Raw genomic sequence first — 60948 nt, 5'->3', positions numbered from 1 at the left:
ATTTACTGGTCAACTGAAAAGTAAACAACAGAAAACTTCCTACCTGTGTGCAAGTGTATCATTTGATTGTGGTACGAGGTATTGCAAGGACTTTTGATGTTATGTATTAAAAGTCCAAGAATTTACAATGTTTATTTAGGAATTACAGTGTAACTGGTATAATTCAATCTTATTTTATTCTAATTAAATGCCAAAAAAGTAAATAATACATATAAAACAGATTTTGATAATGCTTTATTGAAAACCGTTGTCAAACCATGGGATAGTTTTAATTTCCCAAAGTGATAAAAATACCCTTTAACTGTAAATAACTGATTGACCTCAGAGTATGTTACATTCTAGCAAGTCTCCAATGTAAATGACACATGTGGACATAAAGTACATAACATGAAACGATTCTGCTCATGTTGATTGATTGAAGTAAAACTTTTTTCATAGTCCCTTTTGCAATTTTGATGCAGAATGGAGGTTTTGGGTTAGGATTTCAGTCTTGGTGTGGCCTAAAAGGAAAACAGAAATGTTTATGGATATACTAACACAATATGTCTATGTGGAATCTATAATAATTACAAGTAGGTGGTTAATTATTCAGAAACCCATTAGCCATAAATCTCTGAAATGTAAGGCAAGATTGTGTTTACTAAGCAAAATTAAAGGGCCAGTAACAACAAAAAATGAAAGTATTTTAATATAATTTGTTGTTATCCTGCACTGGTAAATATTACAGGACAGATTTATGAAAATGTGTTAAGCTCACTGCAGAAAAATTCACCTCACCACTAGTGTATTTATAAAATGGTGAACTCTAACTTTCACTCATTGATAAATATCCTTCTAAAAATCTCAAAGGAAGGAATAGAAAGTAGGGGTTTTATGTTGTGAGCTCAAATCTCCCATCTTGATAAATCTGCCCCAAAGTATTTGGTTTAGCTGCTATAGTTTTATATCAATAAACTGATGCTTACATCAGATCACCAACCTTTTACCATGTATACCCAAATAAGGAGAGAGTGCAAGATATTGTACAGTCCCTGTACGACTTATTTTATTACCTGTTATCTATATGGAGCCAACACATTCACACAAAGATTGTACATTGTTCCCATCAGTCCGTAAGCCAGTACACATTCACACACACGCACACACACACACTAGGATCAATTTCAGGAGCCAGTAAAGCTGCCTGTATAAACAGAAATGGTCTGACAAAGCCAGTTGTGCCACCTGAGTGTTACTTACCACTGTTAGGTGCCCATTCTTGGCTTTGTACACTTGTGCTTCAGCCCCATGTGTGAAATCAATGATGCCTTCTTTGCCTTGGAAGTGGAAGGTTAAGCTTGGTGGAATAATAGATAGTAACATTAGATGCTGCTAGGGAAGATTAAAGAAAGCAAGGTCTTCTGATTACAGTTATGTTATGCAGCTGGATGATCAGTGTTTGTCATAGTATTGTCATAGCAAAAGATTACACAATGTTTGGTGTGTTAAAGCTGGAAACCTGTAGTTCAAGATCTGTATGCAAGGTGGCACTGTAACACACGATAAGAGTTGTTTGCTTAACTGGAGAGGCTATTATTCTGCTATAGAAATAATTGCATGGTGACTGGTAATTCAACAGTACAGTAGTAATATTTATGTCACATTAAGTATAATAATAACAATAATTTTTATAAAGTGACAGTGAATTGTATACATACCTTCCCTGCGCTATGGTAACTGCATCTTGCTTAGAAGCCAGCATGCACAGTTTGGTTACTGCTTCAAAGATGTGGTCACACTGTAATATGGCATCTCCCTGTATACAAGATAACATAAAACGTATTACTTTGCTGCCATAATGAAGCACAGATAAATTACTAGAGGCAACCATTGCTCTTTTGCAATGTCACAAAGTTTGAGGGGGAGAATCACGTAATATTTACAACTAAATAACTGAGAACAATATGAAGGAACTGTGCAACCACGCATATAACCTAAAATCTCTACTAGCAATAGTACTGGTAATCCATGTTACCTTCTGCTTGTTGTCCTCTGGGGATACATGGATGATCAGAAATCCATCATTCAGGTTACTGACAGAGATTCCTGAAATACAGATTCAGCCAGAGAGTTTGAAGAGTCCTAGCAGTAGCCCCACCAATCATTAATGAACCATTTGGGTATCTGAGAAATAAATATACCCAGCACACTCTCCTCAGCAAATAATAAAGCTCCCCCATGTAGCTAATGTATGTTACCTTTCAGCCCAGAATACTCGATTTTCTGCTTTATCTTGGCTTGCTCGGTCACATACGCTGCTGACTGCGTCAATAGGAGTTGGCGGGGGCGAGCTTTGAATCCATGTCTGTCATATTTCACCGCTGCTATTCCATACTGATTCCAGAGTAATAGTTAATATTATTAATACTTTTTTGTAAAGCTATATTAAAATCCAGACAGTTTAAGAAGCTTTTGATGAATGTAATTTATTTTTATAGGATCCTTTACAAAATGTGTTAATGCACTTGTTACTGGATCAATCTGGAGGCCCTGCTACTATCGTCCTGTTTATGGCCACCTTAAAGATGCAGACACTAATTTTGAAAGATTCCAGCTAGAGGTGGAGTTATAATGAATATGGGTAAATAATAAAAAAAATAAACTGGGTCCTTTGAAAAGAAAATAACTATTACATTGGTGTTTTGAAAAATTATTTATACACCCTTAAGTGACCATACAGGGGGCTAGATTTCCGGTCATCCAGCCAATCACTGGAATATTGTACAATCTGGCCACTTAGATGGATCTGATCAGAAGAGGGAAGGAAGGGCAGCCTCTGCCAGTTCCTTGGTTTGCTAATGTTGCATGTGTGCACTAAAGGGAGGCACTTGCTGATCAAATGTTCTGTTCAGACAAACTTAATTTGAACTGATGGGCTCACAGATAGGGTGTCAAAACTGCCTCTTAGGGGACCCATATTTGCTGTAGTGATAGACCTAAATGGCAGAAACCAGCCAAACTGCCCAAGCATTTGGAGTAAGTGTATGATAATTGTGGAATCATAAGGTTGGCTATTAGATACAATGAAGTGATGAAATGTTCAAGATTCATTGGAATCACTAGGGGAAAATTCAATGCTGTTTCTCATTCTCACTTACCTTAATCCTGTCATAATTCATTAGTTGAAGCACTTTAGGGTTAATATCTTGTTCGCCTGAAGATTAAGCAGTAAGAAATGTATATCATCTATTATACCAGGTGTGAGCCTTAAAATTAGCTTCCAAATCAAACTATAACTAATTACGCAACTGTTTCCATTAGTGATGCTGTGTGTTGTTCCTATAAAACAGGCTAATAAACAATATGATTTAAAAATGCCTCTAAATAGCAAATCCACCCCCTAACAATTAGCAGACACACAACATGAATGTAATGGGCACTCCGCATTCCTTCCACTTGCTCAAAAATGCCACTTTGCCTAGTCATGGTGCAAAAGATTTATGCCTACTTTTTATATTCAATAGTTGTTCCGACTGTTCACATACAGTCATATGAAAAAGTCCTTACAGAAGGACTCAGGGCAAAATATTCATCTAGTTAGTACTAAACAAACAGCTTAATTTAAGCTAATTTAAGTCCAACCTCCAGATAAATGAAACAATTGTAGTTTTCTAAGAAAAGCCCCCTATCGTGTGCTTGCTCCCACTGTAAGGGTTCTCAGTGTGCTCATTATGTGCATGTGTGTGATGTAGATTGGCCAGCATGTCCTCAAACCTGTCACATACACAAGCATAACAAGTGTACAAGGGCACTCGCTCATAATGCAGGTGCCTCAATATGGCTACCCATACAGAGATCTCCCTCCTGGTGTGGGGACCAGAGTGCTTGACAGAGGGCTTTTCTTAGAACACTATTGTTTCCCCCATTCTGAATGTGGGATCTGGAAGCCTGGAGCTCCTGTGAGGAAAAAAGAATTTCAGTGAAAAAGTGATAAAGGTGGTTAAACTTAAACTCTAAAAGGGGAATAATCTGAACAAAGTACCTAAACAGTTTATTCACTATTTGCAACCAGGCAAAATGTATGGATAGGCCCATATCATTATAACCCAGAGGTTCAAAACATTTGTCCATTACTCTATGATTCTCCATGTTCCAGAGTAAAACAAGGTAATATTAACTAGCAAATACAGCCCTGCTGGAGCCTCGTTCTATGTGCATAATTTCGCACATGCACTAACAATTGGGTGTTGGGGCCATTACAGTGAAGGTTATAGCAACATTTATTAGGTTTGACCTCAAAATAGTATTTAAACTTACCAAAGTGACAGTGCTCACTGTCTGAGTGCAGTGCAACAGGTGCAAAGGGAACCCTTGTACATAACTACCTACCAAAGCCATGAGTGGAGTTGTGTTATTGAACAGTTTGTATTGTAGAGGGCTAGGTTAAATTAATGCTTCTCAAAGTCTAATGAACAGATCATCTGTTGTAATTTATCATAGACTGTATAATGTAAACTCACTTAATCGAGTCTCTTCGAAAGGCTGGCAGAGACTTTGCTTGTAACCCTCCTTCTTCCCTTTGAAGATTTGACTGGTCACAACTTTCTGCTGCAGCTGTAAAATATAATGCTCAATAAATATACCTAATGTAAATGGGTGAGAATAGGTGATCATATTCAGTCAACTCTATAAGAAACATTCATACAGTGGAGTGAAAAATTGTCATAATGAGGTGGAGAAGGCCATTGTATATGTAAGTATGTACTCTACCAACATCATAAGAGCAACTTATTTGTTCTAAACACTATTTTACTAAAGGCATCACTTTTTTGGTTTGAGGTTGTATTTTTATTTGTTTAATGAAGCTTGGTGGCCAATAAATTCTGGGCATTTAACGCATGGAGGGTAATGTGAAGGCAATGAAACAGATAATATTTTAAAATTTTGAGCTGGAACGATAGACAAATAGTAGCTAGATGCATGAAAGTATTATACCTGGTGTGTTCTCTGAGGGGTGATTGTCCTGCAGTACTTCCTCACTAGGTTTCTTATGCATAGCTTGTGTAGAAGTTCTGATGTCTGAAACATGAAAAAAATATTATTACTAACAAAATGCATTTATAAAGTGCCATCATATGCCACAGGGCTTCATATAGAAGTCTACATAAATCAGACTCACAGTTTACATACAAATACTAATACAGGGGATATATAGATTTTATAATATACATTCTCAAATATACAGTCTAATCTAGTCCTCTTTTAGAACCACTAAGGGGCCCATTCATTAAAGTATGAATGAGTACGAATGAGAATTTGTAATTTTTCAAACTGTGCGTTATTACCATGATATTTTAGTTAATTTGCGCAACTTTTTCGTGCTTTGCATCAATTTCCGTGACAAGATTGTATTTGTCGCAACGAGTACAAACATTTCGGAATTCATTCAAGCTTTGGTATTGTGACTTTCTTTTGGAGGTTGGAGCTGCAGAGTGCTTTTGAGTCCTATGGAAGGCTTCCAAAATCATGCATTGCAGTTTAAAAGTCAGAAAGTTTTCATGCCATTTACGATTGTGCGGATACGAAAATTTCTTAACTTTCGGATCACAACCACAAAATTTTCGTACGACCACGATACGAATTTCGTGCAATTAACGGAGATTATCATAGTTGCTCTGAATTTTTTCCAATCGTACTTTTAACAATCCGAAAATTGTACTTTGATAAATCTGCCAGTATTTGTTCATGTTCTAAAATATTTTCTGTATTTCACGTTATTATATTCATAAAAGACAGTTCCCATAATTCTTATTCTTTATTAATATGTTCCTTATATTACTGAAATGTTGTAGATGATGTCATTCAAGATGTATATCATTTTATAAAATGTTGTTATTCTAATAGAGGACTTGTACCTTTTCCATGGCTACTGGTGGGGTCAGCCATCTTTTATCCAACACGTTTTTGGGCACATGTTCCCTCAGTTTCCAAAGATAGTTGTAATACATCATGCCAAAGAAGTTTTTGTTTGTGTCTGCATCTGGATTTTTCCGATTGATAAATCCAACAATGAACCTTGAAATAATAATAAAAAAAAACAATAATTCAGAAATCTGGGTCAACTTCATCTCTGATAATGCTCAGTAAACTTACTTACTATTTGATTAAAAAACTTGGTTCACCTTGGTTTGATATGTAAATACATATAAAGAATATTAATCAATGGAGGGCACTCAAATAATCTCTATCACAATATAGAACATAGAAATTTGGTGCAAAAGCAACCCAGAAATATACCCCCATAAAGGGTAGCTAAATCAATGCATTTTGTACAAATATGGGCTTGCACACAAATAATTACTAGCACATGTGGCATGACTATATGGGCCCCCCATAAAAAAATCTTCTGAGGGGCCCAACACTCACAGAAACAGGCCCCTGGCTGATTATGTCCCCTGAAAAAAATCCTATTATTTTGTTGTTGAGGGAGGTTCTTGCATTTTTACCTAGTTTTGCTTGTCAACACTTGGCCCGTCCCAGCCACTCCTGTAAATCACACATAGTGCACCTATTAACATAGAGGATCCTGGAGCTACCACCACCTTTGTAGGAAGCAGTAGCTCCAGGATCCCCTCCCCTGAGTGGCTGGCACCAATAGTTACAGCTAATTTGTTCTAAAGTATCAGGTGCAGATGTTGTTATTTTGATCCCAAGTACCAGAAGCAGCAAAATAGCAAGACCAAATATTTTCAGAATCTGGACCCCCTTTGCGTCCAAGTGCAAGTGTAATTTGCCCACACTTTAATTCACAAACAAGCGCATAAGAAGCATTGCTCCCTGGCAATCACTATTACATGGAATGATGGGAAAAAAGCTTCAATGTGGATAAAAACATGCACTGCACTGTTTTTCACTCGTAAATGAGCCCTATAAGGGCTACCTGAAACTACCATTGCCCTGGGCTCTTTTTTTGAAATTTGTTTAAAATCTAGCTTCAAGAAAGTTTAGCATGCTAGTAATATCCTACAGTATAAACTTGGGAATTCCTTTTAAAAGTGCAACACTTGGATTTGAGGAAACTCAAACATATGATCAATATGAGCAGCGCCTTTTTTTGATATTTTATGCCTTGATGTGTTTTTCTAACCCACATGCCTGTACTCTGTATAGAAAATTGTGCAGGGCTGAAGGTTTAGTTACCCAACATGATGGTTATGGTTAATACAGGGTGTGAATATAAACATACTTTCTGATGGTCTGCACAGCCCATGCACGCTTCTTTGCTTCTCTGCGAGCTAATACCCCTCTCCAGCATGACTCTAGCTTAATAGCTAAAAGAATAAGGTAAAAGGTAACATAAGCATAGCATGCTTCATATGACACACCAGAATCATAAAACACAAATATGTGCTGTTATTCTTGCAAAAAACAAGGACACAAAATTGTTATTGACTTCCTATATAGAAATATACACACATACAGTGGCTCTCTTTGCAAAGTGCTAGTTAAGGGTCTATTCTAACACTGTTTCTAAGCAGCTGTCCTGATCACAAGGAATTTGATTGCAGAAGTATATACATATAGTGCAATAGATTATCTGCTATTAAAAATACTAGAACCCTTACTATGTGTAACCTGGGCTGAGTGGCAACTTATGTTAGTATTGTCTCAATAATTTAACTCCACAAAAAATATATATTTGTAGGTATTTTTTTTATATTTAGGTTAAACCCGTCCCCACCAAGGAGCCCAACAGCGCAGTTTTGGAACTATTGTTTAATAGGAAGTCCATTAAGCTGTCAGGATAGGAAAACTGGGTTTGGCATGAGCCATCCCCTGAACAAAATGTTAACATACTTGTTTATCCTGGGAGTAATATCCATATTACTTGGTACCTTTATATATCTTTATTTAGTTTAGCTAGTTTGTTTTCTTTTTAAAGGGGTCCTCGACTCAGAAACATTTTGCATTTGTTTTGCATGTTCTATAACTGACTCCTGTTAGTCATAGAATATACAAAATATTTTGCAAATATGCAAAACATGATGATCAGAGAACAGAAAGGAAAAACAAATACAGCTTTCAACTACAATTTACAAATACATTTAAAAGCAAGGACCCCTTTAAACAAGACTATTATATTAAGTATTATATGCACCCTGCTGGGTTAAGTATGTTGTTTACATATAACAGCACAATCCATGCCAAATAACAGCAAATACATATTTTTTTTAGCTCAAAGGTAATAAAGTTATTTCAAATACAAATTTGGTATTCATAAACACCTGCAGAAAGGTAGCAAATATGGAAGAGTAAACAATACCTGCTTTTTTCTTCTTCTCAAAAGCTCTTTTTCCTAAACACCCTTTGTATTTGGCTTGGATTTTTGAAACTAGAAGTACACAGAGAATAAAGTAATATAGGACCTGATTACAATTAAGGCACTTTTGTTGACTCTTTTGGCTGTCAAGAATTTTTAACATAATAGAACAATACAGTTATGTACATTTCTTAGAAAGTGTGCAAACACACTGATATTTGCAAACAACATCTGTATGTCCAGCAGAATGGAAAATGTCACTGGAAATAATGTATTCCCACAATAAGATACTCAATATCAAACAACAAGACAGAGCCCTGTTTATTAAATGGATTGTAACATTTTCCATAGTGAAGGCAAGTTTAATTGCAAAAAGCAACTTTCTAATATACAAGCATTACAAGTATCAACTCTGAAGTTATTTGTAAATGTAATTGCTATTGGAAACAGTTGCATGTGCTTTGTCTTTCTCTGCGCTCTTGGTTCTGACTACCGGCACCAATGAAATATATTTTAGTTGTCAGCTCCTCCAGCCAAAACGAATTTTCCCACAATACACTGCAACCTTTTGTGATTATCTTTCTTTACAGTGCATGCAAGGAATTGGAGAAAATAGCTTGAGGGTTGACTACTGTAGCATTGTATTAATAGATTGGCCAAACACATACAGAAACTGCTTTTAACAGCAATTACATTTATAAATGTAATGTAATGTATACGGAAAAGTTGCTTAAAGTTAGGTTTTCTTTCATTATACAAAAATGTATATTTGGGTTTACAACTCCTTTACGGCTTATGTCATAAGTGGCATTTTCTCCACTGGCACAGAAAACTGCAGTCTCCCCCAGTCTGTTACAAGTATTGACAGGAACTACATTCAAGTGTCAGCGTTCTTTTGGGGCACATGCAGTGCTCACAGAACTCACAAAAAAATTGGTGTTGTCTCTGCCAGTGGACTAAATGTCACATGTGACAATAGCCTAAAGTAATGAAATGCTTTAAAATCACTTTTCTAACGCCAAAATTCAAATAGATATGTAGACCTCCAGGACACATCACAAGTATGCCAAACTTTCTATGGATGAATCATGCCACTTATACTGAAGTATTCTGCATCCACCTTGCCAAAGCACACTTTGTATCTCTTAACAAATATGGCAAAATTCAGCTTGAATGTATGTCCACACATACCGAATATGTCTATTTACTACCATAAATGGGCTTTTACAAACTTGAGGTGTGTTTTATTTCAGGGCATCAAAAGTATTTGTAAGAAGGGTGTCATGAAAAGTTTACCCAGCTGATGCTTTCTTATTTCAAATGAATCCACAGTGGCAAACAGCGTACGTGGAAAACGTATGAAAAGCTTTGTTCTGTAAGAAAGAGAGAGCAATACATTACTCTCAAAATCAGTATCTAGTGTCAGAAGCATGAAAATGGAGGCAGCTGTGCCCTGGAATATATGTAGACCTGTTTGATCCTAACCAATGCAGAATTTCAATATGTGCTTGACAAAAAAAAATGTATCTTTTCAAAACATTTTGTTGCTGCCCTGTAAATGTACAGTTGCACCACTTATATAAGGGTAAAAAAGAAAAGATCATACTGTAAATATAGATAAAGATAGATTGATGGCATTTAGAAAGGTGGCAAATCCACGGGTCAAGTAAATAGCATAATTTTTTTTAATTACATTAAGATAGCCATAGCACTCCAATCATTAATCTGTATTTAGAAAATGCATCCTTCCAATCTACATTTGCAGTGATTTATACATATCACTTGTATTTGCCAACCAGCTACAATACAGCTACAATTTAATACATTTGGAAACTAAAAGTAATTTTACCTTCCTAATTTGTATTCATTAGGTTGGTATCCAAGGTACTTCACTAGTTTTTCTACTCCTTCTCGGGCTGGACCTGCCCAGTTAGGCCAAGTTTGTGGACACAGTGATTTGTACCTTAAGCAGAAAAAGCAGGGTTATTTCTTATTTGTAACAAATGCAAAATTATTTATTATTATGAATTACTTAAACTGACAGATGTTTCTACTTCAAATACAGGGCTAGCCTGAGGATCAGGGTACCACTTACTCATTGTTTTCTGCATTTAGAATTATAATACACAAAATGTTATTGGATGTTTTGAAATATTAACAACTATTTTAGCATCTAGCACAATAAATAATGTAATGGAAAATCTTTATAAATGCACCATGCACTCTTGGTCTAAGCCATGAATTATTAATAAAGGTCTTGTTAATAAGAAGAAAAGTTTGTGTGCTGTCTGACATTAAATTGCACATAAACAAGATCAATGTTTATGCGAATATTTTACAATACAATAGATCAGTAAATTAGGTATAAAATTAGTAAAACCATGTAACAACATGCCTATGTTATAAAATTTTACTAAGAATGTAGGCTTCCGGCAAGTTGTATTTTTATTTATGTAAAAATTTTAATTGCGGCTATACAGCCAATTCAAGTTCTTGGAAACGCTGTTTTTAACACAAATATAATCCTTTGTCTACACTTTTAAAGTAGCAAGATGTTTGTATTTGGCTATACCTCTAATAGTTCCTGGGGGGGGGGCGGTACATATATGTACTCACCAGGAAACACTATCCATAACCAATTCCATAATCAATTCAGCCACCCAGGTGGATAAATAGTTGGGTAATCTCTGGCCAGACGGTAAGATATCTGACCTGTCCAACTTCATGTGTAGAGTTACCTTTCCAAGAATATCTCATATTTCCTTCGATAGGCAAATCCGGCTCTTCTGACCCGTAAATGCTCCATGAGGCCAAGGTACTTTACCTGATGGCGGACAAGCATATCTTCAAACTTTCCTGCAACCAACAGTGAATGCAAACAGAAAACAGCAGAAGCACATTGTTTTAAAAGCAAGAACACATGATGAACTGAATTCAAACGCAAGTTAAAAAAGGTTTTGTTTATATATGTTCATATTGTCTCCAAGTCAACAAAAAATAAATCAGTAATGGTGGGGCTCTAAAATGCAAATTTAACACTCAAAGTTTCTGTGTATAGCATTATGTGGAGTTTTCTTGGTCACCCACTTATATATTTATAAATATATATATTGACAATGCAAAATAGCCATAATGTATGTCTGCAAATTTAGTGAGAAAAGTGCAATTTCGAGCACAATGGCCATGTTTTTTCCCCACAATGCAGTATTTTTTTTGCAGAATTTCAGCATCATTACGGTTCCAAAGGGCTGATGTCTTGGCACAATTGCACAGCATCTACCAAAACTGCATGTGAATTGGCAAATTAACATAACTCCATGCATTCTGTTGCAAATCAGGCACAACTGAGTGGAATTCTTTCCAGTGTTCGGCATGCACGTGCAGCAGCACTTCATTAGGAACGAAAGTCAGGAAGTGCTAAGTGGCACCAAGCACATTAGACCTTAATGAAAGCAGTTTTATGCAACTGACATCAGTAAAATTGCGGGGACCACAACTGCACAACTAAAGTGTCTGTCTCTATACTAAAGCAATATCCAAGACTGAAGAAATAACCTGTTTTCCTTCAGACGATGTTCTCACCAGGTTGTTTGGTGTTATTCGGCTTGATACACCTGATGTATGTAGGCTCCTTTAACAGAAGGATTTCTATCAGAGATGACAAGCTGTTCTTGAACTGTGTTGTTACCTGGAAGTACAGAAGTGAAAAATATGGATTTACAGTCTCTTGCTATACTCCAAAAAGCAGCAGAAAGAAGTTATTTAATTGACAATACACATGAAGCTTAACACAAACAAATATAAGCTCTGTCTACTAAAAGCAGCACAAAAAAGTACACTTACTAGTGATACTGCCTTGTTCCTATAAACCAGGGATCCCCAACCTTTTATACCCGTGAGCAACATTTAAATGGAAAAAGTGTTGGGGAGCAACACAAGCATGAAAAGCGTTTCTAGGAGTAGCAATAAAAGCTATAATTGGCTACTTAATAGCCCCTATGTGGCTCTGTTTGGTATTATACTTGGTTTTTATGCAACCAAAACTTGCCTCCTTACCAGAAATTCAAAAATAATCACCTGCTTTGAGGCCACAGGGAGCAACATCCATGGGGTTGGCGAGCAACATGTTGCTCACGAGCCACTGGTTGGGGAACACTGCTATAAACTATAGGGGCTCCTATTTGCACCCAAAAATCAGGGCTACCCCAGGGTCTAACTGCCCAAAAGGCCCAGGACTTGGTACAGGCCTTACTCAAAACTCATACTGAGATGTTTCTATCATTTATTTGAAAGTGTCAGTACCACTGCAACTGCCAAGGGAATAAATCAATAGCTATATTTTCATGTATTACAAAATGGATTATCAATACTGTACAATGAGTTGGTAATTTTACCTCAGGTTATCAATAGCCATGTATAAACTAATTAGATTCACTCACAGTCTCCGGCCTCCTCCTATTGTCCAACTCGGTGGGATGAAAACAATCTCTTAAAATATAGTTTTTGGATTTCAGAACCACCTGCAAACATCAGACTATTATTAAATAATATGATTTATAAATAATAATAATTATGATTTCATTATAGTATCACGGATCATTTTTGAAGGAAGTATTTTATTACCTCTTTCAAATTTCTGTACAGCAAATCATTATTTTTCTCCAAAAATCCTAAATGATAGAAAAACAATAAGTTAGAGCCATTTATCTCTGTACATAACATAAAAATTTTATCTCTTTAAAACAGTACATATCTTTTTCAGTTATGAGTTCAAGTGTGACTTTGCTAAGGAGATATATATTTAGTATTTACAGCTGGTACGAAGTTGTCTGCAGGAGGAAACTTTGCGGGAATTCGGAAAGCCAAAGCAATGCGTTGGCCTTTCCACCGGTGACTCATATTGTGCTGGTGGAAAGGCATTTTGGAGCAGTTAGTCACCCATGGTAGCAGAGATCTATTGCGGGCGACTATTATTTGCCTAAAGCAGGGATCCCCAACCTTTTATACCCGTGAGCCACATTTAAATGTAAAAAGTGTTGGGGAGCAACACAAGCATGAAAAAGGTTCCTGGGGGTGCCAATAATTGGCTAGTTAATAGTCCCTAGGTGGACTGGCAGCCTACAAGAGCCTCTGTCTGGCATTACACAGGGTTTTTATACAACCAAAACTTGCCTCCTTATCAGAAGTTTAAAAATGAGCACCTGCTTTGCTTGGAGGCCACTGGGAGCAACATCCAAGGGGTTGGTGAGCAACATCTTGGTCACTAGCTACTGTTTGGGGAACACTGGCCTAAATTAACAATTTTCCTGATCCCAAGAAGCAATGTCAGATAAACCAGCAATCCAATGAGAAGCCTCTGTATAGTGAGCTGCTCTTAATCTAAGAAGGTAACAGGCTGTAGTTGGGGAAAGGAGGGCTTTATTTATGTACAGAGGCTTCTCAGTGGGCTGCTAATATGTTTCATCATTACACTGAATGTGGCTTTAGTTTCATTTTCATATTTTGCCCTGTTTAGAGCAATAAATAACAAAAAACAAAACTATTTCCTATTTAAAACAGTAGGCAAAAAGTATGTTCTGCACAAGCCCTATGCATTGAACTAATGTTAAAGAAGGTAGTATACAATTATTCTGGCCACCATACATTTCTCAATAGGTGTTTTTATAAAAGACTTGTTAACTAAAATGACTTGACTTCAGGTTGTGTTTACCCTGTTTGCTTTATATATGTCAGAACCAGTGGATTACTATACCACACACTGAACCTATACACTGGTATTTGAGGTCAGTAACAATGGGTAAATTAACTTTAAGTACTGCTATGCCCTAAACTATAAACATTATAACTGTTTCAAGTATGTGTTGGTACAAAGAGAACGTGATTTACATCTATGTGAAAAAAAAAACCGTGGAAGGAAAGTGGATAAAAGGCCCAACATTGATGACAAGCAGTGGCGTAGCGAGGGGGGTGCCGAGGGGGCCATGGCCCCGGGCGGCGTATCAGAAGGGGCGGCGGCGGTTCCTTCTCTCTTACAGGCAACAGGCGCTTTTATAAGGTTGCGCCCGTGCGTATGACGTCACACGTCAGCGATGAGGCGCAACCTTATAGAAGCGCCTGTTGCCTGTAAGAGAGAAGGAGCCGCCGCCGATGGTCTGTTGGGGGTATGTACTATGGGGGAAATTGGGGGCACTGTGTGGGGGCTACTGTCTATGGGGAAATTGGGGCACTTTCCATGGGGGGGCCAGGTCTTTGTGGGGTATTGTGTATGGGGGCACTTCCTATTGGGGGCACTGTGTATGGGGCAATTGGGGCTCTGTGTATGGGGGCACTTCCTATTGGGGGCACTTTGTATGGGGCAATTGGGGGCACTGTTTATGGGGGCACTGTGTATGGGGGCACTTTCTATTGGGGGAACTGTGTATGGGGCAATTGGGGCACTGTGTATGGGGGCACTTTCTGTGGGGGGGGGCAAGGTCTTTGGGGGGTACTGTCTATGGGGGAACTGTGTATGGGGAAATTGGGGCACTGTGTATGGGGGCACTTCCTATTGGGGGCACTGTCTAAGGGCAATTGGGGCACTGTGTGGAGGGGGCTGTCTATGGGGAAATTGGGGCACTTTCTATGGGCAATTGGAGGCAATGTGTGTGGGGGGCACTGTGTATGGGGCAATTGGGGGCACTGTGTATGGGGGTACTGTCTATGGGGCAGTTGTATGGGGGGACCGTGGCCAGAATAGCGTTAGGGGGGCCTGGCCAGCATAGTGTTAGGGGGCACTGTGGTAGGGTGACCCTAATACTTTTTATGTCTGTGTGTCCTGTACTGATGGGAGGGGCCCCGTGATTTCTGATGGCGGCCCTGCCACCATGGGCAGCCACGGACGCACAGCTGAATCCACTTTTGACAATTATGACATGCGCACCGCATTTCAAATTCAATCAAAAAAAAAAAAAAAATTTAATGCTGCTTTTTTTATTTTGTCTATTTTTGTTAAGAATAACTAAATAGAGGGGCGGCAAATTTCCGGTCGGCCCCAGGCGACGAAAGCCCACGCTACACCACTGATGACAAGCTAAAGGGAACTTAAACAAATTAGTAACCACAAAAGGGAATAAACCAAAAAAGTCCGAAATAATCTGCTGAAGAATATAAGCATGAAAGAATGTCTATTTTTGCACTCACCAACTGCGCAATATGTAACTTCTCCTGCATAGTGAATAAGCCTGAAATCCACCCAGTCTATAGTTTTTCTGGCTACTGGATCTGCAAGTTTGCGCCTATTCAGAGAAAATAGTGGAATATATACATAAAAGAAACAATTCTCAGTCAAATAATAGTAACAACTATTGATAGAATAAAACCCCACTTTGGGTTAGAGGCGCAGAAACGATTTTTAATAATAATCACCCTTTGTATTTATGTAATGGAATTATTAAGATAATATAAAATAATACTCTTCTATCTTTCTTCCATAATCCTTGTCTCATCCCAAAGTCTTGACAAGCAAAAACACATGTGATTATCATTTCACAACCCCATGGATGTAGACTGATAATACTGGAGGTGTGGCTAGGCCAGGAAGGAAAGACTAGGAAAGCCAGCTACAGTCTCTTAAAATTAGCTCCTATTCTGAACACAAAGAGAACACTAGACACAAATTAAATATAGATTTTCTGAGTGTGCAAGCTTCATTTCTACCTGATACAAAAATCTTGGGAGCATAAAAGAATACTGATAAAATAGCTTCAGTTGCATTATATTAATCACTTGCTATGTGTGATATGTTTAGAAGTCATATTTGGAATGGAAAAATTAAAAAACAACTGTAACTTATTTTATTTGTTCTTTGTCTTAGTTTTACATGTTAGCAAACATAAAACTAAGCACTTACGTTAAGAAATGGGGGTGATCCCCAACCTTCTCTTCCAGTTTTGCTAAGAAGCTGAGGTCTGTGGCCTCCCCAGGTCTCAGGCACTCTTCGTCCTATTAGAACAGTACCACAGCGTAGGGTTAATGCAAGAAGTGCAAAAACAAATGCAAATTGCCATGCTTTTTACTTATAATGCAGTGTTAATTCCTGTAGGTGTTCACTGAGCAGCATGTAAACAATTTGTGCACCTATACCTGCAGTGCAATTGAAAATGATCAGAACAAATAACCCAGTGCAGGGATCCCCAACCTTTTTCCCTGTAAGCCACACTCAAATGTAAAAAGCGTTGGGGAGCAACACAGGCATGAAAAATTTTCACGAGGGTGCCAAATAAGGGCTGTGATTGCCTATTTGGTAGCTCCTATGTGGACTGGCAGCCTAAATGAGGCTCTGTTTGGTAGTACTACTGGTTTTTATCCAACAAAAACTTGCCTCAAGCCAGGAATTCAAAATTAAGCACCTCATTTTTGGGCATTGAGAGCAATATACAAGGGGTTGGGGACAACATGTTGCTCACAAACCACTGGTTGGGGATCATTGCCCTAGTGGTTTATAAATTACATAACATGAGCACTGTTGAACTATAGACTTTTTTAATAGTACAAAAGTGGGCATGCAGATTGGAGGTTGTGTCTACTTTAGTCCCTGAGACACAATGACCAGGCAAGAGCACTACTCCCTTTGTATGTTGCATCAACAATCAATTAATGTTGCACCTGCTACATCACAAGCAACTGTGTGGAACACAAGAGTGTGAAATACTTTAATACTTTAATGGTGCTTTGTGTGTAAAAAATGGTGCATTTTGCGATTTTTGGCATATTGCACTCCATTAGTAAATGAGCCCTTGGTTTTCTAAAGGTGGGTAAAGTAGAGAAAAATGCAACCTAATGCATTTGACAGTGATTAGTTTAGAGGTATAGGATGTATCATCTATGATATATATGATATATGGATTCATGCTGCTTAGTAAGAATCAAGTACAAGGTACGTTTTAAATATTACAGAGAAAAAGGTGATCATTTAAAAACATTAGAATTTTTGCTTTGAATAGACTCTGTGAGAGATGGCAAGTGTATCAGGTTTTTTGGATAAACAATATCATTCCTGTACTACAACACCTCCAAGTTTCCAGAGCTTACTGGGAGCTATACAGCACAAAACTTGAAGGAACAGGGGAACTGGATCCTATCAAAAGGCGGAAAAGAAGGTTGCAGCAGAACAATAACTACTTTGACACAACCAGGTGAGCCAGGGGATTAACACTGCTAAATGTATCTTGGATGTATTGAGATGTAATTTTAAATGTAATTTTTAGATGTATTTTTAGATTTATTTATTTTGTCTGTGAGAGCTAAGCATAGCCTACGGGCTATACACAAAAGAAAGTCCCAGAGAATACAGAAAATACTCACTACAAGTAGAACTGTCAGGTATTTGGTAAATTTAAAAGAAAATCAAACTACAAAATCTATACAGGAAAACTAATTACTCCTAATGACATTCTGTCAGGCCACAAAAGTATTTCCACTATGCTAAGGGAAAGGGTTTGCCAGGGGCTTTCTTACTATGGGTTCCTACCTTGTTAGTCTATAAGGGGTTTGAACTTATATAACAGAGGTTAACTGAATATTTTGCATACACAATTCTTACCATTATGGCAATGATCCCTTTGTACTTCTCTTCAATTAGATCACAGATAATTTTATTGTCAAAGTATTGTACAGGTTCCCACTGAAAAAAAAAAGATATTGTCATAAATAGATTTATTGCACTTAATATACAAACTTTCTTACCAAAAGCAATCAAATAATTAAAAGAGGGTATGAGTAAAATAGCAACTACATGAATATCAAACATCCCAGTCACATCAGATCAAGATCCCACCAGAAAATGGATGGCCTGCCAGCTAAAAGTAACAGATGTATTCTTTGCCTCTCATTAATTAAGAGGCTCCATTACGTTATGAAACCTGTAAGGTTGGTTAAACAGTAGATACTTCCTTGGCACTGTGAACTTGGTTTAAAAACATTATACAGTGTACAGTCATTGTTTCAAGTGAAACTGATAGCGGTAATTAGAGGAATGGTTGAGGTCTAAGCCTTGAATATATTATCTGACAGGGCATAAAGAGTAAACAGGGCATAACAACATGTCTGTACAGTAGTGTATGCTTTACTTGTATATATCAAAGTTTCTTACCTCAATACCTTCTATTTCATATTCCTCTTGTTCTGCCTTTAGTGTCATGGAAATAAAGAGCTGCTGTAGCTTTTCATTGCAGTAATTAATGCAGAACTGTTCAAAGCTGCAGAGTTAAAATATTATATAAGAGACCAATATAAGAGACTACAATGGCATTTTATTTAGAATAAAAAGTGTTTAATAACAGGTATAGGATCTATCATATCATACTGTAGATCGTTCAACATATGGTGTTCCAAATTAATTTAAATCAACGCAAAAGTTTTTTAGTGAAAAAAACAGACATTTATTGGCTCAGAAGATTTAACACAAATTCAAAAAAACATAAGCCATACTATACCACAGTGGAAAGGAAAACCCAGTGCCTCATGGTACCCACTCTCCTTCCTAACGCGTTTCGCACCATTGGGTGCTTCATCAGAGGAAGTCTGATTAAGCATTTTGGATAACAGATCACATACCTGTGTTTCACTTCTAGAATGTTGTGCATAATTAATATTACCTGTTTGTCTCAAAAACCTCAAATCCATAAATGTCAAGAAGTCCAATAACTGTTTTCTTTGGTGGGTCCTATTAACACACAAAGTACAGAGTTTACATTTTGCTCCATGGAAAACCATACTGCAAAATGATTAAAATAAACTTCTTTATCTGATCTCCCAATTAGTGTTTGTGTAAATATTTGGCTAAATATAAATTGAGATTGCCTATTCTTTGGCTTTCTTTACAAAGAAGCTATAAAGCAAAGCTGTCCAGCATTGTGGCCTGCCTATGTCATACTGTATATTACACTAAACAGCACCTACAGAGCCAAGCTGGAGGCCTGGTAGATGTATTACCTTGTTGGCCAGAGAGCTATTAATTTTGTTGACCAGCCAATTGAAAGACCTTCCATAAATAGCTTTGGCGAGGGCATCACGTGCATAGTAAGCCAGCTCTAAATTCAAAGGACTGAGAACCTGCAAATAAAAAATGAGCTCAAATGAGCATTTTTAGTCTCCTTGGCCCTGGGAACAAACAATACCCAAAAGAACTTCAAACAACAATAAAATACATAAAAAGTGCATTCAATCATTATTATCATGTAGCAAAGTTACTGTAAGTTATTGTACAGCGCTGCGTACCCTTGTGGCACTTTATAAATAAAGGTTTACATACATACATATATCATATAGCAAAGGCAGAAAAGTCATACTGAAGCAAAAAGAGTCACTCTCTGTTTTGGGGAATTGATCTTTACCCTCAACCTATTGCATGTGCATATGCCCACAACCTACAGCCAAATTAAAAAATCCAAGTCTATGTGTGGCAGTGGGTTTTCATGCAGGTTCTAAAATTAGAGCTGACATCCCCCTTTCACCCATTTTAAAAGCCCAATGCACACAGGGAGCTTTAAAGAAGGATAAAATAAAGACTCAGTCTAAACTACATGTACTTTTTGAATAAAAATGTTTATGCAATGTAGTACATTGTAGATCTATACATTAATGCAGATCTATACATTAATGTAGATCTATACATTCAAGATGCTTGTTACACCTTTTTATGTAACTGTGTTATGCAGTAAGATGGGCCTGAACAAATGTTGAACCACAAAGAAGGACATTAAGAGGTCTCCAATACTCTGTTTTAGATAAATGGTTAAAGTTTACCAAAACACTGCATAATACAGCAAAGTATACAAGGTCTGCTTCCTTAGGAGATTTGCACATTATATATTCTCTTTAATTCTTGGTATGTCACATACCTCTTCTGACCTGGCTTCAATCTTTTTATTTGTCAGTGCTTCTTGCAAAATGGACACGGGAACACCAAGTAGCTGTGGGGAGTAAAAACAAGGTGGTTATATAAGTTGATCCTATATGAGTAAATACAGAGAAAACATGGACACAACATAGAAGCAAAATGTATTCACTTACTCCTTAAACTACAAAGAACAGGTAGCTGGAAAAGCTGCCACTACTTATTCCCTACTCAGCTAAAAGTAGAATGACTTCCATATAGTGCATTCCTACCTACTAAAGTGTTGGTGAGCATCCCAATCTAACCTTTAGTTTACTAGCAGTGTAAAAGTTTAAATACAATGGCCAAACTGAGCAATTTCCCAATCTTAAGTGATTCCAGCTATGTATTTTTCAGATGTTACAACAAATAAGCTGTGTATGCACACATCTTAATCATCCATTAAAAAGATGTGTACCTTTTAATATTTCCAGAATGCAATGACAAGTGCTTTACAACTATATATCACGCTTGCATTTTTATGAAAGTACTTCACTGCCCCAAGGAATACCTTAGATATCCACTGCATCTGAGATCCATTCCTGATGATTGCATGACCATGGGTGTCTTCTTCATACTTTATATTCCCCAGATGTAGAACACTGGCTACTATTCCAAAAAGATGCTGATGAGAAATGTCAGCTGGTGAGAATGAGTATGAATGTCAGTGATTAATATAGTAATCCAGGTTATGCAATGTGGCTCCCATCTGTACAGATGGTGCTGACCTGATGCAGCAAGTGCTTAATATAAACACAGCCCAGCATTCATTTCAAGGCAGAGATTGCTGGCAACATTTTGGCTGGGTGTGGCATGTGTTCTATCCCAGAAACATAGAGAGTGCCATATGTGTCAGGGACATCTTTTCATTTGATATTCTGGTGTTCTACAGTACATGCTATATTTTTGCCACAAAGCTAGTCATCTCTTTAATGTAATACTTATGTCATCATACTTCAAAATCACCTTTATGGTAATATAGATTTTTTTTATCCTACCTCAATATCTGCTTCCGTGAATTCAATAATAGTGAATGCCCTACGGACAAGCTTCCAGTTGGTTTTGTCACAGATGGAGCTTACTTTGGCACACTCACCCTAGCAAAGGAAATTAACAGTTTATAAAAAAACATCTTTCATTGCACTATATTTCTAGAATTGGAGCACCTTACTTGGATCAGGTAACTGTACATCTGTGGATTACGTTCCAGGCCCAACCAACGGATAAGATGATCCTCGCCTCCTTCTAGCAGCTGATAGAAAATGTGAAAGTTCCTCTCCCCAGGATTCTGATGAACCACACGTGATTTTTCTATCAGGTAGCTCAGGATATGTCCTCCAGCTGGGGCTCCCTGCAGAAGAACAAAAACCGCAATAAAAGGCAACTTTCACAGTAATAATTTCTCATCTCACTGATGATGATGAGGTCCAGCACTTCAGCATAAAATATATAGCCACAGACTGACAACCACAAGCATATTGTATAAGCTCTAGAAAAAAAACCTAGAGGATATTTTTACCTTGTAGTCAAACTGCACATCCATGTATTTTCCAAATCGGCTTGAATTGTCATTGCGGATTGTTTTGGCATTTCCAAAAGCCTGAAAAATTATATATATATATATATATATATGTATACATATACATTGCATACTGCATGTGCATGTAGCCATATAGTGTAATATTTAACCTTTTAAAGTGATTTTAAGGTAGGTACTCTCTACCAAGTACATGCATATATGTGTGTATACTAATATGCTATAATATGCTTATAATACACAAGACCCATATATATATTCTGTAAATTATATCCTTATAAATCATGTCACATGACTCTCAGAAACTTGCATATTAATAAGTAATGTACCCCCTGTTGTAAAATAAGAGGATATTAAGTCACCTCAGAGCTCCTTGAAAGCAGTTGGCCTTCGGCCTCATGACTCTATAGGGTCATGGAACTCCTCTGTGACTTATTACTAACGTTTTGTTACAGAGAAAGGAAATCAGTTTTAAAATTCTGAATTATTTGATTAAAATGGAGTCTATGGAAGACACGCTTTCCGTAATTCGGAGCTTTCTGGATAATGGGTTTCCGGATAAGGGATCCCATACCTGTACAGCCATAAGCACTCACAGAAACGCTGCACTGACTTCTCTGAAAAAAGATTTGTTGTGTCTGTAATTCCTGTGCCAGAGACATGCAGCTCTCTGTTCTCTGCTCTCTCCTGCTCCCCCCACTTAGGAATGTGGATCTGAGCCAATCAGCAGGAAGCTGACTCATAGTCTAACTTAAGGTCCTCATACACTATAAGATCCGCTCGCTTGGCGACATCTTCACCCCGATATCCCCTCCTACGGGTGGCCCTGGGGCCAAACAATCGAATTACTTTTGCGGCCATGGGGCAGTCGGTTCGGGGAACGCATCAACGAGCCGATGCGGTCCCCGATCCGACTGGATTTTCTAACCTGGCGATCGAGATCTGCCCAATTTCAGGCCAGATATCGGTCGGCCAGGCCGCTCGGTTCTGCCCATACACGAGCCGATTAGCTGCCGAATCGGTCCAAGGGACCGATATCGACAGCTACTATCGGCCCGTGTATGGGGACCTTTACTGAGCATGTTCACTTGGTCTGGATGTCTGTGCAGGAGCGAGGCATTATGGGAACTTTCTTTACACAGCTCAGAGTTTTTTCTTCCTGTTTGGCTTCTGATCATTTGAATCGGTGAAATATAGGGAGACTTAAGGGCACTATTGAGACAACTGAAGGTATGCCTGCAGCTTCAGATTAACTCTTTACTAGCCTTTCCTTCTCCTTTAAGTGTAAAAACCACAAACAAAACTTTGCCACTTAAAAGCTGTTGAGGCCATGTAGAAGTCAATGGGAGTTTTCCTAGGCAAATTGTAACAATCTTTATTTATGGTTTAAAAAATGCAAAAACCACTAAAATCAGAATGTTGATAAATCTGCAGCCATATGTCCTTTTCATACACTATTTTGTTTTTACCTCTAGTACAGGATTAGAGAGAAGGAGACGATCTCTGATTGTCTGAAGTTTCTCAGTGACTGGACATGTCATGGCTAGGTACTGAAGAATCTTCTTAGAGGTCTCTGTCTTCCCAGAACCACTTTCGCCAGAGATCAGGATAAAGTGGTTATTACGCTCTGTGCACATTACTCTGTATGCATTATCAGCAACTGCATATCTAAGGATAGAGAAATTGATGATCTATTATGCATTTAACCTCAGGAGCCTGTGTCATTTTACTTTTAAGGCCAGGGGTACACAGGGAGATTAGTTGCGCCGCGACAAACCTCTGCTGTCGCAGGCGACTAATTTCCCCGCAATGCCATCCCACTGGCTAGAATGTAAATCGCCGGTGAGATGACATATGCAGCACCGCCATTTACCGAAGTCACCTTGAGAGGAAATTCGGCCGATTTGGGCAAATAGTAGCGGTGCGTATGTCATCCCACCGGCGATTTTCATTCTAGCCGGTGGGATAGCATTGCACAGGTACGACTAATCTCCCCGTGTGTCACTGCCCTAAGAGTTACTATACAATTTCCCGCTGCACTGTGCTGCGTAGATAAATTCCTGTGCTAACGTGGTTTTTGTATAGTATTTCTCTGTATAGGCTACAAGTTCTTCTTGCTGTTGATATTACCTGCAAACGATCATTATGGTCTGTTTTTGACTGCCCACATTTACAATCGCAGTCAAACAGATGGAACTTACAGCGGCAATGTAAGAGTGGGCAAATAAAAACAGTATATAATGGCTTTTCACAATTAAGGAAGGACTGAAACTGGCAACCAAACCAAAGAGAAAAATATGATATTTTATTGCGTAATATTCTATAATTATTATAAAAATGTTGCAATGAAAATGATGGTAAAGTGATTCTTTAATGCTTTTAACAAAGTCATAAAATAGGGACCAACAATTACACCAACAATGAGGGAAGAAATAATCTCAAACCTAGCCTAAATTAATTTACACAAAATGACTAGGTGCAAATACAATCCATGATGCATATAAGATAACAATCTGTTAAAAATGTGGGGCTAAATACAATACAAATACACTTGCTGAACAAAGCTTACATGTGTGGTGGAAGCTCAATAAAATTGACCCCTTGGTACAGCTCCATCTGCCTCTGGGTGTACAGCTGAAGCTCTTGGTATGGATTCACAGACACCAGCATTGTTCCTATGTATGTCTAAGGAATGCAGACAATATTTATGACTGTTTATTTATACAGTATATATAATATACCAATACCACATTATTTAAAGTATGTAAAGTATCAAAATACAACATGTATATAAAATATTGGAAAGAATTTTACATAAATAAGGTTCTCCTGGAATCGTTTGCGTAGATTGTCCATGAAAGCTGCTTCACTAGTATGGGAATCCAGCAAAACAAAGTCCTGTACACCAACTTTGTCCCTTGCAGACAAAGACCCTTCCATGTGCATACGCCCATTCTCTTTTCCTCCCTGTTGCTGTAAAGAGGAGCACAGGTTAAAAAAGTAAGTTTGTGTGAGAAATCATATAGCACAGTGTGTAAGTATGTATATTAGCACAATTTCAATACAATACAATACAATAGTTATTATATCCTCGTGTTGATTATTAGTTCACAACTAGGATCTTTTTTCATGACCATTCAAGTCACCCAAGGCTGTCCCTGAAGAAGCCTTTTTAAAAGCGATATTTTCAAACATGCCAGGTTAGGAGAAAAGTACACTGTTGATACAACATTCATTAGTGTACTTATTCCATCATTGCCAAGAGCTAACATTAAATATAAGCCCCCTCGTCCTCAGGCATAGTAGGGTAATGGTGGAGCAATGCACAATTCAACCCTGCTGACTTATCCAATTATTATTATTTATATAGCGCCATCATATTGTGCAGCACTTTACAGAGTAAAGAGATACAAATGGACATTGGGATATAGGTAGGAGACAGTGGGGGGCGGGCTGGTTTTACCAAAGCTTACAATTTAGCATGTATTTGTTCCAAAGGGGTGCCCACCCCTAGCCAGACAACTATTTTATTTTGTCAAATCTTTACCAGCATATATGCCCAAAGATTATGGATGATTTCTATGTTTGGTTCTACAGGCATTTACTTGCATATACAGGCTATTTAAAGTGAAGTACACTTTTGGCACTATATTTTCCTTATAGCACAAGTGCTGACATATGATTTTCATTTCAAAGCAGACCTACAGACATAAAGTTCTAATAGCCTATGTTCTAGCTGCACTTTTGCAGTTGCTCCTTCCTGGTGATGTTAAATCAGGCCTGGACTGGGATTCAAAATAGTCCAGGGCATTTAAAGTACTCAGAGGCCCCCACCAGCCCAATAAATAGTGACTGTCTATGTTATTATACAGCAGCCTCTCTGGCATTTGCCAGAATCCACAGATTGCCAGTCAAAGCCTGTCAGATGCATGCCTAGTTTGGCACTTGTGCACATGCATCAGCCAGTTACAGCAGTGGGTCTACCTCTGTACTTGTTCCTTATCACTAACAACAGGGCCGGATTTATGGGGAGGCCACAAAGGCCTAGCCCTAGGGTGGCACAAATTTAGGGGCGGCATGCCGCCTAGCCGCACCTAAACTTTGCTCAAATGCCGCACCTAAACTTTGCTCAAATGCCGCACCTAAACTTTGCTCACATATGGAGCATTGGGGATAGAAAGCGCAGAAAACTTCAGTGCGTCCTGTCCCCTTTGCTCCACGTGGGAGCTAAATGGATGCACATGCGCATGATTCCTGGGCGGGAGGCATGGATTATAAATCTGGCGTTGCTTACAAAGGCAGGAGGATAGGTCAACTGTTAAATGCAATAAGTAAAAACTTTTGCTAAATAGAGTGAGAGTTGTAGTCATCACATTCTTTACCTACCCAAAACATGTTCCTTCAACTAACTAAACTAACCAGCGGGAACAATGACTGGTAATCACCCACATAAAGATTTTAAGAGAATTGCCAAGAAGCCATATCAGCTGACAAGAAACATCAGTATTGCTAGCTACAGGGAGTAAACCAGTTTCCCATTAACAACTGCTAAAGAGACAAAGGTGCAAAAAAAGAAAACAGAAACCACCACAGGGAAATTGCACAACTCTCTATAAATTTGTATAGGATTTTTAGGGGCACAAGAGTAAATACAGGAAAAACTTTATTTATATCTTCAGATATATATATACTCTTAACAATACAATACAAACAAACAGAGAGCTAGGGAATTTTCCTCTGGTGACCTGTATTTTCAACCTTTGCTAAATACCATATATGCCCCTAAATTTACACAAAATGACTAGGTGCAAATACAATCCATGATGCATACAAGATAACAATCTGTTATAAATGTGGGGCTAAATACAATACAAATATACTTGCTGAACAGAAAGCAGGGGTTTTCCCCTCTGGTGAACTGTTGTGAACTCTTTATTCACTCTTTGATGAATTTTTACCAAAGAAGATATTACCCACAGAGTGACATACTACAGTACACTATCAATTTTACCAGCCGAACATACGTTTTAGTGAGCAAGATGGCCCCAGGAAATAGTGAAGACTGCGACCATAATACGAAAACTGATTACATAAAAATGGAGATGATTACAATAGTTTTATATTTATTTTTTTAGTAAAGAGCTGCGTGTGTAAGAATGGAGTATGGATGCTTCTTATCCCCCTTCCAAATAAATTGGTCCTGGTTTGTTACATTTGAACTATACCTTACTTTCTCTAATCCAATTTATAGCTTTTTCGTGTTATAATAATAACAATAGATCCAAATCCAAATAAGGTCTTTGAAATGAGGTGTTTGTTTTGACTAAATATTTAGTGCATGTAAGAATCTTTATATTATACCTGAAGACCTCCAAAGTAAAGCATTTGAAACGTCAGGAAGTTCTAGCAGTGTCCACAAGAGGTCTTAACAGAGCTATTCTGGGTTTAGTACAAATAAACTAATATGTTTGGTTTTCAAACACTGGACAAGTTGCATTAAAGATTTAAAATAATAGCATTTGCTTCTAAAGTCATAAAGTTAAATTATCAGTTTATTTTGCAAAAGATTCTCCTAGTAAGCTTTCCTATGGATACGAATTCTGAGTATACATTTATATACATATTATATTTAGAGTGGAGGCATTTAAGGCTGGGACTCATACAGTGCTGTCACCTGTCAGAGGGTAGGGTAGCTCAGTTTTTTATTTTTGGTCATGCACATAACTACAAGGCATTCCCACAAATAATCAATACTGTATGTCTACTACTATTTGAAATAGATCAGACTTTTTTGTGTCAAGGATGGTAATAATGTAGTGATACCTGTGTTATATTGGCACCCAAATTTTTTTGCATTATGAAAGAAAATGCAACATCATCATGCTGTGTAAAAAGTGAAGTAAAACATCACCGGTGATGTTGCTCATAGCAGCCAATCAGATGCTTTGCTTTGGTTTTCTAACTGCAATGCTTCACTCCACTTTTTACACAGCATGATAAATATACCCCTAAGTAACTTATGGGACTGGTGACAGCACCCTCAGGAATTCTCACAAGCACAAAGAAAATGAAGATTTATTTAGTCCAATGTTTCAGTTCTTAAGTGGCACTTTTGTCAGGGAGAATATTTTTAAAATACAGTATATATATATAATTGAGATATTAGTAAATAATTTGTATTATTTGTCCTTTTCTATTCTCTGCACTGCTGGTTCTGATTGATATTCTGAATAACTAATAAGTGTGCTGTCTTCTTTTTAAAGGAAAACTATAAACATCAGACAAAGCTCTCAGTTGTTGTATGTATGTATGTGTATGTATGTAAATCTTTATTTATAAAGTGCTACTTATGCAGCGATGTACAAATACAAACAGGGGGTTATTAAAATAATAATAGATAAATACTAAGTATAACCATAAATACAAGGTACAATTGCAATAAGTTAAGAGTCAAAGAGACTGAATAAATGGATAAGCACAAATTATTATTCTGAGACTGAAAACACTACTATTTAGCTCTTCATGTGTCTTAGAAGTAAGATGTTCATTTACAACAGAAAATCGTTAAACAAAACATTCCCATCTTCTGAATGACATTTTTTTTTACACCACCCTACACTAAAATGTTTGTTTTTTTTAAGTCAAAAAGTTATTAAAAAATTTGTAATTTATTTAGGGTAAACACCACGAACACACTAATACAAAACTTTGCCATCTTAAAGCTGGCGAGGCGATGTAGAAGTCAGTGGGAGCTGTCCTAGCCAAACTGTAACATTCTTTATTTTATTTGTGGTTTTACAAGTTTATATGATTTTTTTTGCTTGTAAGTACATGAAAATGCTTACGAAAACAAGGACTTTTTTGTATTCTTTTTCAGATTCTTTTTGTGTTTTTTTCTTTGTGGTATTTTTATAGATGTTTTAATAAATTACTTGGCATTTGTGGTTTTAGTAATAATTAGTTGTTTCATGGTTTCACAAAAATGACTTGCCATCCGTGGTTTTAACAAGAATTTGTTTTTACATAGTTTCAAAAACCACTAAAACCACTCAAATCAGAATGCTGATAAATAGGTCTTCCCGTGTAAATCGTATGAATACAATTTACAATCTAGATTCACTAAAGTGTCTTTCTGGAATGACAATTTAACTTAAAAGTTTACGTATGTAACCAAAACAGGACAGGGCTGTTTGAATTTTTTTTTTAACTTCAGTTTAACTCCAATAGTATTTCAGCATAACATTTCCTGTATTAATAAACCAAATTACTCAGATGAAAAAGGCCTCCTAAACAGAACAACTTATTCCACTATTAACTGAACCTTTACAGGAAATACAGTGAATCCTAAGGAAGACAAAGACACTCTTTGAGGTGTTGAAATGTTTCCATAATTTCCTTTGACTAAACCTGTAGCCAACATTTTCTGAAAACATAAGTGCTCTGAAAAGGGTCGGACTGGTCCACCACGACCCCGGGAATAAACCCGGCCCAGAGGCGATCCTTGCCAGCGATACCCTCCACTGATTGTTCCTCCCCTGACACATTAAACTTATGTGCACTCAGGGGAGGACGTCGGGTGGGTGACCCTGCAGGGGGGTTGCAAGCAGATTACATGGGGTGAGTCCAATAACTGGGAGGCCTCATGCATTAAAGTTAATAGAGTGTAATAGAGAGAAGATTTTAGGTCTTTATGTAAAAGGATGCATAAGCATATTCTACATCAATTCCTCCTATAACAGATTGACATAGAAGGGGGTTGAAAATGAGGCATAGCAGAAAGGTCAATAACCAAAGGAATGCAAATAAATGCAAAGTGGGTTTTCTTGTGACTTAAGGTGGCCATACACGATAGCCACCTACGGGTGGGCGATATCGGGGAGCATTTAGGTTAAAAAAAAAATAATCCGATCGTTTGGCCCTGGGGCCAAACGATCGGATTATGTGGGCGGCAATGGGGCAGTCGGATCGGGGACCGCATCAACGAGCCGATGCGGTCCCCGATCCGACCAGATTTTCTAACCTGGCCGATCGAGATCTGGCCAATTTCAGGCCAGATCTCGGTCGGCCAGGCCGCTCTGCTCTCCCCATACACGGGCCGATTAGCTGCCGAATCGGTCCAAGGGACCGATATCGGCAGCTATAGTCGGCCCGTGTATGGCCACCTTTACTGTTATAATTACTTCCCAGCTTCCATTTATCCTACCTCTCCAAAAATTGTCCTACTATATGCTCTCTTATACCCCTATCTGAAAACAATTGCCAACACCAACAAGTCTAGTTGCTAAAAGCCCTGCAATTAGTTGCTTTTTGCACATTTCATCCCTGATCTCTTAATATATTTTCGGAGAACGACTCCTCCTTTCCACGGCTGGCTGCCTCCATTCTACAGCAACCATCTCCTCATTCCGCTTGTAGCCCATCATCTGCCAAGTAAAGATTTCAGTGATAATCAAAATCTGATTTTATTTGCTAGTTAACATGGACATCGGTGTCAAAAGAATCACATAACATTTATATATTTTATACCCTGTATATGTAAAGTAAATTGCAGGTGCTGCAGGTGTAAAGTACCCGGCTACCTTGTACCTCATTTATATTTATAGGTACAACAGTAACAACATGCAATAATAAATTGGCCAGACACCAGAAATAAAAGTTTTTTTAAATATATTATAACATAACAGCTTTGCAAGAGCTTTTTAATTTTGCATTAAACGTATTTGCCCAGTGCTTTTACATTATCCATCTGATCCCCCATGTTCTTCTATGAGGGGGCTGTCACATTTGTGGAGCAGTAGTCAGCATTAGAAGCTATAACTGACAGGCTGAGAAAGGGCATTCAGGCTGGTCAGGTTTAGGAACTTTATGTAACACTTACAAAAGCACATCTGATCATGTGAAAAATGATCAGCATGACCTATAGGAAACTTTTTATGGACATTAATATGTTGAAAAGTAGTTTTTTAGTGTCATATCACTTAAAAAAATAATAAACTGTCAGTAGTAGCTGACATGTTGGCTGCTCAGATGATAATAATTAGCTACAGTGCATTTTGGTAATCCAGTCTCTTGTTTGCCTACAGAGGTTAAAAGACTTGCCTTCCTGAATGGAAGCTGACTAATCCCTGTATAGTCAACGTCATGTAGGTAAAATAATGTAATTTTCATCTGAAAATGAAAAACAACTGCCCTGAATCCTGCAATTCTCAGTCTGGAACTGTAGCTTTGCTAGAATTGTCCTATTATCTTTCCATCCTGTTCCCATGTACCCACCACTGGACATACTGATTAAAGCCAGCGTTAATAAGACGGTTAAAGCCATTACCGTATATACTCGAGTATAAGCCGATCTGAATATAAACCGAGGTACCTAATTTTACCTAAGAAAGCTGGAAAAACTTATTGACTCGAGTATAAGCCTAGGGTGGGAAATGCAGCAGCTACTGGTAAGTTTCATCAAAATAAATACCAATAAAATTAGTGGGGTATATGTTTTTAAATATTTATTTCAAATAAAAACTGTAAACTAGCTCTGTAAGTGGAGGGTCAACAAAAACAAATGTTTTATAAACAATGATACCTTAAGAGTACTCAATCAGCAACCAAGCTAAAACACAAAGAGTTAATATCCTTCAAAACTATAAATAGTTTATATAGAATAAAGTGCAATGTCTAGTGCAGAATGGGACAGGTGAGGATGGTAGATGAAAATGAATTTGGGAGTGGGCCAGGGCACTGCAGGGTCTGGTTGCGGGTGGCCTAATTTGCACACAAAGGACAGAGTGTGCTAGTCTGGAGGGACCCGTGGAGCCCAACTCGAGTATAAGCCGAAGGTGACTTTTTCAGCACATTTTGGATGCTGAAAAACTAGGCTTATACTCGATTATATACAGTATATTAAATCTGATGTTTGATACTGCAAAAGGAATTGTGCCATGCAATTTGCAACCCTTGCAACAGCAACAGAGACATGCAGAAAAAAACTTAAAAACAATACAAAAGAGACTGTCTCAATAGCTATAGGCAGTGGAAATAACTGGCCTTATGGCAGAAATAAGCAATAATTAGATAATAATATTAATATAATTATATAATAGTATTTTGCATCAATTTTATTCAATTTTCCCTTTTCCTGTTGCAGAACAGATAAATTATATATACACAATGCAATTCTGTCCCAAGTCCCTACAGAAGAGGCCTGATTAACAGGTAACTCGAGATTTACATCTGATCCAAGTTTACACAATAAAGGATGTCCATCTGTGTGGCTACTCTGCTAGTATTATATATTCGTCTGTCCTTGTAAGTACCAATTGTTTGGAAATAATGTGTTCTGCCATTCATTATTTACAAGACTGTTCGGTCCCTGCCTATTTAACCCTTTCCTTTACTTCAAGAATAATTCCTTTCAGTTTTCACACTGCTAGATAGAAAAGCTCAAGGAAGATTTGGCTTCTTATTTGGGCATGAGCAACAAGTAAAGGTCCCTTGGACCGAATTGGCAGCTTATCTGCCCGTGTAGGGGCAGAAACAAGTGGGCTGGCCGACTGAAATTGGCCAGATATCGATCAGCCAGGTTAGAAAATCTAGTCGGATCCGAACCGACTGCCCCATTGCCGCCTACATAATCCGGTAGTTTGGCCCCAGGGCCAAACGATCGGATTATTTTTTTTAACTTCAAGCTCCCCGATACACCTACGGGTGGGGATATCGGGGGAAGATCCGCTCGCTTGGCTATCTCGCCAAGCAAGTGGATCTTACCGTGTATGGGGACCTTAAAGTGTAAGTTAGACACAAACAGAGGGATGAAAAAAATTTATAAGCTATTCCTGTCTAATCAAATGTAAAGCAGGTGATTAGGTCACACAAGTGATAAGCAAATTGTATTTACACAGTGTGTTAAGCTGCTTGTTTGGAGATGTTGCCAAAGGAGCAGATCTTTCCCTCTCACATACTCACCTAACATGGCCCTAGAGCCAAAAGACTGGATTACAACAAAGGAAATGCAAGCTGTCAGAATGAAGACTGTATTAATGAGCCACTGCAGTCCTCAATCAGATTGGAAAATTATATCTGCCGATCAACAGCTAGATAATTTTTTGATGGATATTGGTCAAGTAGGCCCGTAAGTGCCCCATACATGGCAGATAAGCTGCCGGTGTCGAATCAATCTGGAGGGCCCCATTTGGTATCTTAAATCTGCCCATGTATGGCCATCTTTTTAATGCAGAGGAATTCAGATCACATAGAAAGTGGAGGGGAGGTGTGTCCATTAATACTATCTTATGGCTAATGGTTTTCACACATGCATTGGAAATTGCAAAACAGTTTTTTTATTTACAGGGTGGTGGGACAAAGAGGTTGAAAATGTCTGATTTACTAGAACATTTCAGCACAGTTCATTAACTGACAGAGTCTAAACTGAGAGAAAAAGAGAGACAGATAAGATGGGGGAGATGAAGCTACATATAATTTCCTGCCTAAGTATTCTATATATTACACAGCCTCTCAAACTCACTGAATGTGCTAAATATGCTAATTGCCATGAAGAGACACAGATTCATTCAATTTTAGAGCACCACATAGAAGACATAATTACTTCATGGGAAAAGTAAGTTGGAAATGTGTTCAAAGTGTGTTTGTGTGCATCAAGGGGCTCATGAACTAATACCAGACACAGCCTAATGGGTGCAAAATTACACTTCAGTGCAGAATACACATTGTATCCCACTGCCAGTAAAGACATTGCTTTCTTTATCAATATCTTTACAATAACCTAATTGCAGCCTTCCAAAGTACAAAGAAAAAAGTTAAGTGATTTCATGTTTTAGGATGTTTTGGTGTCTTCTTCAGATATAATAATACCTGCCCTGTGCCACCAAACTACATTGTGGAAGGCAGGGCACAACAATGGTACAATTCACCTACCCTGTCCCTGGATTTTAAAAACATAATATTTAATATAGACAAGCAGCGAAGTAGTTGGTAGCAAGCATCCATGAACATCAGTGGCCTTTGTAATCCTTGTTAGGTAACAGGGGACAAAATAATGAACTATGCAACCTACAACAGTAAAAAATAACTTAATGTAAACATTACTAAATAGGCTATAATTTGACAACCTAAGAGTGGAGTGATATTGCATGGTATAGTCCTATGAGGTCACTTTTTAAACTATGACCATGTATTACCCAATGGCACCCTTCACGCTAACAAAATGGGAAGTAACAAATCAGATCTAGGACCCCCTACTTTCCCTTCCAAATTACCTACTGTTCTTCAAACTTGATGCTGTTGCCATCCCTGGGTGCAAGGGGGATATGGACCCAGGTGTAGCAGTACCCCTGGCATTAAGGCCGATGCCAGTGTGACACCTTTTGGTGCAATGATGCAAGCAGGAAATCACACACTTGCATTATTAGAATATGCACAATGACTTCAGCATCACCAGATGAGAGTTATATATGCCCTGCACAAAGTTTTACATGAGAGCACTAAAAATACAGATGTGCAGGAGACTTCAAGTGTCCCCATTCAGCACTGAATATTGAGGTCCATGGATTTAGGTCTCATACAACTTAACTGGCTATTAACAGGTAAACCTGCACCAACACTTTGAGCTGCTATTGGACTAATGTCAGTGACAGAGTTAGTTAGACACCAGCTTCTCAGTATAAATACATTTCACTTGCATCCAAAAAATCAACAAAAAAAAGTCCCTAAAGCCACACACGTACCGATATTGTCATACAAAACCTTGTTTTCTATGATATTCGAGACAACCGATATTGGAAAGGCTTAAAATATTTTATTAAGCGCCCGAGTAAAATCTACGTTTAGGGCTGAATCAGCAAGTGGAAGTAGAATTTCTATTGTTTCTACCTCCATATCTGACGATTCAGCTAGGAAAGTCAATGGAGGGTGGTGGTCGCAGGAAAGATCGTTATTTCTACATGTATGGCCACCTTTATAAATACTGGCAAGAGCTAAGTACTGATTATGGAATTTTACATACAAGCATTGCCCTGCAGTGGCTTCCTTAATGTATTCCACTGCAAGGGAATGCAGGAGTTTGCAAATCCAAAAGGGTAGGAAAATTTTGCTGTTAAACTGCTCGCTACTTTCTTCCTACCCTTTTGGATTTACTGATCAAGTTTATAAAGATCACCAACTTTTTAATTTTGGAATGCAGGGGATAATACAGGTCATTCTTCCCTATTTGGGCCTGCACCAAACTGAACCACCAAACCCAGAGTCTTACCTGCATTTGTGCATTTGGCTATTCAGTGTAGTGCTGTAGGCACAGGCACAGTTGAAAACTAAAGGCTCCCCTAACTAATACATTCCTGTGCAGTGGAACAAATAAAACAGCTATAGCATGAGAATGAATAAATAAATGCCTGTGTGCAATTTTTTTTGTATATACCTGTGTCCACTGCATAGTACAAAATGCATCTGAGTCTGTGAGACACAGGTTCCATACACAAGCAGATTTCAGCTGCCGATTCAGGTCCTTCAGACCAATTCGGCAGCTTATCTTCCCATATATGGGCACTCCCGACAGGCCTACCCAACCAATATCTGGCCTAAAATTGGGCAGATCTCAATCGGACAGGTTTGATTTGCCATCGGATCAGGGACCGCAATGGCTTGTTGATGAGGTCCTCAGTCCAACGGCACCTATTCTCACTGTTTTAATTCAATTGTTTGGCCCCAGGGCCTTGGGTGGGCATATCGGGAGATGATCCGCTTAATTTGCGACCTCACCAAACAAGTAGATTGCATAGTGCAGGGCTACCTTTACACTTTACCCACTGTCTACACCCGATGCTTAGTAAAGGACTATGCTCACTGCAAACCAATGGTACATCAGTCTCAGTTTGAAAAACACTGCATTTTAGTGTATGCACCTGTACATAAGTATATAATATATATATATTAATACATGACTTATATAAGTATATAAGTCAAGTATTAATCTGTATAAATACAGGGACAGTTTAATTGTACAGTGACACACTTCCAATGCAGATTAAAGAACTTGTATCATACTTATATGAAATAATATTGACTTCATCTAACCTTAATGTACATTTACACATGCAGTGCAGTGTTTAAAGTGCAACTTTCAGATACAAATTATCAAATTTTTTCTACCCACAATGCAGCATTAAATAGCAGGCATCTGCCAAGTAGCTATCCCTACCACAACTTACGCATCTAGCGTAAGAAGCAAATCAACATCCAGTCTGCTTATTCATGCGCATATATACTGCACATATTTTTCTTACGGCATTTCTGTGTGTAAGGTGTCAATTTTGGCCTTCACCGCCAACAGCTGCTTTTGCATCTAATTCACTTTGCGCAAATCAGCAGTTCCATGTCACTTGTGTCTGTGCCACACATTTCATCACCAGAGCAGGCTGAACAGTTACAGGACCCTTGCACAGTTGCAGGCTTTATGAAGTGCAATAGTGTTCTTCACTTTTCTTCGTCATACATGTATATGAGTTACCCCACAAACAACGAAGTCCAGACAAATTGCCCTCACTAAAGGCAATTCTGCTGAAAGGGATGATGAGAGTTTTTCGAGAAACAGCTGGAGGGCAGTATAGCATTTTCACAGCCTTTAAGGACTATCCCACAAAACAATGGTCAAATATTTCCCTTCATGTTCCACTCCAGCCAACAAGATATATTAAGAAGAAAACTATAGAAGTGTACTTGCCCATGCCAGTTTGCTGTACACAGTAACTGAGAAAAGATGCTTTTAGTACTTTGTCCTGCAACTAGGATAAAGCAAATAAACAGCCATTAGTTGCACTTTTCTTGTCACTGTGAGGTTGACAGGGGCCCTTTGATTAAAAAAAGCCTCACCGCTTGAGAAAACCCCCAGGTTTAGAGCATGAAGCTCCCTGAGGTAACAGTAGGGCAGCCGAGAGTGGCTTAGCGCTTGTGAGTAGCTCAATAGAAATGTACTAGAAAGGGAGGGAAAAGCATTCATTCTGCAAACCACAAAACGCGGGGCCGGGTTTTATAGCTGCCCTCTTGAAACCGTATTTCTGTAGCCAAAGCCTGTCTTTGATTCTTGTTGTGGAATGTCAGACTATCAGATCAGCTTTTCAGTCCCACGAATCCCCCTCCCTCTCTCTCCATTACAAAGGCTCCCCCACAACAATTACCATGCTTGTGACGGATAACATTTTTTGTAGTCCATATAAAAAACGTTTTAACGCTGTTACAATCCATTACACATATATTGGTGAATTCCCTTTGAGTAATTATTCATTAGAAAACATTTAATGTCGCTGTTGATTTCACACTGGGCAGTCTGCGGACAAAGACTCCGAGTAAGCCCATTACTGCGGGATTCACTCGCTCCCTCTCTGCCTAATCTGAGAAAGTCCAGGGAGGAGGAGCCCACTTCCCAAGGTGGGGAGGGGGGACTAAATTGGGCAGTTAACGGTCAAAGAACCCCCTGTGTGATCTGACACTCATTTCTGGATGAGGGGAAACAATGAGGAATTGTCTGAGGAAGACACAGTTCCGTACGTGGGACGAGTTGTCTCCCACCTGCTCACGACCATTCCCCCCTAACTCCTACAGTCCCATTTCCACTGAGTTGTGCAGAAAAACTCTCCTGTGTAACTTAATGCAAACAGACAGATGAAAACATTCGTTAAAGGAACACCCTTCCGGGCGCCACAATCAATTCATTTTCTTACCCTCTTGAGACTAATAAAAATGATTTTTTTTTTTTTAATTAAGTTTTAAGGTTACTGAGGACAATTCAGACACAGTGCTCATTATATACCCCATATTTCTAAGTATATATTGAATGGTCCTTGACGTGTTAAATGCCTAAAATTGTAAAATAATACCTGAAAATGACTAAATAAGGTACCTGATATTATATTACAAAACCAATATTATAGTCCAGTGGAAAGTCTGGCATTTAAAATTAATTTTATTCAAAATATTGTCTGGTCCAGTAAAAGTGATGTAGTGATGCAGGGGGTTACACTTGTGCCCGCACCCCCTTAGGGCCCTTCAGGGATGCAATGTTGCTTTATTCAAGAGGGATCTGAAGGGTGATCATGAGTGCTTCCCAGGGTGGTTTAGGGGCAAAGTCCTGCAATGGGGGGGGGGGGGGGGGGGGGCTGTACCTGGGCCTATGTCACTGAACATATGCCCTTTTTTGTGAATATGATTAAACAATGGCAAACTTCTATATGATTTGATTGGCTGACTAATCCAATAAAAACTGTGGTAGAAACACTATTGGTTGACTAAGTGCACAGTAATGGTCAGCAAGTCTAATTGGGAAAATAAACAAAATTGTTGTCACTCCATGTATTAAACTACAAAACTAATTGGTCATTGACTGTTGGGATGCTGTGGTTGACAACAAGGGGAGGGTGCATGTTTGACATCATCTCTCTTAATGAATCAATCAATATATTCTGTACAAATATATGTTTAGGTATGAAACATCAAAGTAAATAGCAACAACACTGGAAGTAATTTAGTACTGTGCCATTTTTAAAAAATTATTACAAACCTGCAAAACCGGCAGTATATGTTCTTAATGTGCCACAATACTCTTTAGGCTATGTAATTTGTATGAAGAGTCAGTCCTTGAGACAAGATCAGGATCCCTTGGCACATATATACAAAGGAGCAACAATAAAAGGAAATTCTGCTGAGTAAATAATCTGTCTACCTTTTTTCATTCCACATTGAATCGGTAAAATATGTACAGTAAAATGTTATGCGAAAGAAAAAATGCAATTATTTTCACCTGCATTTGAACTATTTGACTTGTGAAGTACTATATTTCAACAATATCCTAGTTATACAGTTTTAAACAATATATGACTTAATTAGAAAATACCTGTGTTTCCATTTTCCTCCCCCTTCAGAGGGTAGCAACAACTCCCCGAAACCTGCAGAACTCGTTCACTTGCCTATTCTCCACTCTTGCCCGTCACTGTATGGTCAGTATGGTAAGTCCTGCTCTCTCCCTTTCCTACAGCCCTTAATAATTCATACTCTTGAGTCAGTAGCTCAGCCCTTTGGTCACATCCTGCTTCATAAGTATCCTGCCTGCTGTATAGATAAGAAGTGGTAACTGTACCTTTTTCCCGATTGAGTTTCAGCTGCTCTTGATCCTTCATTAGGCCTGTTTCATTACAGAGTAATTACTTTCGATTAGGAGGAGAAGGAATAAGAATAAGACTGCAAGCTTGCTAAGTGAAGATAATATTTGTAGTATCTGAATATTCTGCATTTAAGAATATTGCAGGTGTTTAGCATTACCCTAGATAACATAATAAATATGTAGTAATTATAACTCTCTCAATCAGGGTATATCTGAAGCCACACTGTAGATACCTTCCCTCAGTGCTCACCATTATCTCTTTACATAGAAATTCTATTCTGTATTAATGCATTAACTGCTTTAATAAAACAGCATTAAACAAACATAAAATTTTAAGGCAATGGGAAATTGCCATGAGAGGCATTATCAAGGGGTTATTTCTACTATGGTACTGTAACCTATCATTTCCCAGCAAAAGGTCAAACCACAAAGCTGATGTCTGTTACTGGATAATAGTTCACTACAGAGGAAAGTCCTGCTGGAGGGGAGGGTAATAACTTAAGATATAATCATCAAACTTTGGTCTGGACAGGTAATTATTCTAAGGAGACAAAGTGGGCTCTGCTGTAGGATAATACTATATAGTAGGTTTTACATATAACAGTTATGATAATGAACCTTACATATCAGGTTCTCTTTAAGGCCTTAACACTGAGCAAACTGGCAAAAATTTAGAAAAGGCCAAGAGTTTGACACTGGCAATCAACAGCAAAAGCCTTCTAGCTGAATTTGACAGAAATCTGACAAATCGTGTAGTCAAAGCAAATACAAATGAACAAGGCTTGAGGTATCACTACATAGGTTGAAAAAAGACACCCATCGAATGAACCTTTTACATCTATAGCAAACCTGCCCAACTGCTAACATAAGCACCTTACTTGACTGCTAAGTCATACATACATACATACATAGAGATACTCAGATAAGTGAGCAAAGTGAAGGAGTACAACCAATGAAAATGAATGCACCTCTGGTCTTAGCCTCCTTTTCAGACCCACCATGTGCACCCATAGTGTTCTGGGAAATGTACCAGGGAAAAGCATGGCTAATTAAGGAGTCTGATATTAGCACTTGCACCCTTGCAATCTATTTTAGGGCAATTTGCTCTTTAGCATTACAATTCTTAAATTTGCCTCCAACTTTTCTTATTATGTCTGAACCTAAATCCCCAGGAGATGACTCTGCCTGCACCCCTCACCACTGTTCTTGTCCTTCTGCCCACAAAGGTGGCTCTTCCTGCAGGCGGTTCTGCTTCCAATCCAGCTTCTAGTCAAGCCAGCAATGGAAATGGCTCTACCCAAAGCCCAACCTTATTCGAAGTGCTGCTGATCTCTCCAGTTGGAGTGCTGTCTAAAATTCTGGAGTGTGTTCAGCTGTATCACTGCCTTTACTTGTGCTGGCTGCAGTCTCATTACTTTCCTATGCCAGCAAAACTCCTTGTAACCTGCTCTTGCAGACTTAACGAAATAATGTATTTTAGGTGCCTATAATGTGGATGGGAAGGGGGTAATTTGCACAGATATTTTCGGGAGTTTAACCAGAGACCTCTCATCTTCTGGCTGCCTTTCCTAACAATTCAACTAAGAAGGCAGTGAAGCATTTTCTTTTAAATTCTGCTTTACCAGTTATTTTTATTTAGATAATTTTATAGTAGATGAACCAAAATAACATAGAAGTAATTTCATGAAAGATGCTTTTATACTGTTTTGCATTATCTCCCAAACAAACCTATAAGACTACAGTTTAAAGGAATAGTTGCAGAAGGCACTGCAACATAAAGTTCAGCCTACTTTGTACTTACCTGCACAGTAACTACAAAAATAGATCTACACAAGGGAATTGTGTCCTTTGTGCATGTATATGTCATTATATCAGTCAATATTTTTTTACCTTCTACTGTTTCCATGTAGCGGTCTGATTATCTAATATTATGTTTGGGTTCCAGGATATAATAAAATGATCATGACACACAAAGAAATGTATGGAGTCCTTGGGCAGGGTGGAGGCTAAATACAACCCATGGGTTTCCAGTTGGACAGCCCTGCCTATAAGAGCAAGGAAGAGGTTAGGGAGACACTTGCCAAGAAAATACTACCTGAAAGGAAGGCTTGAGCATATGAAATGTAACTTAACACAATAAGAGAAATCATAGGGATATGGGGTTTTTGGCCTTTGTTAGCAGTTAAGCATGTGCAGGATGATAAACATGTCAAAAAGATGTTTTTTAAATGTATGCATTTGGAGAGAATGTAACGTTTAATAATATATGAGACCAGGGAGCGTTCTATGCAAATATACTCCTGCGTGACTTAGTGTTTATGTAACACCGAGTAAGCATGTATCAACTGGTGCTCAGTGTTGCTACAATAAAGGAGCACTGGTGAGGCAGGTCAAGGACATGGCTTGGCAGAGCAAGTGCATCAATAGTGAATAAGTAATACAAAACAAAAGTCAGTAGTACATCCAGAAATGCACAGGACATGAAATGATAGAAGAAGATTTGCTTGAATAACATTATATATTATACATTATAAAATCATATATTATATTGTTGGTACTGTTATATTAAATTTGGTTTTTGTAAACTTAAAAATACAAACTAATATTAATTAATAAATATGGGGAGCAACTAGGGCACTCAATGGGTTACAGTAATGTAATACTATGGTATTATATACTGCCATAACTAACTTTGAATATTCTTGGTGCTATTCAACCATTATCAAAATAAGTTACTCACCCTGTTAGGCAGACTTTAATACACTGGTCCCATTTATATACAAAATTATGTAAACACTTTTAAGTTTATTGTCCATATAAAAATTTCTCCTCTAAAAGCCCAACAATTTTTGTGAATAATGGTACAAAAGAAGGTCATAAGTCTTCTGAAGTTTCACACTTTTTGGAACATTGGGGGTTGGAAGTAGAACAGACATAAAGTTTCTTTGTAGGCACCATATTTTGTCCATTCAAGATACAAGACGAAATGTATCAAGCCTAGCTACACCTTTCCAAGAAGCAAGTTTCATAGGGAAACACCTCAAAGTTCCCCATACTCACTGCTTGTCCCTGGTCAGAGAGATGCTATATGCTTAATATTTAATACACTGGTGTGCATCTTGACTATACATAAGGAACTCCAACATATTACTTTTTTCTGTTTTCTCTCTAATTAAGGTTCCCTTTGTAGTATGCTACATGATCATCATCATTAAATCATATATGTACTGTGGTTGTCAGCCACAGTTTGGGTGTCTAAATCCTACCAGGGACATTGGTGTCACTGGGAAAAAGCTTACAACTCGATGTATAGGTACCTCAGCTCTTAATGTATCTTGTAGGGATGCACAACAGATTGCCTGGTCAAACCAAATCCAAACCTTTACCCCCATATGTATTAAAAGTTTGCTAAGAAGCACAATAACCAATATGATGCAGGTGACCAGTAAATGCTAATTGTTGATTGTTTGCTAAAGGTTACCGCACTTTTGCAAACGTATTAGTGGAAAGAATCAGCAAAGCTCTGATTGGTTGCTATTGGCAACATCACCAGTGATCTTTGTCTCCAATGTTAATAACAATGTTAGTGTATTTTATTACATGAGTCCTATGGCATGTGGTTTTAGAGCAATGATGCACTTTTTGGGAGGCTTTTGTTCTGATTGTCATAAGCAAATTAGGATTTGGATTCAGTTTGGTATTTCTGTGAATCTTTTATTGAGAATTTAGTAGTCAGTGCATCCCTAGTGTCTTTTATCCCACATGCCCCTTACATTATATCATAAATTACTGTAATAATTTAACATTAGCACATAAAAAATATAACATTCCTAATTTCAGATGAATAAAAAAAGATAGAAATATAAAATGTGCAGCAAATTCAGCTTTTATTATACTGCCAATTTTTACTTTAGATGTACTTATGGAGCTTCTCTCTAAATTCTAAAATATAACCCTGCACCCTAAGAAGTACCTTGTGGGACAGGGTATTTTTTAAAAGACAGACCAGGTGGTTCAAACCCTGATGAAATTGTCTGTTTGGGAAATGGGTCAGTCTAGGAGGTGTAAGGTTTTTTCTTAAGTTAATAATGTATATTCCTCAGGATCCCATGTCAGTCAACTTGCCTTTGTTTGAGCACCACATCAAATTTTTAGGACACAGATATGCAACAAGGGAAGGAGCTAGTGCTTACAAGAGATCAGGTTAATATTTCATGTTCTTCTGCTGTTACACCAATCTTTGCTACCAACAGGCCACAAAATCCCTAATTTCACATTTCTTTCTCAAAAAAAGACAAAATAACAAGGATGCAGAGGCAACATTTTCTGACAATCTGTAGGTAGGTTGAAATTCTAGAAATGGAAGTGATGAGCTTAAGTTGGGGAGTGATAGACTCAAGTGGAAATATAAGGAGTCACTCATTCACAGAAAGGAATGTGAATTCGTAGAATAGCACACTTTAAAACCAATAAAGCACGAGTGTCCAACTCTAGCCTTCAATGACACTACTACATCAGTAAATTATACCTGAAACAAAAGCTACTCTTCAGTGGATAGAATGTTTTAACACTGCTAACCATTAATGTATAATTAACATTAGGAGCAGACTAGCATGGGATTTACTTTTTCTACAAGGTTGGGAGAAAAACTTCACCTTTATTAATCCACAACAGATCCACTTTGGCCTCAGGTATGCAAGGATTTTTATTTAGTGTTGATTCGGGTGAACTAAAATAAACATTTTGTTTGGTTGCATTAAATTCACAGAATCTTGCAAATGTATCTTATTTATTTATAAATTATAAGAATGTGTTAGTTTTACTTTAAGCAGTGCTCATTCAGATGGTCTATGCCCCAGAGGAGCTCATATTCCCTATTACACATGCACACCAGGTTCAGTTACATTCAAAGCCAATTAAAAAAAAAACTTGCTTTTAGGAAACTCACACCAACACAGGGAGTACATCCTAACTCCATGCAGATAGTGTACAGGTATGAGATCTCTTATCCAGAAATGGGAAATCTTCAAAGGAACACTAAAGGAATGGGGATACAAACTGAGCAAAGATCCCTTATCCGTAAAGCCACAAGTCCTGAGCACTCTGAATAATAGGTCCCATACCTGTACTGTTAGAATCTAACCCAGGATTCCAGTAGTGCAAGGCAGCAATGCTGACATACTTAATTATGAAGACATTAATGTATATTTGTGCATTCTGATTAATTCTGTTTTATTCAACATCAATATAACTAGAATTTTTGCTAATATGTTTCTTCAGAGATGCAGGATAAAGGATAAAGACAGGTAATGCCACATAATGCAAAACTGCTGGCAGTTAATGAAAATTAAATGAATAGGTTCAGTTATCTATTTGATTCTAAATAGGGTTCATACTGTTAAATACCTGCATATTATGCTTTGAAAAAGCAAGTTGTATTTCACCATATTGTTTAGCTAATATGTAGTAGATAACTGCATTCCAAATGTGAAAATAATTGTCACAGTCAGATGGATCATCATCAGTGTCTTTGGAGTGAGCCATCTTCAAAATTACACCTGTATAATTCACACTGCTTTGTTATTTACTGTATCAGGTTTCTATTGTTGCCCTCTGAATGATGTGCACAGCAAAGTATCCACTTGCACAAGATGTGCATGTCATGTTTAACCCTTTCAAAACACAAGCATCTTGTGAAACTGTAACTTCAGTTAATTCCCTGATAGGATATTCCCCTCTGGAGCATTCATAACTCCCAAGTCCCATAACTCACAAGTCCCAACACATTTTAAGTATGCAGAACCCTATAAGCAAATAATTATGCTTAATTTGCATTCAGTCGGGTTCATAAAATGCAGAAAATAGCCACAAAAACTATATATTGATGCTGACCCCTACAATAATTCACCCATAATTTAAAAGTGTGTGTGACCATGTGTGCTCTCATTGTTGTGACTGCATACAGTATTTATAGGGCAGCTTTTAAAAGTAAAAGGGTGGCACTTCAGGTGTGCTTAGAAAAATATAATATTAAATAGTTATTAGGTACATAGGCTATGTACAGCCTATGAGAAAATGTAAGGCTGTACCTGCTGCACCTATGTCTGAATATCTGTATTTTTGTGTTTTTGTATTTGTGTAAGTGTTTAAGTCGATGGCCCTGTGACAGAAGTTCAAACATGAGTGGCCACATGGCTACAGCCATGTTTTTATAAGGAGATTATGACACTTCAGGACATCACAGGAGGCAATAAGAAAGGCTACAGAGGATGATAAAAACAGTTGAAGAAACAAAGAGGGAATTGTAATATTGTAATATTTATTTTCCATTTACCCTGTCTAGCGAGGGGATAAGGCATAACATCTGCAATTGTATGCAGTTAATTTTCACCCTGTATTGGTTACAGCATCTGAATGGTATGGGCAGTAAAATGGCCACCTTACCAGACAAGTACCTTATTTTCAGTTCAAGATACTTACCTTACCTCTTGAAACTTGGCTCATAATGTTTCACTAAAAAGATAATAAAAAGAAACAATGGTTAGAACTCTTTCCCAAAGAAAGCCCTATTTAATGAGTGCACGTGGAACACACATGTATATTGTTCCTTTAATGACCACCTTATACACATTCTCCTACCTTTCTGCTATTACCTGCTTGTCTATTGTCTTTCACCACATGTTGTTTGAACAAATTTTAATTTTCACACGTCAGGAGTGAAATCGTATTCCTAGGTGGTGCTGTGCTCAGACTATGCTTTGATTACACTAGGTCAGTGCTGTCCAACTGGCGGCCCGCGGGCCGCATGCGGCCCTCGACCCCCCTCTGTGTGGCCCCCCACCTGTCTGGCTGCTTTGATGGCTTAACTTTGTGTAAACTTTAAATGGTATCAGTACTGAGATTAACTGGCCCCCTGCATGGTTCTCACCTCAGATTCAGGCTGTAATCCCTCTGTATTGTTTAAAAATGTAATCCCCTGTGTTGTTCACACCTTTTAATCTCTGCATTGTTCACCCCCTGCAGTGTTCACACCTCAGGCTCAGGCTGTAATCACCCACATTGTTCCCCTGTTAACACCTCAGACATTGTATGTACTGCCTGGCCTATGCTGCCTGTGTATAGGCAGCATAGAATAGGCAGAGTATGGCACATAGGCAGCATAGGGCAGGGAGGGTATGGCACCCACAGGCAGCATAGGACAGGCAGAGTATGGCACACACAGGCAGCATAGGACAGGCAGAGTATGGCACCCACAGGCAGCATAGGACAGGCAGAGTATGGCACACACAGGCAGCATAGGACAGGCAGAGTGCTGCCTGTGTGTGCCATACTCTGCCTACCCTATGCTGCCTGTGGGAGGTGAACCTTGCTGGGTTTGTTCTGGGAGTTTGTTAGCAGTTGGAAATAGCCATTAAATGGTCCCTAAGGTGTGTAATTATATGCTGGGGGTTGCTGTGCTATCCACAGGGGAGAATGAGGCATATGGATTTAAGGGTGTGTCTTAATATGACATAATATAATTCTTTAACATATGAATGATGGTTGATATCCCTGCAGCGATCATTGTGATAGGTGTGATAGGTGATGGGTGTGGTTTGAAGTGGGTGTGGTTTAAAATGGGGGAGTGGCCAAAACTGGCTTCCATTAGCGGCCCTCCACCATGTATTCTAGAGAAATTCCGGCCCTCGGCACCGCAGAAGTTGGACAGCAATGCACTAGGTGAAATAATTCAAGAGAAGGCTGAGGCTTTTTGTCTATCAAGGTAATCGGAGCTAACCAAGGAAGAAGGTTTCTGTCTTCAAACCTAGCAACTGGGAATGGCATCTGCTTGATGCACACCAAGATAAACAGCTGTCAGTCTGCACTGCTCTGTTATTTATTGGAATTTATTTTAACTATTAATATATATGCATTTTAATAGTAATGTGTATGTAAATCTAAAACTAGATCTTCCCATAGATTTATACAAATTCTCTTAAGGCCCTTGCCACAACAAGAGATTATCAACAAATAGAAAGTCATTGGCCCATATTTGTCTCTACCCCCTCCTATAGCATTGGTATATGCTCAGCTTCCAAAATGGTGTGCAGCAGTACTGGCTGTACCTTACAGTTCTTAAGTAAAAGCTATTTTCCAGAGTTCCATGAAATTGGCCCAAGACAAATTCAACATGCTGTTGGGACTTGAATAGGATGACCCCCTCAAAGAAGTGTAGTAATTGGCTTGCATTACAAGGATTGCTATGGTTGTGTCTGAATGGGGGATATGGTCAAAAGAAACAAGTAAGCAATTTACCATATTTTGAAATTATTTATCATCTAGAAGGCACAATTAGGCAACCATCTCTATCTAAATGAGATTTTATAAAGAAGAGAGATCTGACCTTAAGTGATTTATTGCAAGGACCAATATTTTGGGTAGACTACTAGCTTCGCTAATACTGTTGGTTCAGCCAAACTATTGGATTATTTATTATTGAATAAAGCCATTTTAAATACTATTAAGTCCTGCAAAGTGCAAATCTTTATACTTTGAAGTTCACCAAGTCAGTGGCTAACACAGGATATGGTAAGAAAGTGTTTAAGAAAAGTGTAAAGGGGAACAAGCCCACATGTCCTATTGGCATACACCCTCAACCAATAGAGGTTAGTTCAGTTGAACTAGGCCACTTTTTTTTAAGGACTCCCCTTTATCTTAATATGATCTCAACCTTCCTATTATAGAGCCATAACTTTAAAGGTTATTAAAAATGTATTGAAATTTGAAAGTGTTTTATAACATTATAGGTGTTTATCTACATCCCCAGGGAGAGCAAGTGCTGCTTTCTAAAATTCTGTTCTCAGTGCAGTGAACAGCACCAGAACAAGTATCTAAGCCCTGTCCTTACCAGGCCCCAATTTTTGCTGTCCTGCCACTCCTTACCTTGCTTGCCCAAATGAAGTGCAGAGGCCTGAAAGCATTTGCAGATGGGTGAAAGTAGAAAGCAAAGTGCAAAAACCCTACTTATAACAGTAGAACTCCTGTTTCATTTTTTTAAGGGAACCAGAAAAAAATTCTTTAAAATTTAGGACATTGTAAAATCAAGGAAATAATTTATGCATTATAAATTGATAGGCCCATCAAAACACTATGTTAATGCAAGAACACTTACAATCAAGGAATATAAAATGTAGGTTTTACTGTAATAGGTTTAAATGGATTTTACTGATATACTGCATATTTCCTCATTGCACAGGGCTGTTTGTAGCAATTTGCTGAATCCATAAAATCTTGCAACTTTAAAGTGCTAATAACTAAAAGAAGGAAATGTAATTGGTTCTCAAATGATAGTGTTGTTGATTCAATTGAAATAATATTATTTTTAGCTGAAACGTTTACATGGGATTCTAGTCACTGTATGATTTCTCTTGTATTGCATATGGAGGTATAGCTCTGGAGATCCCATCTCCCTACAATGTGCCTTTGTAGAGGACATAATAAGTTATGCCTTGAGAGTGGACATGGGCACATCTAAATTCAGGTGCCTCTTTGCATATAACCAAGGACACTGATTTGTGAAAGGGGGAGGCACAATCAATCAGTTGCTCAGCAGTCCTTTAAGAAATATGGCAATTTATAGGTGACAAACCTAGATTTGATTAAATTACTATCCAGACAGAAACATGAAAATACCATAAAGCACTGTAATCTGCCACTTTTATAGGCATAAACTGTAGCTAACTGTTTTCCAGCCATGTATTTTATTCCTGTTTGTTGTTTGCCAGTAACTATATTCATCCAAGACTGTGTCACATTGTCCACTGTGAGAGACACATGCATGTTGTGAACATTTCTAATCTGCAGCCCAATTAAAAATAATGAGGACTGTCCCCAGCTGTCAGGGCCCGTTATGCATAATAGGAGGTGATAGATTCTGGAATAGATGTCGTTTTTGGCAGCAGTACTGTGGATGGGAGTCTAGCAGGGTGTATAGAATAGAAAGGCCACAAAGCACTGACTTGTGGACCCATCCATCTCTAAAACTGTTGTTTAAATAATCAGTAAGCAAAATACATATACATAGGTTACCCCTCACAAATCTAACACTCCAGTCAAGAGTAAAAAACAACCAGTATTGGTCACTCTTTAATACTTAATCATTCATTAGTATAAATAACCAAACACTATTTGTGCAAGAAACCCTTTAGGGCTGTGACAGACGGGGAGATTAGTCGCTGCGCGACAAATCTCCCTTGTCGCGGGCGACTAATCTCCCCGATATGCCATCCCACCAGCTAGAATGTAAATCGCCGGTGGGATGGTGTACGTGGCGCCAAAATCGTGAAATGGTGCTGTCAATCCACATAGGGGCTACAAAATTACCCCCAGGAACTTTTTCCACACTTGTGTTGCTCCCCAACTTTTGTTTATATTTAAATGTTGCTCATGGGTAAAAAGGCAGGGGACCCCTGATTTAAGACAACGTGAGCTGTAAGGGTCCTTCAAAGTTTTGTTCTGGGCCCTAAGTATGGGATCTGTTATCTAGAGACCCATTATCCAGAAAGCTCTGAATTACATGATGTACATCTCCCATATACTCCATTTTAGGCAAATAATTCAAATTTTAAAAAATGATTTCCGTTTTGTCTGTACCTGATCCCAACTAAGATATAAGTAATCCATATTAATGGTTTATTTAATGTTTTAATGGTGTTTTATTGATTTTTTAGACTTAAGGTATGGAGATCCAAGCTACAGAAAGACCCCTTATCTGGAAAACCCCAGGTCCCAAGCATTTTGGATAACGTGTCCCATACCTGTAATTCCTTTTTTATATCCAAGATAAACTGGTATGAATAATCTAGGATCCAATAAAAGGCTCCATAATTTCCCCAAGAAGTTATAAAAAGAAACAGTTTTTCCCTCTAAATGTTGCCCATTGAAGCAAACATAGCTTCCAGCATTCATAATATGGCTACTCATGCTATTCAAGTCAATTCATCTCTAGTTGTGTTTAATAAAACCAAATTATTTGGGAACAAGACGATGGAGAGTAGCCAGTGAGGCACAAATACAGCCAAGGGCCTGAAAGAGGCATCTAAATCTGAGACAAGTTGATATACCCACTGTGTTCCTTTATTGATGATCTTGTGCAGGTACAGAATTACTGTTATAGAAACAACTGCTTCTTCTGTGGTTGGTCTGTCATCAGTAGTTGTGATGTTTGATGAGACAGCCATGGAGTTTTCACATTCTAGTGAAAACAGGTTTTGATTATTGCAGGGAATAAGGGGTTGATCTGAGCTCTGGCTGCCCATGAAGTCAGATTTGCTTTATAAAGAAACACTTCCATTAATGTCCATTGTCAAGATTCCTAAAGGGGCAGATTCATTACATATGCATTAAAGAAATCCATTCATGTGCAAGGTGAAAGCATACATTTGAAACTGCTGGAAAGGATTAATTCAGCTGGAAAGATCATGTCTTGTACACTACTGCCAAGAAATTCGCTTTAGCAATACTCCAGCAAATGGATGTTAATCTGTATCAGACCAGTCTGAGCTTCAGCTGAAGCTAACTTGTTTAGGTCACTTCATACATTTCTAAAACACACCTATTGGGAGACCAGCTTTGGAAGAACCTGATAAACAAACCACCACAGGCGGATGTTGATTTTTTTTGTTTGGGGAGGCTAAAAATGTTAAGTATCTATATGCAATAACAGTTACCACACTCATTCAGACAAGCATTTTTTACATGCATTTTCCTGCGCAGGATCTTGCATGTGTTTCAGCACAGGGGAACACAAATAGAAACGCAGGCCTGTATTTCCTATATGACTGTAGTCATTGTGGTACAGGCAAGCGTAGAAGCAAGTGGAATGCAACTTGCTGTGTTAGGAGCTTACCTGTGCCACAAAGAGTAAAGCCTAATATGATATATAGGCCTGCATTGCTTCCTGTGCTGAAACACATGAAAGATTCAGCACAGGGAAACACAGGGAAAAACACTTGTCTGTAAGAGCCATGAACTTTTTTTAAAAAAGTTTGTCACACACATACGGTGACAACTTTAAAATACTGAAGTAAAAATGCAGTTTGGAGCAGTTAGGGTAACAGAAAAAAAATAATTCATTTTTGGGTGGCATTGGTCCTTTACAGCCGAAAAAGCCTCGCGAGTCTTTTTCGGCGATTTGCGCGAAATCGCGCCGCCGCGTCTGCCATCCCGCCGGCGACTTACATGTTCGCCGGTGAGATGGCAGGGGGAAGGCAACTCGGGGAGATTAGTCGCCCGCGAGCAGGGAGTTTTGCCGCGGGCGACTAATCTCCCCGTGTACCAGAGCCCTAAACAGAGTTAAGACTGGGTGGGCTAATGTTACACTGGGAAGGAAGGCAGGGAAGAGTAGCAGACTATCACCAGAAACTAAGGAAGATTGTACTTGGCCTGAAAGGTGGCATACATTAAGGCTCGGCTATTATTGCCTTATACTTGCACCCCTTCACATCACAACCCTCCTTTCCCCACACAGACCTGCTAGTGATACGCTGATGTCTGATCTTAACCTGCAGCCTCCCTCACATTCCATTCCAGGAAAATTTACAAAGAACTTAGGTTTGGGGAGGCTTAGCTTCCCCAAGCCTTCATTAAAATCCGCCTATGCAAACCACATTAAATTCTGCAAACAGCTAATGGAGCTAATGGATTTTTGGAAATAACCATAGATAGCATTCATTTGGTTGTGCTAATAAACTCAAGAGGTCCATTATATAAGGGACATGATACTAATGAGCAGGAATGTAGCTGCTGACAAGATTTCTATTTGGTGGCGGACTAAATAATTTACCTAGACACGAGGGAGAGCAATGGTGAAGGACTAATGTGGAGAATATACTTTAGTATATTCTTTAGTTTCCATATAGTCTAGGTCGTCTACAGTTTACAGCACTAAGATAAACGAAGGATAGATTAAGGGATAGAGGAGGTGTATTTGATGAGTGGTATTCTTGATTATAGATGCAAAACTTTTTAACCAGTATGTAGGTATAAATGTATTTGCTTAGATCTGTATCGGTTGTATATATTTGTTCACTGTAGTTCTCTGTATGATGTTCTTAAAGTCTACCCTGATGCTTTGTGCTCACCCATACACTGGTGTTGACATCTATTATGCTGACCTGAGCATCACTCCAACATTACAGATAGATTTCAAATTCTCCATTTATAAATATAACATTGCCTCTCTGCCTTCTAACAAGTGTTTAAATGGAATAGTAGTTCCAAAAGTGAAACATGTATCAAGCCAATTTGAATAAAAAAGGCAAAAGAAATGGTATCAAGGATCACTTTACAGAGAGGTACCCCACCATAGTTGGTAGGGGACAAAGGATCTGAAAGCTGAAGCCCAAGACTTTCTTTTGGTCAAAGAAATAGGCCCCTGAATCCTTTAAATTAGCAATAAAACCAAACTATCAGGCCAAAGGGAGAACAGTCTGATACTGTCTGGTTTAGCCATCCACATGGATGGCCAAATAGCACTAATCTGAACAGAAGTTTGGCATTTAAAGGTTACTGATCCTACTGAAGTAGCTTTAGTGACAGACTATAAGATGAGTAGGAGAGAGTTTGAATTCAAATGAATTTACATTTTAAAAGAAATGTATAATAATATATCTTTATGCTCAAACCCACAATGCATTTTAAAGTCTAGGTTAGCAATTGCAGAATAGAAAGGCAAAGAAACAGAAAAAAGCAAAAAGTTAAGACTGATTGCTAAATGTTGTGAAATACTATTGTCCACACTATACTAAAATGGTTTTCGTTTGACAATACACAAGTTACCGGAAAAAAAAATACAGAATGCCCTTACAAAACTCCCTGTATAGTAAACATTACATAATTATCTGTACTACAGATCCTGCTGTTTTCTCCCTCAAATTCTGCGTTTCTCCACACCTCCTATTCCCTGGAAAAAAATCAGGTTGGTCTTGTCTGGAAGTAGCTCACAAAAGATGATCTATTCATTGGGTCTTGTGAACCTCAAGGTCCTGTAGGTCACTGAGCAAATCCCTCCCTGCTGGATTGTTGACAGGTCTTTGCAGGGTTCCTTACTAAACACCAAAACTTAATTGACTGTCTTCCCCCTCACCATGAAATGATTGAGAAAATGTTCGTTTTTAAGCCTATTATCCGTCACAATGAATAACTCACTCTGTCCCCATGACGGTGTCTGCATTATAAATGCTATGCAGAAAACAGAGAGAGATGAACAGATTCAAATGTTTTGTAGCACCACTTGAGCTGGATTTAGAAGCACCATTTTTTTTTTTAAAAAAGGAACATAAATAGTTACATTTCAGTCTCAATAAGGGTAAAGGCTTGGCTGCAGTAAATATAAACATTATGGAACTACTGCAAGTGATAAGATTTGAAAGTTAAAATAGAGAGCCCTAAATAAACTATAACTAGTAAATGGAGGGCACACTTAATAATCCAAACTTACATATTATTGATAATTATACATAGCCTGTGGAGTGGTAGAGATAATCACTTCCCCAATAATGAGGTGTACAATACCGTATAAACACAATAAGAACTCTGCACACCCCTTTAATAAATTAGACAAGTGTACTGAAAATTCAAAAGCATGAAATGGTGAAAATGTTACAGTCTCAAGTAACAAGCAACAATCAAACAAAACTAGAAAGTGATTCACATTCTCGTAATATAAAGGACAAGGAAAGTGTAATATTAAGATTAGTTCCATAGAAAGGCATAGTGCTATTAATATAGTGCTGTTAAGTTTCATTACATTCCACCCTTTTATAAGTTTAAAAGTTTAAAAAAAAAAAATCCCATCATCCAGTTCTCTGTTTCAAGACCATTGGCATGCAGAGAAGACAGTGTTACTATTTGGTGCATGCGCACAAAAAAAACATGGCCACGCTTTGGGTAGTGGGAACAGAAGCGCTTGCAAACATTGACCCTGCTATATTCAGAGCAAACTAGGGATGCACCGAATCCAGAATTCAGTTTGGTATTCGGCCAGGATTGGGCCTTTTTCGGCAGGGTTCGGATTTGCCCGAATCCACGGTCCTGGCCGAACCGAATCCTAATTATCATGTGCTAATTAGGATTTGGAAGGGTTCTGCCCTGTCCTTCACCCCTCATATCCAATCACTTATCAAATCATGTCACTTTCACCTAAGAAATATCTCCAAAATCCGATCATTTATCACCCAAGATGCTGCCAAAATTCTTATTCACTCTCTTATAATATCTCGCCTGGACTACTGTAACTCCCTATTAATTGGCCTTCCCCTCCAAAGACTGTCCCCTCTCCAGTCCATAATGAATACTGCTGCCAGGCTCATACACCTCTCCAACCGCTCCTCCTCTGCCGTGCCACTCTGCCAATCTCTGCACTGGCTTCCCCTACCATCCAGGATAAAATTCAAACTAATGACCCTCACATTTAAAGCAGTCCATAACTCTGCCCCACCCTACATCTCTGAACTCATCTCTAGATACCATCCAACCCGCTTGTTATGCTCCTCTGCTGACCTGCTCCTCAACTCCTCTCTCATTCCCTCCTCACACACTCGCATTCAAGACTTTGCAAGGGCTGCCCCCCTTCTCTGGAATTCGCTCCCACAAACTGTCAGACTTTCTCCCAATCTCTCTGCCTTCAAGAGATCTCTAAAAACACATTTATTCAGAGAAGCTTACCCTAATCTAGTTTAGCAATACCCTGTGTCCCACCTCTCACAACTCTGGTCATGCCCATTCCCACACCTTGTGTCTCAACCCTTTCTCCTTGTAGATTGTAAGCTCTTTTGGGCAGGGCCCTCTTCACCTCTTGTATCGGTTACTGATTGCTTTATATGTTACTCTGTATGTCTAATGTATGTAACCCACTTATTGTACAGCGCTGCGGAATATGTTGGCGCTTTATAAATAAATGTTAATGTAATGTAATGTTAATGTCGCTACATAAACACGGAAGCATAAAATGTTTCACCCGCGTGCAAAGACATTTAACCTCTCCAAATCCTAATTAGCATATGCTAATTAGGATTCGGTTCAGTATTCGGCCAAATCCCTTAACATGGATTTGGGGGTTCGGCCGAACCTGAAAACCTGGGTTTGGTGCATCCCTAGTGCAAACCAACAGCAAGCGTGTTGCTATGGTGATGCGCACCAAAACCAAGAACATACCCGAAAGAAGGTATTACATCAATGGCTGCCATATTGATGAGGTCTGCTAACTAAACATGGTGTGATGGAGCTGGAAGAGAGAAACTAATACAAACAAACTGTAAGACAAATAGTTGGTATTAAAAAAAAAAAAAAAATCTAGCGATCTGCTTCAGTAAAGGGTGATTAATGAAATAATCATAAATGAAACTAATGAATTGAACTGAAAGGTTTCCTTGTCCTTTAACACTTTTGCTGGGTGGTATGTATTAAGCTTTACAGGGTTGGATTGTTGCTTGTTACATGTAACATTTGCACTGTAGTATGCTTTTACATTTTCAGTAAACTGTTTGCAATAATCATACCACCTCTTGTTTAATCAATTGAAAAAGTATGCCGAGTTCTTATTGTATTCACCATAAATAAACTCGATTTCGAAAAAGTAACACTGGCAAACCAAATTTAGTTTGTAAATGTCTTTATTGGAGAGCAACAAACATATTACAATTTAAAACTTGAGGCTCTGTTTCCAGATTTATTTAAATCATTTCTGATATCATGACAACCATCCTTAATCATTACTGGGTATTCTGGCAGATGCCAGAGGGGCTGCTGTAAGATGCCATAGACAGTCACTATTTAGTGGGCTGGTGGGGGGCTGTTTGGGCCTCTGTGTACTTGTAATGCTGACCAGGGCCTATATTATACAGGTATGGGACCTATTTTTCAGAATGCTCAGGACCAGGTGTTTCCTGGAAAACGGGTTCCAGTCAGTGGCCCACTGTACATTTAGGGCCTCCCAGCAGCTGCAGGGTTGGCTTCCTCTATAGATACACCTGTAAATTGTCACATAATTAAAAAATAACTGCTCCTCCATAAAATAAATGAAATAAAAATGAGGATTCAGATGTTAAGTGGCATTTCCTTACAAAAAACATTAACGGGCAGATAATTCAAGTTTTTTGCAAGATAAAATTTTTTTTTCATATTAAAACACATGAGGGTTGATTCACTATAGTGCGTTAATTTTTATCGCATGCTTTTTTGCGTTAAAATAGATGCGAAAATTAACGCGCAATTCACTACAGTATTACCGCGTGTGTTAAGTCGCATATCGCATGCGTTAAATTTCACACTACCGCATGCATTAATTTGCACGCAGAAATGAATACTAACGCATGATTCACAGACACTTAGACGCGCTAAATATCGCATTAGGCTATGCGAATTAACACCTACTTGAGGCAGGCAGTAATTACAGAAAAGTACAGTTAATGAGCTTTTGGCAACACAATATGGACTTTGCAGTGTGATTTATTCAAGTATGTGTTGGCCCTAGAGTGATGCAGCCTCCAGTTTGCAGGGAAATGGGCATTTTTAGTACAGTAATTTTCCGAAAGTATTGGCTTGTATGGCTAACATGGCGTGCATTTTTTCGCACGCGGTAACTATGTATACGCGGTGCATTGATTAGCACTCGTTCCGTCACATACCGCATGAAAATAGTCTTCGCAACTAAAATAACGAAAGCAGTATCGAGCGTAAATTAACGCAAGTATGCTTTTAGTGAATCATGCGTTAAGACGCAAAAAATTAGACGCGATAAAAATTTTAACGCATGCTATAAATAATGGACGTTTTAATGCACTTTAGTGAATCAGCCCTATGATTTTTTGAGTTTCTGAAACTCAATTATTCATATTAAAATGGCAAAAAACTTGAGGAAAAGCTGCTGAGTTCATGTAGAAGTCAATTGGAGCTGTCCCAACAAAATTCAAGCAAATTTTTTCAATTCAAGTTTTTTTAGATTTTTTTTTAGGTTAGTAGACTCATTGAAAATGAGGAGCAGAATGTGACTGCACTGCATTCCAGTTTTTTTCAATCAAGTTTTTTTTAGTTTTTTAAAGGAGAAGTAAAGTCATTTTGGCATTTTACTGCCAATAGATTCGCCACATTAGTGCCACCTAGAATGCTATATTTATTCTGCAGAAAACTTTATCATACCTGAGAAAAGAGCACAAGAATCTTTCTCTGTTAGCAGCTGCCATTTTAGCTTGGTGTTCATAGCTTTCTGTTTGTAGTCTAACTGTAATAGCTCAGATTGCACATTCCTAAGGGTGGGAGGAGTGAGTTTTATGATTTCTTATGGGAGGGGGGAGCAGGAGAGGGGAGAGAGGTGTGCAGACTGCCCCGGGAATGAATGGATGTTACTTAGAGAGGAAATCAGATACCGAAGAACATGTTTACAAAAAAAGGGGGCAAGAAATCCTGTGTTTCTTTTGACAGAGAACTTTTTACATAGACCTTTCTGATAAAGCTAACTTAGTTTTTACCTTTCCTTCTCCTTTAAACACAAATGCAAGTTTGATGAGCTTTGTTGATGAAAAGTAAAAACTCGCAAATTCCAATTTTGATTACTATGCCTCTATGTAATGATGTTATGATTTAATTGCCTCTGCTGACACTTTACCATGGGGTAGAAAAAAATCCAGCCATGGAAACTATGGAAGCCAAATTTTCATTTTTCATATCTGAAATGCTCCCTTAAGTATAGAATGTGCAACTGTTTTTCTCTACGCTGAGGGGCACATTTATACAATTTTGAAAAACAATTTTGAAAAAAGCCTCAAAATTCTGTTTTTTATTTTTGAGTACTAATGCAAATTTGAAAAAACTCAAAACTAATCTTGGTCATGTTTGTTCATGGAAAAAAGTTACAATCACATTGTTCCTTTCATTTTCGATGAGGCTAAAAATCTTGAGTGTTTTAAAAAACTTGTTGCTTGCAATCTTCAAATCTGACATTCCTTATGGATTTCTTTAATACCTAGCAGCTTTTACTTGCCAATATTTTGCCATGCAAATTTTCAGCATTTTTTTTTTCATTATTAAGTTGCTTTTGAGCTTTCAAAAAATATTCTCAAGTATATTCACATTCTCAAATTGCAAAAAAACACAATCTCAAATGTTGCTAAATATGCCTTTAATAGTCCTGTCCTTTTCTTCCTATCAAATTACAGGAGAGGTATGTACAAGTGAGGTGATAGGGGGTGCCCCTGAGGACAAGGCATGTGAAGGGCACATTTTATGCCCTTTCAACTAACTGACTGTTGTGTAGAGTACCAATTCAGTACCAATTAAAGGTGGACTAAATATGGAAAAACCTGCTCCTATACAGGTAAAATAGAGTAAAACCATAAAACAGTAAAACTAAATGCTATTTTGATTGACACAGTATTGGATGTGATGTCTTACAGCAGGTGGGAAAAGAAGTTGATGGGGGTGTTTACTTTGCATTGTATGTACACTTCACTATCTGGTGAGTGCCTGAGAGAGTATTTAAAGCAGAAGATGTGATTACTTATAAATCAGTCTTGTGCCACTGTCCGTCCCCTGTCAAACAACAAGTAATGACAAGGAAATTCATTAGTAAAGAGAGAAAAAGCCAACTTGACTTCTAACCCCAACATCCATCCATGCTTGATTAGTTCACTGATGCCTATTGTAAACACTATTTGCTCTGGTTTTGTTTTCTGCAGCAAAGAAGAGGCCACAATGAAAGATTATGGGGGATTTACAGGACTTCCAAAACCTTGTAAAACATCCACAATTAGCAACAACAACACAACAGAAAAAGAAATGTGGAACTTAATGTTTTGAAACAAACAAGGATAAAAGCAAATACTGTATGGCAAATTCTTTTTTTCATCTCATTGTACTGCTGCTTCATCATTCAAATAGAAGATGGTTTATTTCATTTCATTTCATTGCACTTTGCTTATTTTAGTTGAAAGAAATGTTCAAGCCAAATACCCAGTGTTGGCAAAATATTTTCTTCAGCAGAAAAGGTGTAATGGTGTGTAATGTGATGAAATGAGCCAGCTAAAAGCTATGAGATGGGATCAGAAAAGACTTGCTGATAGCACTTAAAGACGTTGCTGAGTTTTGCTCCGATGGATGAAATTTAAATACTATGCAGGAATTAGCAGAAATGTAGCCTGTAAAAATCCGTAAAAATTCACTAACTCTTTAGAAGTCAAATCACAAATCAATAACAGATTTTTCTTTCAACTATGGAACTTTTTGTTTTGCAAATAAGAGATTCCTATAAAAAGTAAATGTTCACCCCAAATTGCTCCCCCAAATCCCCTCCGCATTCCATTTGTTGAACAGTTAATGCCTAAAAGTGCCAGCACAAGTGCTTTTCAGGTGACTGTAGTCTTAAAAAACTCTAGTTTAGGGGTAATTTGGGCATTTTGGAGCTTCTTTAAAGCAGGTTGCCAATATCACCAAAATCTACCATAGGCCTTTCTCTTTGGTTGGATAATCATCATGTATTTAATTCTTTCTGATAAAAAGACTGTGGCCATGAGAGGGCATCTATTATAGAGCTCCTCTGTTCCATACTATGAGTGCATGTTATTAAAGATTAGGAAGACATTCTATTTCCCTTTCAGGGGTTGCTCACTTTGATTTAGTTTTGATGAAGTAGAAAGTGCTATTTTGAGACAGTTTGCAATTGATCTTCATTTTTGACTATTTGCAGTTTTTGAATGATTTGTTCCGCAGCTCTACAATTCTCTAGTTTGAAATTTCGGCAGCTCTCTGGTTGCTAGGATCAAATTTAACCTAGCAACTAGGCAGTGGTTTGAAAGAGAGAGGGGAATATGAATATGAGGAGGGTCTAAATAGAAAGATAAGTAATAAAAAGTAGCAATAACAATAAAATTGTAGCCTTTACAGAGCAATAGTGGCCCCATTTGTAAACTAAATAGAGTCATAAAAGGAAGGAAGATAATTCAAAAACAATAAAAAAGGAAAACCAACTGAAAAGTTGCTAAGAATGAGCCATTCTATAACATACTAAAAGATAATATTTGATTTGGGGTCATATATATATATATATATATATATGCCCCAAATCAAATATTTAGAAACTAATTTTGATTTGATTTGCAAATGTAAATACAACTGCAAAGCAAGTATTTTTAGTCAAACTGATACATGTGCAAAATTACATGAATCTATTTTTTCTAAGTTCGAAATGATTACAACATATACATATATACAGTATATCTATATATAGTGTCTAAATACTACAATGTGCCAATGTCCATTACCTGACTTACTTAGGCCATGACAAAAAATGCAGCCAAGCGAGAAGTCAGTGGATTATTTCCAAAGTCAATCACCTTAATTTTCTACACTGTAGCTCAAGGGGGGGTTAAACCCACATGCTGTGTGTAACCGATGCTGTATTGTACTGTTTCCATGTAACAAATTGTACTTAAAAGCCAGTTAGTGTGAAATTACAGATAGGTCTCTAGGGATAAGGGGCTGTGATATAAAGGCACCCCCAAGGGAGAGTACAGATGGTCCAGGTTAGATCTACAATAGGCACAATCTGATGATTAAAAAGAATGTAACGGAAAAAATCAAGCAAATTAGTCTTCTTGCCTGGGCAGAAAGTAGGTTTAAATGATGCAGTTCATCTCACTCACATAGTTTCTGTGAATTAAACTATGATAATATAGAATGATCTGCCAGCACTGACACAGAAGGAACTACATGCTTCATAGTTTCAATCTGTTTGGATAGTGGCATGTTTTAAAAGAGTAAAGCTGGTATGATTTTTTTTATTCTTCCTCTATATTAAACTCTTTTTTTAATATTTATTGTAGCTGCAGAGCAGAAGAACAGAATAAAAAAAATACTGTATGTTATAAGCATTTAAGAGAATAGTTTATTAGCTGTCATAACTTTTCCTTGTTGCAGGATGAGGAACAGAATATGTGGTTTATACCAGTAGGGGATTGAATATGGTATGAATGCTTTAAATTATATGATAGATGAGAACTTTTTGC

The 60948-nt window shown here is 38.1% G+C and overlaps 1 protein-coding gene across 1 annotated transcript; it reads right to left on the bottom strand.

The window, feature by feature from the left end:
- Positions 1-217: 217 nt before the first annotated feature.
- On the bottom strand, positions 218-38787 carry myo1h (myosin IH). The gene is made up of 32 exons (XM_018089962.2): positions 38645-38787; positions 24565-24723; positions 24320-24435; positions 23220-23418; positions 21733-21813; positions 21385-21564; positions 21212-21310; positions 20725-20838; positions 20179-20250; positions 19271-19390; positions 18934-19001; positions 18429-18534; positions 17880-17960; positions 16188-16279; positions 15479-15573; positions 12923-12969; positions 12739-12819; positions 11882-11987; positions 11038-11155; positions 10149-10262; positions 9596-9672; positions 8303-8371; positions 7226-7310; positions 5895-6054; positions 4975-5058; positions 4500-4593; positions 3138-3193; positions 2238-2373; positions 2015-2085; positions 1698-1795; positions 1240-1336; positions 218-500 (listed from the first exon to the last, which is right to left on the bottom strand). The coding sequence occupies exons 1-32, from the start codon at positions 38654-38656 to the stop codon at positions 477-479; spliced, it is 3111 nt and encodes a 1036-aa protein (XP_017945451.1). The 5' UTR covers positions 38657-38787; the 3' UTR covers positions 218-476.
- Between the last annotated feature and the right edge of the window lie 22161 nt (positions 38788-60948).

The sequence above is a fragment of the Xenopus tropicalis genome, chromosome 1 (assembly GCF_000004195.4).
Source record: "Xenopus tropicalis strain Nigerian chromosome 1, UCB_Xtro_10.0, whole genome shotgun sequence".
NCBI lineage: Eukaryota > Metazoa > Chordata > Amphibia > Anura > Pipidae > Xenopus > Xenopus tropicalis.
Note: the sequence above shows the minus strand (reverse complement) of the source record. Positions and strands in the feature narration are given on the sequence as shown.

Bases quoted from the DNA above. Each gene is read 5' to 3' on its own strand.
- myo1h (XM_018089962.2), bottom strand. The intron at 11,156-11,881 runs GTGAGAACATCG...TGTTGGTTGCAG, and splicing joins GAATAACACCAAACAACCTG to GAAAGTTTGAAGATATGCTT. The intron at 2,086-2,237 runs GTAACATACATT...TCTGTATTTCAG, and splicing joins CGAGTATTCTGGGCTGAAAG to GAATCTCTGTCAGTAACCTG.